The following is a 72089-nucleotide window of genomic DNA, read 5'->3' on the forward strand; positions in this document are numbered from 1 at the left end:
GATGCTGGCGAGGATGTGGAGAAAGGGGAGCCCTCCTACACTGTTGGTGGGAAGGCAAGCTGGTGCAGCCACTCTGGAAAACAGCATGGAGGTTCCTCAAAATGTTGAAAATAGAACTGCCCTATGACCCAGCAATTGCACTATTGGGTATTTACCCTAAAGATACAAATGTAGTGATCCAAAGGGGCACATGCACCCGAATGTTTATAGCAGCAATGTCTACAATAGCCAAACTATGGAAAGAACCTAGATGTCCATCCACAGATGAATGGATCAAGAAGATGTGGTATATATACACAATGGAATACTATGCAGCCATCAAAAGAAATGAAATCTTGCCATTTGCGACAACATGGATGGAACTAGAGCGTATCATGCTTAGCGAAATAAGTCAAGCAGAGAAAGACAACTATCATATGATCTCCCTGATATGAGGAAGTGGTGATACAACATGGAGGCTTAAGTGGGTAGGAGAAGAATAAATGAAACAAGATGGGATTGGGAGGGAGACAAACCATAAGTGACTCTTAATCTCACAAAACAAACTGAGGGTTGCTGGGGGGAGGGGGTTTGGGAGAAGGGGGTGGGATTATGGACATTGGGGAGGGTGTGTGCTTTGGTGAGTGCTGTGAAGTGTGTAAACCTGGTGATTCACAGACCTGTACCCCTGGGGATAAAAATATATGTTTATAAAAAATAAAAAGTTAAAAAAAATATATAAACTATTGTATGTATATATGATGAGTATGGAGATTTGGAATAAATATGTAAAATATGGAGAAAATATTTATAATTTTTAAAAGATCTTTAAAGCTTGAATATTCAACATAGTCCTTAACAAATATTTCTAAATTTTTAATTAACATATAATTTATTATTTGTTTCAGGGGTACAGGTCTGTGAATCATCAGTCTGCTAACATCATGCCCACCCCTCCCCACCATACAGTGAATGCCATTTGTTTCCAGCTACACAGAGCAGGAACCAAGCAGAGCAAGAGAAGTATTGTGTAGCCAGGCCTGAATGCATCTCCTCTCAATTCTGCCTGTTTTCCATCAAATAAGACCCAGCTGAGAAGCAAGTTTACCCATGTGACTGGTACGGATATGAAAGGTGTGTTTCAAATGGTCATGATACACTTCTAAAGTGTCTAAGATTAAATGTTGGCCAATTCTGTTTCCAGAAGGAAATTTAATGAGCTTCTAAAAAACAAACATGCCATAGAACATATATTCTAACACAAAAGGAATAGTAAATTTAAAAAAATATATTTTATTGAAAAACTGTGAAACTTCGACCAGAATGGGGGGGGGGGCGCACCACTGAGTAAGGCTATAGAGATGGCACCAGACATAAAATGAATCTATTGCATAATTCATAGGCAAAGTATTTCAGTCAGGATGTCAAATTCAAAGTGAACAAAATCAGCAACATATTCAAGTTTATTTAAAAAAAAATAAAAGAGCTTTAAAATATTATGAAATGTTGACAATAATTCACAAGGAGAGAGGTAGTGGTTACAAACTCTTTTGTGCCACACTGATATTTACTGACCAGATTATGAAAGTGTATACAAAAACTGTCAAATTTCAGAATGATTTGTGAATCATTCATTTTACTAAAAGACAAGCATTCCAGATTCATTGTTTTCTGTGAAACATAGCACTCATGTAATAGACACACACATTACTTTCAGCAATGGTGGATGAGCAAAAAATCTCAACAACCCACTAATGATAAAAATTCTCAAGAAATTTGGAATAGAAGACAACTTCCTAAACTGATATAGGGCATCTATGATAAATCTACAATGAACATCACATTTAATGGTGAAATATTGACCATATCCCCCCAACACAAGGAACAGTGCAAGGATTTCTACTTCTACCACTTCAACACTACCATAAAAGTAGAAATTCTTGCTTTGTTTGTTGTGTTGGAGGGAATGTCCGTAATATTTCATCTTAAAAAATGAAGATGAAGAAGAAAAAGTCTTAAAGATTGGAAAGAAAGTAGTACAACTGCCTTTATTGGTAAGCAACATGACCATCTATGTAGAAAATCATACAATCTACAAAAAAACTCATAGAAGTAATATGTAACTTTAGCATTATAAACATATTAAACATCACATTTATATTAACATCAAAAATACTTAAAAATACATGTAACAAAAATGCTCAGATTTGAACACTTAAACCCCCAAAATAATCCTGAGAGAAATTAATGAAGACCTAAATAAATGGAGAAGTATACCATGTTCATGGATCAGAAAAATCAATATTGTTAAGATGTCAATTTTACCCAAATTTCTATAGATATGATACCAATAAAATCAATACCAATCAAATCTCAGCGGTATTGTTTGTTTTTTTCCAGAAATTGACAAGCTAATTCTAAAATTAATATGAAATAAAATTTCATCAAAATCAAATTAATTTTGAAATTAATCAAAACAATTTTGAAAAGGAACAAAGTTAAAAAACTTGCACTACCTGACTTCAAGACTCACTATAAAACTATAGAAATCAACACAGTATGATATTGGCAGAAGGATAGACATAGTGATCAATGGAATAGAATAGACAGTTCAAAATTGAGCCCACACTAACCATTTGAAAGAAAATGCCAAGGTAATTCAATAGAAAATGTATTTTATATAAATTGGATAGTGACATGAAAAATAATAAACATTAACCCATAGCTCATGCATATGCAAAAATTAACTGAAATGACCAGAGATCTAAGTGTAAGATACAAACCATAAACCAATGTAAAAAATATAAGAAAAAAATATTTGTGGCTTTATAGTAGGCAAAAACTTTTTAGCTAGGACACAAAAAGCATAAATGATAAAATTAAAATTTGATGAATTGGATTTCATCAAAATTTTAAATTTTGCCTCTCAAAAGCCACCAGTAAAAGAATAAAAGGAAACTAATGGACTGGTATCTGATAAATGTATTCCAGCTGTAATGTATGAAGAACACTCAACTACACTCAAATTAAAAAAAATAAAAACAACAACCCAGTATTTAAAAGAAAACATACAATGCACTAGTTAATAGGGAAATGCAAATTAAAACCACAATGAGGTAATACCATACACCCACTAGAAAGACTAAAATTAAGAAGACTGGCAATATTAAATGTTGGTGAGGATTGGGAGCAAATGGGACTCTTATACAATGCTGGTTTGAATGCAAAATGGTATGGTATACCATGGAATGCAAAATGGTTTGGTATACCATGGAAAACAGTTTAATAGCTCCTTATATAGGTAAACCTATATTTATCATATGACCCAGCAGCAATCCCTTTCCCAGGCATTTACCCAAGAGAAGTAAGTACATATGAACTCACAGAACTTGTGCTTGAATGTACATGGTAGCTTTATTAATAATAGCCAAAAAGTAGGTGTATATGTCCACCAACTGGTGAAGGGATATGGTACATCTACATAATGAAACAATACTCAGCAGTAAAATAAACAACTGATATATGAAACAGCATGAATGAATCTCAAAAGCATTTACGACAAGTGAAAGAAGCCAGATAAAAAAACCATATGATGCCATTCATATGACACTCTGGGGAAAACAAAGGGACAATACACAGATCAGTGTTTACCAGGGTGGTAGGGAAGTAGTTCGCTGCCAACGGGCAGACAGGACCCTACAGGGTGACAGAATAGCATTGTTATTGTAGATGGTCATATGAATATATCCATTTCAAACTTCATCAAATTATGTACTAAAAATTGGTGATCTTTATTTTGTGTAAATTATATCTCCATAAAGCTTTTTATTATTATTATTATTATTTTATTTGACAGAGAGAGATCACAAGTAGGCAGAGAGGCAGGCAGAGAGAGAGAGGAGGAAGCAGGCTCCCCGGTGAGCAGAGAGCCCAATGCGAGACTTGATCCCAGGACCCTGAGATCATGACCTGAGCCGAAGGCAGCTGCTTAACCCACTGAGCCACCCAGGCACCCCTCTCCATAAAGCTTTTTAATAGTTCTTTGGGATTTGAATGTTTATTATTATTACAATGCCTTCTGAATTTTTTAAAAATACTTGAAAATGATGGTGTATTTATGTTCTATTGCTGTGTTATAAATCACCATAAACTTAGTAGCTTAAAACAAAAACACAAAGTTCTGGCAGGCTCAACTGAGCTCTTAGTTCCGGGTGTCACAGGTCAGAATGAAAGTAGTCAGCCATCTGGAGGGTCTGAGCGAGGAATCTACTTCCAGCCTCATTCAGGGTTTTGGAGCATTAATTTCTTTGTGGTGTAGGACTTGGGTTCTCATTTCCCTGACACGTAGACCCCCACATCTCGAAGCCAACTGTGGTGCGTGCAGTCCTTCCTGTGCTTTGAACCCCTCTGCCTTCTTCAATTTCCTCTCCTGCTTTTAAGGGCTCATGTGATTATATTGGACCGACCCAGTAATCCAAGATAAATCCCTACTTTAAGGTCAGCAGATTAGTAACCTTAATGACATCTCCAAAATCTCCTTTGCCACGTAAGGTAATGTATTCTCAGTCCTGGGATTGAGATGCCAATCTTGGGGACCATACTGCCCCCACAGACTACCACTGATAATGATTGCAGCTAACTAAGGAGCACTGAGGGCAGTCTACTATGTGCCAGACAGCAGGCTAATTTCTTCAAAGCCAACACTGCAGTTTATCTTCCCAACTGCCTTACAAAGTGGGCACTATTGCTTTGGTCATTGTCCAGTGTGGCAAATGGGCATGAAAAGGTTTGAAAACTGTCAGGTTCACTCACTAGTTAATGACAGGGCAGACTTTAGGTTCAGATCTGAGTTCCAAAGCACTAGACTGATGGCATTTATATTTTGGTCACTGTTATTATTATCAGCTGATTTTATTTTAATACAAAGTACCTATGGCCTCTCACTAGCCCCTCCTTGGATTGTTTGCATATTCACTTGACAGTATGTTGCTCAGCTTGTAGTTATCTATCTTTTCAAGTATTTGAACCAGCAGCTGCCTTTTCATTAAGTGGACAGTGTCCTCATGCTGTATCTCCACATCCCAGTTGATGCTTGGTTCATGATAAGGGCTCAATATATGGTTGCTGACCAACTGAACAAGTGAATAGCATGTAAGTACACACCTGCCTCCTGCCATCTTCTCCAAATGCTGACCATTACTCTCTGCCTTTAAGACAATGAAAGAGAAGAATGAGAGTATGTGCAATCTAAAGGCATGCACTTGCAGCCCAGGCCTGTTCCCTGACAGATGAATCATGACATCCCACCAGTGCATCTCTGGAAAGGATTGGAAGGATCTGCTATCTTTTTGTATTACTCACTTTCTTTACTTTGTTTTATTTTATTTTTTTAGAAAAAGAGAGAGAGAGAGAAATAATCTTACATAAGTTCCATAGCTATGACACAGCCTTATACAAGACTCCATCTCCTGAATCATGACCTGAAATGAAATCAAGAGTGAGGCTTAACCAACTGAGCCACCCAGACAAACCCCTTCTCTCTCTCTCCCTCTCTCTCTCTTTTTTATTTTATTTTATTTTTATTTATTTTTTTTTTTTTTACTTTTTTGTCTGTGCTACTCACTTCTGAAAACAGCCCATGCTTTCATAATAATACAGGTCATATCTCAACATCATATTTGAATGAGTGAACAAATTGAGCCTTCCCCAACTCTAGATTTTAGGAAACACTGCCTGGACTAGCATGTCCCAGAGAATTAATTTCTTTATGGAACAAAATGGCTCAAGAGTACAGTCTGCCCAGACTAGCACATATCCCACTTTACCAAGTGGCTTTACATGAGGGATTGTCAGAACACAGCAGTAGGAAGTGGGCATAATTCAAGAGCACCTAATGTGATGCACTTGACACATAGCAGGCACCCAAAATAGTGATTAAATGAATGAATAAATGCAACAAGTGTGCCACATGGAAACGGATCTCAAGGACTTCCCTAGAGTTTGTATCTAAAAAAGAAAATTCCTCCTCCCTGAAACAGAAAAGAAATATCCACAAATATAAGGATAATAATGTTGACCAAATCCTTTCTACAATTTTGAGTGTGAAATTGCCTTTCTTGATTTGCTTGTGTTTCTAGTACTACAAAGACCATAATGCCCTTTTGATGTTTCCAAATGTAACCCCATATTAAAGATTAGATCAGAGTAGGAAAGGTTTTCTTTAAGTAGAGTTGCAATGCTCAAGTGTTAAACAATGTGTGTCATGAGTGGCTTAATTGCCCATTAACTTATGAATTTTAATGAAAAAGCAGAAAATAAATGACCATGGTTTTCTCTGTCATCCCAAGCAGTGAGAACATAGCAGTGCCTGCTTGAGGAACAACCTGTTCTAGGTCAGCCATTTGGTATGTTCCCCACCAATATGGGAGACAAGTTAAAAGAAAAATATTCCAAATTCCTTCCAATATCAAACCACAAATCTAGAATGGGAATCACAGGGAATCTGAATGACTAAAGCATAATGTAGCCACTTTGAATTTGCAGATGAAATCTTGTCTCTGCATAGCTAATTTGAAATATTGAGCAAACATAAAAAGACATCATGATACATTAGATTGATATGGGATCACAGATTTTGTAGGTCAAAAAGGGTCAATTGTTGAAAGTGTCATAAGGTTCAGCCTAATGAAGAGGCTAGAGAATAGATGGAAATCAAATTTAACCTTTGTTTTTAAGAATCACAAAACCAGAAGGATCCTTAGAGAAAATGAAATCTAACTTTCTTATTTTAGAACTTATGTTTATAGGATTAGGTATGACTGAAATTAATTACACAATTTTTTAAAGATTTTATTTATTTGACAGAGAGAGAGATCACAAGTAGGCAGAGAGGCAGGCGGGGGGCCGGGGGAAGCAGGATCCCTGTTGAGCAGAGAGGCGGATGTGGGGCTCAATTCCAGGACCCTGAGATCATGACCTGAGCCGAAGGCAAAGGCTTAACCCACTGAGCTACCCAGGCACCCCGACTGAAAGTAATTAAAACAACCAAATATCAGTAGGATAAATAAGATAGAAGTTTATTTTGTTTTGTTTTGTTTTATCTTATATTGTGATTTTTATTTATTTATTTTGAGAGAGAGAAAAAAAAGAGAACAAGCAGGGGGAGTGGCAGTGAGAGAGGGAGAAGCAGACTCCTTGTTGAGCAGGGAGTCCAACATGAACCTCAATTCCAGGATCCCAAGATCATGACCTGAGTCCAAGGCAGATGCTTAACCATCCGAGTCATCCAGGTGCCCCCAAAGAGGCTTATTTTACATCCCTGTCTAAGAGTCCCTACAATAACAAAAACACAGACCCTCCACTATGAGTGGTCCCAAATTCCCAGTGAACCTCATGGCCTAAGAAGGCTGCTGAAACGCCAGATATCAAATACACAGGGGCTGCTTGAAGAAGAGGCTGACATAGCAGGCAGAGGCCAGACCTTGAACTGTGGAAACTATGCTATATGAGCATGGACATTGTCTTACAGGCAGTGAGAAAGCATTTCAATATTGAGCAGAAGGCAGACATGGTTGGATCTGTATAAATCCTTTTGGCAGCCTTGTGGATGGCTTAGAGAAGTTCAGGATGGAAGACAGTGGGCTAATGCAGGATCTGGGTGAGAGAAAAGCAGATGGATGAGACAGGAGGTGGGTAGTGAGGCAGAGAACACAACCTGCACTTTCTGAGATGGCCAATAAAAAAGAAAGGAAGAAAGAGATGATATAGGTCAACAGGATTGACTTCCTTCCAGCTCAAACAAATGGGTATGAGAACATGAGCGGCCTGTTCTGTGGGTTGTCTATGGAAGAAGCAGGTTTCAGAGAAGAAAGGAGGAAGAAGGTTCTGTGCACAGATGATGGATTGTGTAAGGTAAATGTTCACAATCAAATAAAATTGCTAAGCATGATTCAAAAGAATCAGAGAGATCTAGGCTAAGAAAGGGAGTCTGATGGGGATAAAATTATTTGGAAATGGGCAATTCTGGGAACTTCCTTTTCTCTGAATGATCAAGAACAATGGTGGAGAATGTGGAGGTGGAGAATTGGTTCCAGGGCCTGGTCTCAAATATCTGTACTGATCCAGATCATTTTCTGGTCAGCATCAGCTCAGGGGGCCAGGCATTACCAGACCTGGTCTGAGAGGATAAGCTTCCCATGAGCTAAAGAGGGCCATGATTTGTTCCAGAATTCTACCTGGCACTCTAGGCTCCCTTGGCGCTACCTGGCCCTTTGGTGGTTATGCAAATAATACCACTGCCATTACCAAGCTCTGGGTACCCCATGACCCAGAAGTCACTAAGGAGGAGCATGGTGGGTCCCATGGGATTTCTTGATTGGCTCTACAAGGCCTAGAAAACCAGCTTCCTTATTCAACCTGCTTATATTATAGCTGTTGCAATGGTTACCTGTCATGTACTACATATTAATTTACAACTTCACAAGTTACATGTAAGATGTAAGAATCCTGAGATGCCTGGATAGCTCAGTGGGTTAAGTTTCTACCTCCAGCTTGGGTCATGATCCCAGGACCCTGGGATCAAGTCCCACCTCAGATCCTTGCAGCAAGCCTGCTTCTCCCTCTGCCTGCTGAAACCCTGATTATGTGCTCTCTCTCCATGACAAATAAATAAATAAAATCTTAAAAAAAAAAAAAGATATAAGAATCCTATCCTTAGCTAACCTTAGGCATTTGCATTACTCACCAGTCACTTGTTTATGTTTTTTTTTTTAATGTTATCTAAAAATGTGTTATCACCAGTGAGTACCAGTATATTTTGGGAAAAGCTTTTCTTTGTTATGTCTTCACAGAGGGTCTCCATGATGGGGTGTTGCAGGGGAACTCAGAGCCCATCCCTACTCAAGCAAATTCTCACACTCCCCCCCCTTACTACAGACAACAGAATATGGACCATGTTGCCAAACTTCAGAGATACAGAAAGACAGATAATAGATACAGAGATCCAGAGACAAAAATAGTCATGAATATAGGGAGAGAGAGAGAGAGAGAGAGAGATTATGTAATTTACAGTCTACTGGGGAGGAGAGATCAAAGAGAGCAATCACCCATTGTAGCAAGAACTAGAAGGAAATAGTTCTGAGGCCAAGAATGAGCACAGAATAGAGAGGGATTCACTTTACACAGAGAAGTCAAAAACTCTCCAAGAGCTGCCTCTGGCGATAGGTGAGGAATGTATAGGAGTCCTAGGGCAGATAGGTGAACTACTGGAGATGCCAAAGGCGACAAGGAACACAAGGTAGCAGCAAAGACAAGTGACAAGAGAGAGAACTGGAGAGTCAACCACCCAGTTGGCTAAGATCACCTCTGAATTTCTCAACATTTTCTCTACATACTAAAATTGGTAACATTGAATTTAAATTATGTAAATAATTAAACTTTATATTTTCCTTGTATTAAAATAATTTCATAATAGATTTGTAATTTACTTGAAAATCAATTCTATGATGTCATTTCCTAAACAGCTTTCAAATGCCTTCATCATAAAAGGTCCACATGAAGTAAAAGACTTTCATCAACTCAAGGTTCAAGCAATTTATCACAGCAAAACTCCAGTTAATTGTGAATCAAAGGGAATACTGTTTTGCACACAAAATTAAAGAAAACATTTATAGCACTGATAGTCACTTTAATGTACTTTTTTATTTACAAAAGCCTCCATTGCAAAGTTGAATTTTGGAAAGTTTGATGATCATGTCATGCACAGTAAAATTTGTGTACAGTAGAGATTAAATGCAGGTTTTTTTATTATTCTGTTATTGATTGACTAGATATGAAGTAACTTTTCAGGTTCAGTTGTCTTACTTTGAAAACGCCCATGAGGGATTAAGTGATCCTGTGTCTACTCAACACAAGCAACTAAAAACTGCAAATTGCTTTGAAATGTGATTAACTGACCTTATCATGCCTACAGCTTATTTCTGAAGTCTAAAAATATTAAGTTTAAAAAACTTCACAAGAATTTAATGAATGCACTGAAGTTTTCCAATATGTTGACAAAATACTCCCCTAACAAATATCTTGTCCGCTGTCTTAGAGGACTAATTTCTTCTTCTTTGGAATGCCCTTGGAAATTTTTCACTAAAACAGCATGGAAGAAAGAACATGGGGAAGGGGAGAAATGGAAGAAGAGAATTTTACAAAGTATTCTTAGCAGGTTAAAGAATTTTTGCCTGGTAGAACAGATTTGACAATTTTAATATCAACCTTCTGTGTTACTGTCCTTACATCATTTTTTTTCTACTTTAAGGGAAGATGGCGGATGGGTCCTAAGCCTAAACTTGTGAAGTAAGAACTGATTAGCTCACCAACAAGCTCCTAGTGTATGATGACTGTAAAAACGCCTGGATCAGTGTGCTCCCCTCTAGTGGAGACCTGCCCTCTAAGACGTGCCAGCAGGACATCTGACCAGGACACTTAATACATGGTTTATAACAGACCAACCAGCACAAGACAGGTGGGGCCAGTGGCTTCTCTTACTACTGACAGCCACTCTTCTGGCTCCTTGTTTTTTTAAATGAGTCCTACAACAATCTCTATAAATGAAATATTTGCTACAATACTGTCATCGAACAAAAGTCATGACGGTTTTACAGGTGAGTACAATTAGAATATGTCTAGTCCTTCCCATTCGTTCTCTGCAATCTAATTAGAAGTGTCACAGCTGCTAGACAACAGGATATATAGGAATGCCATGTAACCAGAGAACTGTTGCAAACTCATAATCACTATCATTTCACATTGTTTTACCGTTCTTAGAGAATTTGCTTTAGGATAACACACTCCATGCCTTCACCAGGCATCCTTGACTCTGGTTTCAAACAGCTTCCCAAACCTTTATCTGACAAACAAATAAAACAAGGAGAGAAAATCAGAGACCTCAACACTGGAACTAATTCATTTTGGATTGTTACTCATGACTGGCAGAATTTTTCTGCTTTCAGTCTAACAATGACAGTATGTATACTATGAAATAATTTGTTTTCTTATTTATTTATTTAAGAGAGAGCACATGTGGGGGCACAGGCAGAGGGAGAAGGACAAGCAGACTCCCCACTGAGCCAGAAGTGGATGCAGGCCTGAATCTCAAGACCCTGAGATCATCACGACCTGAAATCCCCAACTGACTGAGCCACCCCGGCACCCCTGAAATAATTTGTTTTCAAAGACATTTTCCCCACTGATGTAAAACAAGTTTTGTGCTTCTGGCTGAGCTAACACGTTTTATTGCTATCTTAATTCAAAGAGGGTGTCCCATCTGTGGTTAAGAAGACCAGAAACTCCTCCTACATTAAAAAATACAGAGCCTTCCTTTCAAATAAGTTAAAGACCAATTTTACTGGGATATTTTTCAGAAAAGCAAGATTGGATTGTACCCCACAGACAAGTGGCAGTTGTCAATCAGTCTCTTTGGGAGGCTGCCTTTTAAACTAGCTTAACATTACTGATGGCTTTTCCTGGATTCTACCCACAACTTCTACTTCCACCTCCAAAAATGAAGGAAAGGGAGGAGAAGGACTATTCCAAGTTACCTTTGCTCCCAGTAACATCACTCAAATCTTGAGGGTTATCTTGTTCCAGGCTACCTCCAGGCATCATAGCAAAAACATAACCAAAAACGTAGCTCAGCGTTAAAAGCAAGCTCCTCACCCTCCTACACCCTGCAAAACAATGTCGGGTTAACACACCTGCTAATTCTTGAAGCTCCTCCAAGTTTCCCCAGATCTACCTGAAGATCTGAAGCCTCTCTTGGTGCGACGCTCACCATCCAAAATACCCCTCACGCAGCGTGCACAACATATTTTCAGACGACCTTGATTCACAGTGCAGTCCATCGAAGGGGCTGCGAAGCCCAAAGACAGCAACAAAATCAAAATTCCGATTCATCAATTAGAGCAGAATCCGCAAGTATCCCTGACAGGGACTCTCCAAGTGGGACAGTGCGCCCAGACCCAGGAGCCAATAGGTGGCTGGCCCAGGCGTTGCCATGGCCACGTTGTGTGTTAGGGCCGCGCACGCACCCCGCGTGCGCGCCCAGAAGCCAATCGGCAGCCGGCCTAGGCGTTGCCATGGCCACTCTGTGAGTTTAGGGCCCCGCGCGCGCGTGCGCGGAGTGGGGGAGAGTCCGCCCAGCTGCCCCAGACCCAGGGCAAGAAAGGGTCGCGTTAGCCGCGCGACCCTAGACACCCGCCGCTGCCCAATTCCCTACCGCCGGCATGAACCGCAAGAAGCTGCAGAAGTTGACGGACACCTTAATTAAAAATTGCAAGCACTGTAAGTAATAATCAAGTGCTGGATGAGAAGTTTCTGGAAGGGCTTGTGTTCTACCTGGTAAAAGTGTCCGCTGCTCAGCCTGCTTCCCACCTCCAGTTTAAGTGCTCCTGGAGCCCTCTTAATGTCCGCTAAAGAGAAGTCTGGAAGGGAATCTCTGGATGGTTGGCCAGGTACCCATGCTTGCCCATGATCTTAAGGACCCGTATATAGGTATCCAGGCATCTAGTACTACACTCCCACGCATGCACTGACTTGCTTCTCAAACCCTCTTCTTAACTTACCTTTCCATTATAGAAACATTATTTTTATACTGACACAACATGTGTGGTTTTAGCCTCAGACATAGGTATCAAATATGTATGAAACCCACTGGACTCAAGAAAACTAGCACAACAGGGGTACCTGGGTGGCTCAGTGGTTTAAAGCCTCTGCCTTCGGCTCAGTTCATGATCCCAGGGTCTTGGGATCGAGTCCCGCATCGGGCTCTTTGCTCTGCGGAGAGCCTGCTTCCTCCTCTCTCTGCCTGCTTGTGATTTCTCTCTCTGTCAAATAAATAAAATCTTAAAAAAAAAAAAAAAAGAAGAGAAGAGAAAACTAGCACAACAAACATACGCCTGCTTTCTAGCCCTTTTTAGTGCAAATACACTGGCAGTGTCCAAGTTCTGAAAATTTACCAAGAGATCCATAAGGGAAAAATGGTTCTCAATAGCTGAAAAGAGTTGAAATGCAAAAAACCCTGTACCTCAGAAAAAGGAAATGTTTCTGGAGACCAAAGAGTTCCACAAAGCTAAACACACAGTAAAGAATTTACTCCCAACTCCAGACTTGGGCTTTGCTATTGCCGGTGGGCTTTCAAGGTAAAGGAGACCTTGCAGGTGACAAAATGAGCACTTATTAAAGATACCTGCTCCAATCACACATTGTAAAACATAGTCTTCGAATTTCTAAGAAGTTTCAGATGTTTATACCCACCGTAACTTTTATAGACAGTGCCACTTCACTAAAGGAGAACATCTCACCACTTATTACATTAGATACTAAATACAACTAGAAGGCACTAGATCCTATAAGCTCTAGAATGATGATAAACCCATTCTTCCTTTGCACAATGGAGTCGATATTGGGATTGCGGATTCTCCTATTTTCTCAAGTGGTCATTAGTTTTGCAATCAGCAGAAAAATTTACAAGTTTGCTCATTAGACAGTATCTTTCTCATTAAACATATCTTGGGTTCCTTGACCAAGTACAATTCTGTGTTTCTGTCTAAATACAATTCTAAAGTTACCTATGAAATTCGAAGAGCACGTTTTAGAATGTTCAGGCATCCCTCCTGCCAGGTTTTCATTTACCTTTTAATACACTGACCTTTTGACTATTCACAAAATGACTGTGTTTTTCTCAAAATAATTCCATTTCAAGGAAAAGACCAGATCTTCTTAAAACATCTAGTGAACATTTTACAAAAGCAATGCAATATCTGATATACACAATGCTGAATTTGTTTTAGTCTCTGTTCAGTAAGTATGCAATGTGCTGCAGTCATTCTCTAAGCCTGGGTGGCTCAGTAGGTTAAGTGTCTGCCTTTGGCTCAGAGTCCTGCATTGGGCTCCTTGCTCAGCAGGGAGCCTGCTTCTCCCTCTCCCTGCTGCTCCCCCTGTTTGGTGTGCTTACTCATTCTCTCCCTTTCTCTGACAAATAAATAAAAATTGAAAAAAAGAAAACCTGGCAGGAAAATAGTCAACTTTTGATTTTTGTCCTTACGTCAAATTTTTAAAGTGGGCCTTAAAAACCTTGATAATTACTAGTTAAATTCTATAGAAATTGTTATAAATAACAGGCATTATCATTAACAACTTGTTTAAACAGAGAAACTTTCCAATACTATGTTGAACAAGAGCGGTGAGACTGGGCAACCTTGTCGTGTTCCTGATCTCAAAGGAAAAGCTGTCAGCTTTTTCCCATTGAGGATGATATTTGCTGTGGATTTTTCATAGATAGATTTTATGAAGTTGAGGAATGTTCCCTCTATCCCTATACTTTGAAGCGTTTTAATCAGGAACAGATGATGGATTTTGTCAAATGTTTTTTCTGCATCAATTGAGAGGACCATGTGGTTCTTCTATTTTCTCTTATTGATTTGTTCTATCACATTAATTGATTTGAGAATGTTGAACCACCCTTGCAACCCAGTGACAAATCCCACCTGGTCATTGTGTATAACCATTTTAATGTACTGTTGGATCCTATTAGCTAGGATCTTGTTGAGAATCTTAGCATCCATATTCATCAGGGATATTGGTCTGAAATTCTCCTTTTTGGTAGGGTCTTTGCCTGGTTTGGGGATCAGGGTAATGTTGGCTTCATAAAAAGAGTCTGGAAGTTTTCCTTCTGCTTCAATTTTTTGAAACAGCTTCAGGAGAATAGTATTATTTCTTCTTTGAAAGTTTTGTAGAATTTCCCAAGGAATCTGTCAGGTCCTGGGCTCTTGTTTTTTGGGAGGTTTTTGATCACTGCTCCAATCTTGTTACTAGATATTAGTCTATTCTATTCAGGTTGTCAGTTTCTTCCTGATTTAGTTTTGGAAGTTTATAGTTTTCCAGGAATGCATCCATTTCATCTAGGTATCTTAACTTATTGGCATATAACTGTTGATAATAATTTCTGATGATTGTTTCTATTTCCTTGGTGTTAGCTGTGATCTCTCCCCTTTCGTTCATAATTTTATTAATTTGGGCCTTCTCTCTTTTCTTTTGGCTTAGTTTGGCCAATGGTTTATAGATCCTATTGATTCTTTCAAAATACCAGCTTCTAGTTTCATTGATGCATTCTACTGTATCTCTAGTTTCTATCTCATTGATCTCTACTCTAATCTTGATTATTTACCTTCTTGTGTGTGGGTTTGGCTTAATTTGTTGTTGATTCTCCAATTCTTTAAGGTTTAAAGACAGCTGGTGTATTCTGGATTTTGCAATTTTTTGAGGGAGGCTTGGATGGCTGTGTATTTCCCCCATAGGACTGCCTTTGCTGTATCCCATAGGATTTGGACTAAAGTATCTTCATTCTCATTGGTTTCCATGAATTGTTTAAGTACTTCTTTGATTTCGTGGTTGATCCAAGCATTCTTAAGCAAGGTGGTCTTTAGCTTCCAGGTGTTTGAATTCCTTCCAAAGTTTTTCTTGTGGTTGAGCTCCAGTTTCAAAGCATTGTGATCTGAGAATATGCAGGGAATAATCTCATTTTTTTGGTACTGGTTGAGCCCTGATTTGTGGCCCAGTATGTGGTCTATTCTGGAGAAGGTTCCGTGTGCACTCCAGAAGAATGAGTATTCTGTTGTTTTAGGGTGGAATCTTCTGTATATATCTATGAAGTCCATCCAGTCCAATGTGTCATTCAATTCTCTTGTTTGTTTATTGATTTTCTGCTTGGATGATCTGTCTATTACTGAGAGTGGCATGTTAAGATCTCCTACTATTTATGTATGCATATCAATATGACTCTTTATCTTGATTAACAGTTTTCTTGTGTAATTGGGTGCTCCCATATTGAGGACATAAATATTTACAATTGTTAGATCTTCTTGGTTGATAGACCCTTTAAGAATTATGTAGTGTCCTTCTGTATCTCTGACTACAGTCTGTAGCTTAAAATCTAACTTATCTGATATGAGAATCACTACCCCAGCCTTCATAGTATTAGAAGTCCTAGCAACAATCAGACAACAAATCAGACAAAAAACAATCAGGCAACAAAGAGAAGTAAAAGGTATTCAAATTGGCAATAAAGAAATCAAACTCTCTCTTCACAGATGACATGATACTTTATATGGAAAACCCCAAAAGACTTCACTCCCAAACTAATAGAACTCATTCAGCAATTCAGTAATGTGGCAGGATACAAAATCAATGTACAGAAATTAGTTCCTTACTTATACACTAACAATGAAAATACAGAAAGGGAAATTTAAAAATTCCATTTAGTAAATTACATTTACTATAGCATCAAGAACCATAAGATACCTGGGAATAAACCTAACCAAGAGGTAAAGGATCTGCATTTGAGGAACTACAGAACACTCATGAAAGAAATTGAAGAAGACACAAAAAGATGGAAGACCATTCCAGGGTCATGGATCAGAAGAATAAACATTGTTAAAATGTCTATACTACCTAGAGCAATCTATACTTTTAAAGCCATTCTGATCAAAATTCCACCGGTATTCTTCAAAGAGCTGGAACAAACAATCCTAAAATTTGTATGAAACCAGAAGAGAACCCGAATTGCTAAGGAAGTGTTGAAAAAGAAAAATAAAACTGGGGGCATCATGTTGCCTGATTTCAAGCTTTACTACAAAGCTGTGACCACCAAGACAGCATGATACTGGCGTAAAAACAGACACATAGACCAGTGGAACAGAGTAGAGAGCCCAGATATTGGCCCCTCAACAATATGGTCAGATAATCTTCGACAAAACAGTAAAAAATATACATTGGAAAAAAGCCAGTCTCTTCAATAAATGGTACTGGGAAAATTGGACAGCTATGTGTAGAAGAATGAAACTCGACCATTCTCTTACACCATACACAAGGATAAACTCAAAATGGATAAAAGACCTCAATGTGAGGCAGGAATCCATCAGAATCTTAGAGGAGAACATAGGCAGTAACCTCTTTGACATTGGCCACAGCAACTTCTTTCAAGACATGTCTCCAAAGGCAAAGGAAGCAAAAGTTAAAATGAATTTTGGGGACTTCATAAAGATCAAAGCTGCACAGCAAAGGAAACAGGCAACAAAACAGAGAGGCAACCCATGGAATGGGAGAAGATATTCACAAATGACATTACAGACAAAGGGCTGATATCCAAGACCTATAAAGAACTCCTCAAACTCAACACACACAAAACAGATAATCATGTCAAAAAATGACAGAAGACATGAACAGATACTTCTCCAATGAAGACATACGAATGGCTAATAGACACATGAAAAAAAGTTCATCATCACTAGCCATCAAGGAGATTCGAATCAAAATCACATTGAGATACCAGATACAAACTTACACCAGTTAGAATGGCCAAAATTAACAAGACAGTAAACAAGAAGTGTTGGAGAGGATGTGGAGAAAGGGGAACCCTCTTACACTGTTGGTGGGAATGCAAGTTGGTGCAGCCACTTTGGAAAACAGTGTGGAGATTCCTTAAAAAATTTAAAATAGTACTACACTATGACCCTGCAGTTGCACTACTGAGTATTTACCCCAAAGATACAGACTGTAGTGAAAAGAAGGGCCATCTGTACCCCAATGTTCATAACAACAATGGCCAGAGTTGCCAAACTGTGGAACAGAACCAAGATGCCCTTCAGCAGACGAATGGTTAAGGAATATGTGGTCCATATATACAATGGAGTATTGTGCCTCCATCAGAAAGGATGAATACCCAACTTTTGTATCAACATGGACAGGACTGGAAGATATTATGCTGAGTGAAATAAGTCAAGCAGAGAGATTCAATTATCATATGGTTTCGTTTATTTGTGGAGCATAAGAAATAACATGGAGGGGGCACCCGGGTGACTCAGTGGGTTAAAGCCTCTGCCTTCAGCTCGAGTCATGATCCTAGGATCCTGGGATCAAGCCCTGCATTGGGCTCTCTGCTCAGCAGGGAGCCATTGCCCCTCCTCTCTCTCTGCCCACCTTTCTGCCTACTTGTCATCTCTGTCTGCCAAATAAATAAAGAAAATCTCTAAAAGAAAAAAAAAAAGAAATAACACTGAGGACATGGGGAGATGGGAAGGAGAAGAGAGTTGGGGGAAACTGAAGGGGGAGACAAACCATGAGAGACTATGGACTCTGAAAAACAATCTGAGGGTTTTGGAGGTGTCGGGGGTTGGAGGTTGGGTGAGACTGGTGGTGGGCATTATAGAGGGCACATATTGCATGAAACATGGGGTGTGGTGCATAAACAATGAATTCTGAAACACTGAAAAGAAATTTTAAAAATAAATAAAAATTAAAAAATGAAACAAAACAAAGAAACCGAGAAACTTTCCCCTAAAGTCAAATTTCCTTTTAGTTGCCAGATGATAATCCCACCAGGATGAAATGGCTAATTTCTGTAGAATCAGAGAAAAAAAAAATCTTAATTGATTGCTCAGCTAATCTACCATTTTACAGATATGGTCTGTAGAAAATCCATTCTTGAATTTCCCTTAATTTCATTTAGTATTTTATTCTGGAAATTAAGAAACATTTCAACAACAACAACAACAACAATAACAAAACTTTCTTATGGCTAACCTTGGATCCTTTGGGTAATAAATTAAGGTAATATTCTTTAATTTTTATTTTAGCCAAGATGGAAAAATGGCTAATAAACATCCCCACTGCTAACATTTTATATGAATGAACATCATTCTTCATGCAGGCTTTTCTTTAACTAGTAGTAGCTCTCTTATTTTTGGATATTAGTGTGTTTGGTTAAATATATATAGCATAAAATTTACCATTTTAAGTGTACAACTCTATGGCATTACATACATTCACATTGTTGTGGAGCCATTACCACCGTCCATCTTTTCATTTTTCCCAACTGAAACTGTACCCATTAAACTATAACTTCCCATTTTCCCCTTCCCCAGACCATGGCAACCACCATTCTACTATCTGTATCTATAGATCACACCACTCTAAGTACATGATATAAGTGAAATCATACAATATCTGTCCTTTTATATCTAACTTTTTTCATTCAGGAAAATGTCTGCAAGCTTCATTCATCTTGCTGAAGGAGTCAAAATTTCTTTCCTTTTCAAGGCTGAAACATACTCCATTGTATGTATACACTACGTGTTACTTATCTATTCATTCACTGGTGGACACCTAGCTTGATTTCACTTTTAAGGCTTATTGTGAATAACGTTGCTATAAATATTGATATGAAAGTATCAGAGCTCTTGCTTTCAATTCTTTTAAGTATATACGCAGAAGTAGAATCACTGAGTTACATATATTTCTATGTTTAATTTTATTTTTGAAGAACTGACAAGCCATTTTCTACAGACACTTTTTATTTTTCGGTGTTCCAAGATTCATTGTTTACACACCACACCCAGTGCTCCATGCAATACATGTCCTCCTTAATACCCACCACCAGGCTTACCTAACCCCCCACTAACAGCTTTTTAAAAAACTGTAACCCTTATATTCTTTTCCAGTATTAACCTAGATTTTTACTAAATCACTTATTTCCCCAAATTTTCAATGTCCCTCCTAAAATGTGATACCCCAAACCAGAAATCATACTTGAACCTGTCTTGACTTGTAGATGAGGCATGATTTCTCTATTCCTATCTGCTGTTTTCCTTTATTTTATTTTTTTCTGCAATATAGTCATTTTTTTTCAATTTTTAAAATTTAGTTTATTTAAACCAAAAACAAAACAATTCACCTTTTAAACACACACAGGTTTCATCCTTGTTTTTAGAAGTACTGGACTGTAATTTGTTGTGTTTTGAAATAAAACCTTTCTCATCCTCCACCTATACTTCATATTCAAACTCACATTTATGCCAGGCAATAGTGCTTCCACCTACGTACCTCAAATGAAAATTGGAGCACAAATAATTATAAACACCCTTCATACATTTATGTGTATGGACCAGTAGTCACATCTGTGTGTCTATTTTAAATAAAAATTCCTTTTTTCCAAAATATTACTGAGTACTTGCATGTTAATTTTCACATCATGTATAATAAGAACTATAATTGGTGCTGTAATATGGTTAAATGCTTCTTTACTGGGAAAAAAAAAATGATTCTGATATCCAAAATCCAGCTTATTCATTTGACTAAGGCTGATGATGTGAAATGAAAATTGTTGCCTAGTGTTCAGGAGTCTGATATCTATTTCCAGGCAGAAGTTAAGCTCTAAATCTCATAAATGCCTATAATCAAAATGCTGGGGAAAAGTTACCATTCTTAAGCATTACCTTGCTTGCTTTGAATTGCACCTTTACTGTCTTTAAAGTTTAGCATCTGGCCCCACAATCATTATTCAGGAAAATTGGCTAATATTGTGACTAAATAATAATGTGACTAAATTTAATATTCAACCCCTGTGTGGAGGTAAGGTTGTTTCTCTTATTTTAGTGGAGAATCCTTTGTAGTGGTCATCCTCTCTTAAGGGTCATGAATCTTAAAACAGGATAGTCTTCTCTTAAAAACTAAATATTTGGTGGCCTTCATGTTATCTATAAACTCATTAATGCAAAATTTAAATAAACTAAAGATTAAAATGTATTTTGTTATATCTTAATTTTATCTTTTCACAGTTAATAAATTTGAAGTAAACTGTCTTATAAATCTTTTTTATAATTTGGTGGGAGAAGTAACAGAGCGGCAAGGTACCACCATTGGGCTAGATCGTAATGCATTTCGAAACATCCTACACGTGACATTTGGAATGACAGATGACATGATTATGGACAGAGGTAAGAAGACATGCAATATTCAAATGTGTCAGATCCACCATAACTGGGAAAAAAATTGGGAGTTTGGACAGTCTTGGTAGGAAGCTTAATGTTCTGAATTCCTAATTTCACTTGAATATAAAAAAATTAATTTGTGTATTCAGAGGGAAGGGTCACAGGGAAGTGATTCTATGTACTCTATTTTGTGTATTTAAGAAAACAACAAAGCTCAGCTTGAATAATTAGCTTTTCCTTACTTTATATCCATAAACCTAAAATATTTCTATTTATACTTAGTAAATATAATAATGAAAAGAACAATTTTAAAAGAACATAAATTTTCTTATATCATCAAAACTATTTCAATAAAAATTAAGTTATAACTTTATCAATTGTATAGTAGCATTTCTTTTCTTGAGTAAGAAAAATATAAAATCACATATTTTATGTTAACATATCAACACATTTTGTATATCAATATATTAATATATTAATAATTATTGATTAATGTATTTAGATACTCAGAATTTACTGTTTCCATAAAATATGAAAGGAATATGTGAAAGTTTAAATAAAAGAGTTTTTCCAATGTTATATCTTAGTTTCCTTCTTTGTCAAATGAGCATGTCAGACCATCTGATCCTGAAGTTTTATCCACGTTTTAAAAGTGGGTAGCACCAGTGTAAATATATTACTGAGAACAAAAGTGCTGCACAAGTATTATGTTGTACTTCTCTCTTAGTATTCCGAGGTTTTGATAAGGACAACGATGGCTGTGTAAACGTATCAGAGTGGATTTATGGATTATCAGTATTTCTTCGAGGAACTTTGGAAGAAAAAATGAAATGTAAGATTTCAGGTTACCCTATTGCTTTGTACATTAGGATTAACATATCTAAAGAATGTACATCCATGTACATTCCTAGCCAGCCAGTAAACAGTAAACAGTAAATAGTCAGCCAGTAAAACAGGTTTGTCTTTCAGTTGGTTGGTTCGAATCTCCATTAGCCTCTTTTATGGAGCAAATTCAAGTCAATGATAAAGATTGAAAAAAATTAATACCAAGGAAAACCAAAAGATTCTGAGGAGTAATCCATGCCAAGCAAGACTGCATAAGCATATACTATACATACTAACTATGTACATATGGATTTATGTATTAATGTGCATATGGTAAATATTGTTACCTGAATTATTAACCATGGAAGTAGAGAACATTGATTAGAGTGTTCTGATTCTTATTTAATTGTTAATTCACTCTGATGAACTCTGTTTAAGGATCATATTTCAGTCAGTTTTCCAAGAATTTCAAGATGAAATGGTCAAATCATTGTTCCTTAGCATGGTTACTCTTAGCTGAGTGAGTGTAAGGAGCCATTTTCTAAGGGTTGTTGACCCTATTCAGCTAGTGTACATTAAGCATTTCCTATGGAAATCAGATTGCACTCAGTCCTGCAATGTTGTCATGAATATTCCCAATACAGACCTCGGCCTTGAACATTTTGTCAGAGCAAATATTCCCTTAGTCATAGTATCAAATACATAATTGGTTGTTTTTTTAAAAGATTGCTTTGAGGTGTTTGATTTGAATGGTGATGGATTCATTTCAAAGGAGGAAATGTTCCATATGTTGAAGAACAGCCTACTCAAACAGCCATCTGAAGAAGACCCTGATGAAGGAATTAAAGATTTGGTTGAAATAACACTTAAAAAAATGGTAAATATGGGAAACTTATGGTTTTATATTAAAACTTACAGGCCAGAATGGGACACTTGATAAATAATAAAACACTTATCTTGTGCTTTTTAATTGTAATGATAAAAGCTCTTTTCAATTTCAATATTTAGTCTCTCATTTTTCCAACACCTTTCTTCCATCAATACTTGACCATGAAAAGACAGTTTGTGTTTGCAATAAGTATTATACATGTTGACTGATACATGGCCGGTCATCCCCTAGGATCATGACCATGATGGGAAGCTGTCTTTCACAGACTATGAACAGGCTGTAAGAGAAGAGACCCTTCTACTAGAAGCTTTTGGACCATGTCTTCCTGATCCAAAGGTAATGATATTACTTTCATCAAACAGTGACCAATATATAATGTAGGATCAATAACCCAGAACTTCTTGGTTTGGTGAGTAAAGGATCAGATGAATTACATTCACCCACAGAGAATAGTTTCTAAGTAGAGAAAGCCAACTGAAGAAGAACATGCTGGTTCATTTCATAATACTGCTGTAGCCTAATGGTATGTTCCCCCCATTCATTAACTCATTCATTCATGTAAGAACCAATTATTAAAGCATAATGTGTTTCAGAAACACAGATGAAAGGCTTCATGTCTGCATTCAAGCACTAATATTTTCTTAGGAAAAAACAGTGTGAAAATAATTACACAACAGTGTGATAAGTATTACTATAATAACAATGACTTGTTCAGTGCTTCATCTATGTCAGGCAATGTCTTAAGCGCTGCCCCATATTACTTCCTTAAATCCCCCTAACAATCCTATGAAGGATGTAGTATTATTAATCTTCATTTTATAGATGAGAAAACTGAGGCTCAGAGAGTTTAGGCAAGTCGTCCAAGTTCAGTCACCAATCATGGAGTATCCTGCATGCCCTGGTGCTCAAGTCCATAAAGATATGTATAGTAGAGGGTTGCAGTAGTCGAGGGCATCTAATCCAGCTGTATGGAATCACTGGTGAATGGGTGATGAGACAAGGAAAGCTTACCTGGGTTGTTAGGCCAGAATAGTTAGCCAGGTCAAAATAGAGAAGAGCAACCTAAGCAAAGTAATAGCATATGCATGAGGATGGGGAAGAAAAAGAGAAACAAATACTATATTAGAAGAGCACTCAGTGTGGTATGAGATTGATTTTGAGGCTGGATGTGCATAGAAGAGCCAAGGCCAGTGGAGCTTGGAGCCTGGATTTTGTCTTGAAACTCATGAGGATTAATTAGAAGATTTTAGGTTGGTGGAGTGATGTGATAGATATTACCATTATCTACCTTCCCAATCTCCAGCTGCCTACTCAACATGCCAGTAGATAATCTCAGTAAACTCTTGGTTTTCCCCTAAAAATAATTCCCCACCATCTTCCCTGCCTCAATAAATGACACTCCTGTATGCTCAGTTTTAGTCAGAAACCTGTTACCCTTAATTTCCCTCTTAGAGCACTACTACTTCAGCTACTACTTCAAAATATATCCCTGAATATAACCTCTTTTCCACACGTCTGTGATTGCCAACCTAAATCAAGCTGCTACCCAGTCACCCAGCCTAGATCATTAGCTTTGTTGCTTCTACTATTGACCCTACTGACTAATCTCCACAACATCCAGTATATTTGGAAACACAGAAGCTGCCATGCCCCTCCCTTGCCTAAAACCCCCAGTGTGTCTGAAGTCTATTCAGTGGGCCTCCTTTTCTCTCTCCAACCATGGTCTCCTGCTACCTTCCCAATGGCGGGGTCGTGCCCCAGAACCATTCCAGCCACTTTGCTGTTCTCCCTAGGTGCCTTTGCAATTAAAGTAGCCTCTGTCTAAGTATCCTGTCCCCAGACCTTCACATCCCTCAGACCCTCACTCCATTCAGTCTCCACACAGATGCCATCCACTGTCTTTTTTTTTTTTTGTGCCATCCACTGTCTTAACGACTCCTCTCCCTCCACTCCTCACCACTGCCTGCCTCTTCTTCATAGTTCTTATCATTATATAGAATATATTTACTCATTTACTTATTGTCTGTCTTAACACATGGATGGGAAAGAATGAAAAGGAAAAGGAAAGAAAAGAAGAAAAATTACCTTAATCCCTCACCTACTTCTATTTCCTCCCCAATGGCTTTCTTTTTCACTGTCAAATGTCATGGGATAATTGTCTATATTTATGACCTATACTACCATGGCTTCTTTAGCATACTCCTGAAACAGCTCTTGCTGAGGTCACCACACCCTCCTTGTTAATAAATCCCAAGTGAAGTCGTCTTGTCTTTGCTATATTACATCCTTTCCCCACCCCAGCTCTCAGTGCAGCTTCTTGACTCCAGGAAGCACCTCCACTCCAGCAGTAGCCTGGCTGTGACATCACGTGGCCTCCTGGACTCCAGAGCCCTGGTGTGCTTACCCTGTTACACCCTTCCTTCAGTGAATTAAACTCAATTTCTGGCCATCCAGCCACTAGGCTGGAATCTCCTAGAGAGCTGTGTCATGTGCCTTACTCATCTTTGTGGCCCCAGACCAAGTGTCATGTTGGAACAGCACTGTACCTGTGAGTGTACAATGTATGAGTGTCACAGGTTCTTGGTCCCCACTCTTCTTCAGTTAACTTGTGGCTCTTCAAACATAAAGGAAACATACAGAACATTTTGTTTTTCTTACCTTTTTTGGAAGTCTTTACTAATTTGAGCACATTTTTTACAGAGTCATATGGAATTTGAAGCTCAAGTATTCAAAGATCCGAGTGAATTCAATGATATATGAATACCTAAATGTGTTGTCTCAAGTGAGTAAAAAAAGAGGTGCATTCATGTTGTTTATTTTTTCCACTTAGCTCAGAAAGATGGTGTCGAATTTTGTGCTTGCAGTGGGGAATGGGACTCACCAACATGTACCATTTAACTATGGTGCAAGATGCAAGTGAAATAAATGGAAGACAGGAAGTCCTTTATTAAGTATTGGGTTTGGCAAGACAAGTTCACATTGCCACATATTTTATCACATAGACTATTTGTTGAAGCTTATAACCACCATAAAACACTTGTATTAATGAAATGAGTACAGATTACATAATCACGAACTATTGAGGCAAATATTCTTGATGTCAGAAAAATGCTGGCTATACATTTAAAAGTCAGTGAAACTATTTTTTTTTTTTAAAGATTTTATTTATTTACTTGAGAGAGAGACAGTGAGAGAGAGCATGAGCGAGGAGAAGGTCAGAGAGCGAAGCAGACTTCCCATGAGCTGGGAGCCCGATGTGGGACTCGATCCCGGGACTCCGAGATCATGACCTGAGCCGAAGGCAGTCGTCCAACCAACTGAGCCACCCAGGCCTCCCAGTCAGTGAAACTATTGAATTTCCTTTGGAACAGTAAATAATGAAGACAGCATTTAAAAAATAATAACAGTGGAGAACCTGGGTGGCTCAGTAGGTTAAAGCCTCTGCCTTCAGCTTGGGTCATGATCCCAGGGTCCTGGGATCGAGCCCCACATCGGGCTCTCTGCTAGGCGGGGAGCCTGCTTCCCTTCCTCTCTCTGCCTCTCTCTGCCTACTTGTGATCTCTCTCTCTGTCAAATAAATAAAATCTTAAAAAAAAAGTAAAAAATAATAACAGTGACATTTAGCACATAAATACCTGTCTGCTAGGCATTGAGGGACATTCAGAGAGCTGAAAGCAATATATACCTACCTCAATATAATGCATACTATTGTTTAGGATTTTGCCCGAATAATATGCATAGACAGTAAGCATCTGAGGGCAGAGATCCCTACACACATCATTATGTCTGTCACAGCAGTTAGCAGAGTCCTCTGCACAGAATGGGTCCCCAGTAAACATTATGGATAGAAAAGGACAAAATGTTACCAGATAAATCCAAATTCTTGCTGATCAGAGGTGAAAGAAAGTGCTGTTTTTGTAAATAATGGATTATGTGGCCACAGTTTTCAGTCTATCTCTGGAGTCACTCCAATGCTCGCCACCCCATTGCAGTTGCCTTCACAACCCCCTGTCTTCCCCAGCTTCCTGTCTCTCTCCACCTCAGCCCCACCCTTTGTCCCCATCGCCCTGGCTGGGTGCACCTCTGTGTCACCCCCAATCTCTTGGAATCCCCTCAGGTACCCCTTAAAAGGAAACACATCACATCACGTCCCATCAGCAATGAAGTCCTGAAGACAGAACTGCTTCCTCCATCCAGCAGTGCCTGTAGGCATTTGATGCAACATGAGAAAGATGGGAGCTACTTGTTTCCTATAGCTACTGTTTACCTCTTTCTTAAATGCATGCAGGCAGCCGAGAGAAGTATTATGCACATAGTCCTCTGTCCATATATAAACATTCAGAGACTATTTGGGACATTAAATCCCTTTTGTTACTATATATGTGTCAAGTTTAAGCAAAAGTACACCTTGTATTTAAAAAAATGGATTGTTACAAATAAATCTAATAAATGATTCCATGAAATAAAAAGTGTTTTACTATTTTCTTAAAATTTTAGAGTCTTATGTAGATATGTAGATGGGGTTTGACACAATTTTTCTACCTTGAGTAAGTATAAATAGTGAAACACAATGCTTTTAATTTTTAAAATTTATATTTTTCTCATTACAAAGTAACAGAAGTTCACTGAAGACTCAAAAGTTTAGGAAATTAAAAACTAAAATGTAAATATCCATCAATATTCCGGTGTAGATCCTTTCAGGCTTTCTTAAAGCATTTGTAAGTATAGCTGTATTTTCGCACAGAGTATACTTAAGCTGCTTTTTTTATGGACCACTATCTCATGGCACTTTCTCAGATTAATTAATATCTGTCTGCAGCCTGACTTATAATGGCTACCTGGCCTTCCATCACAACAGACCTTATTAAAGCACTTCCCTGTCATTGAAATTTCAGTTGTTCCACATTTTTTTTACAAATAATTCCCAAGTGAACTGTCCTTGTAGATAAATCTTCTCATGTTCATTATTGCTTGCTTAATGAGGACGAGTTTTTAATAGTGAAAGTTGGGTTAGAGGTCTAGCTTTGAGGTTTCTAGCACATGTTGCCAGATTACCCTCCAGGAAGGTGTGATGTGCCTGGTGCATGAGGTGCTGATTCCCCCTTCCCTGTGGTGCACATTCTTTTCACCTCTTTGCTGATGTTGTGGACCATAATTGACCATGGTTTTAATTTATCATTTAAAAAACTAATCTTATACATCTGTCCCTAAACTTTTTATTGTAGATTGTGTAAAAATTGACTTACATGTGAATAACCCTATTTTATTACTTGATATTATTTAAAACTAAAAAGTCTTTTTAGAAAAATCTAAATAATTTTAGTGAAACTTAAGACGGTGTTGGTACAGACTCATTAGCTCTGTTTGAGAACTTCCCCATACATTCCAGAACACACCCCCTCTGCTGTTTCTCATTGTATCTGCCCAAATCATTTCCTTCTGTGACTATATCTGGATTTCCGGATTCTCTTAATTTTACTACTGTAGCAACTCATAAATGATTTTAACACTGAAAATTCTTTCAGCTTAATAGTAGGGTCATCCAAGTACACAGAGAACCTTTGAGGAAAAACCCCCTTTCCTCTCATTCTGAGCTCCATGGCCTGCTTTGGGCCTTGCCTGCCTGCTGCTAGCCTGTCCTGACTCCAGCCCTCAGGTACAGCCAGCTTTGCTCAGCCCCATCTTTGCCTATCTCTGGGTGGCTGGGTTAGGACTATGATAAGCAGTTATAATTCGGAAGGGTGACTATAGCCTTCCTATCAACTGGGTCCTCAAAGCATTGGCTTCCCCTTGGGAGGACCAGCAGAAAGCCAACCAGGACCCTCTGAGAGATGTACACATTGCTTTGCCCACAGCATGGAGGGTGTCTATCTGGGAAACAGTACATTTTTAAAACAAAAGGATTTAAAAACTACCACTGAAAACTGGTAGTCCTACATTCTTAACCTGCAAATATCTTTGTGTACAAGATTGCACTTGTTAAGAAGCCAAGCCTGCAATTGCTTGCATCATAAAGTCATCCAAAACATTCACCAAGTTCCCACTTTGTGCTAAGCCAGGGGGGAGAATATAGTCTAAGTCAGTTGCCCTGCTCTCACCTCACTTGTTGTAAAATGAGGACTCTATGCCATGTGATGGTAGTGTCATCACCTTTACTATTTGGATGCAATTGCAATCCATCTCCTGCCCTTCTCAACCCTCCCCCAAAAAAGTTATATCATTTTTAATTAAAAGAGATTGTTAAAGGTAATTAAAATCAAATATACTTTGAAACCGTGGAGACAGCCATATCTGGGAAAGGCTGCTCTGACCCACTCCTTGGATTGCGTATCCTCACTGACTACATTTTATCTGTGTTCATGTCCTCACAGAATCATCCCCAGCTCTTCTACAGTCATCTAGAGCTGATGGTAATTCTCATGTACTGTGGCCAAGAAAGGGTGGCAATTGCATTTGACAAGGAAAGATTATTATAAACGACCTATAATAAAACAGAAGCTTAAACTATGCATATATTAATTACGATTTGGCAAATCTTGAGGACTATGTAAATCTGGTAATATTTCAAAAAGAGTGAGAAGTGATGTATTTATCTTTTCTGATTCGGTGACTATGTTCTCTGTTAGAATGAAGCAGATGATCTTCTCAAATGTTTTCCAGTCTCAGTTACCATTGAAGGAGGAGCCAACCTAAATACATACCAAGCAAATCAAAGTCCTCTTCTCATGAGGTCTCTCAAGGAAACTTTCCCAGTTTTTAAAGGGAGCAGAAAAGGAAGGAAGTCTTAACAGTGGACTATCCTGCATGAAACGAAGAATTCTTCAGCATTTGAAATGTCTTTATCAGAGTGCCATTAACCTGAGCAATGTTCACAGTTCCATCAGTTGGTAATTTGTGGCTTTCTGTGTACCTCCTGCCTCCTACCTAATCCGTCCAAGAAAATATTCCTCCCCCTAAGACACACATCCTCTTGTTTATTTTCACCTCCCTCCTGCCTGTTAAGCTCTACACTGCCCCTATTATGTGGCCCCAGCCAGACTCACAGAGATTTCCCTGGGTGAGAAGCTTGCTAACTTAAAGGCATTTGAATAAATTGGGTGAAATACAAGCTGTCCTCTACTTAACCTGAGGTGCACCTTCCTGTCTTCTGTCCCCGTCTCCAAAGTCAGCCCAGAGCTGGGCAACAGTGATTCTGAAGATGGAGAATGGCACAGAAGGAAGCAGAGGAATTTAAAAGTTCTCCTGCAAGAGACATTTAGAGCTTGTGTCACTACCTCCTGGTAGGAGTGATTAACTCCAAAGCCCAGGGAAGTCCAAGAGAGTAATTAAAACCATTTGGCCAAGTCCTCCTTAATGACTCCTTCAGAAATACAAGAGAGTCAGAAAGTGGAATAAAATGACTGCTACAATCTCAATAATACATTATACAACAATCCGGAGAGCACTTTTGTTCCAGGTATTATGCTAAGTACTTTATATTCATTATCTTACTCATTTCTCACAAATACCCTAAGAGGTAGACATTATTTACCGTCTTTATCCTACATATTGAGACAATTGGAGTTTAAGAAAATCAAGAAACTCCTTCAACATCTTAACCTGGTCAAGAACAAAGCCAAGATTCAGACCTCAACTAGTTCTAACATTGAAGATGTTTCTCTAAAGCAATATGTATTCTTCTTGCCATACATACTCTTGATGTTTGAAATTACTGAGCACCCCTACTTCCTGAATAATCTTCAAATTGCCCCTTCAAGTCACCCTAGAGGTGCTAGGTACCTGGCATTCTAGTGAACGAGACTGTTGACAACTCTCTTCAAGGGCACTGTTCTCATCTTTCCTTCTTTAGCTGATGTTTACAATTTGGATGTAAACCTGCCTACATTTGGAACCAATAAAAATCTAAACATTGTATTGGAAGTGTGTCTTGTCAGGAGTCCACATGTGGTAAATGTGATTCATGAATGGTGGCCAAGCTGTTATACTCTGTGGCTCCACGGTCAGCACAGGGTTAGAAGTAAGATGAGTGTCACCCAACCAAACGTTTTCTCCAATGGAAGGAGAAAACAGAGGCTGAAACCATGGCTGGTTTGTGAGGAGGACGGAAGTCCTTAAGAAAGGAGAGGAAATGGCTGAACTCCTCAAATGGAGAATGTTTCTTGGGCCATCTTGGGTCGTACCAAAGAAAGATGTCTATCTGAAGAAGATGCCAATGATGAGAGGACATAATTTAGTGGCAAATATTAGCAATGATGATATGGCCTTTCCTGGGTGCCAGTAACTGGTCCAAGGATGCTAATCGAGGTGGAAATGAATTTGTAGCCCAGCCAAGACCCTGTTCTAGCTCCAATGCCCTCTCATTGTCACAAGGTATCGCATGGCCTTGCATGGGTCACTTAAAACTTAAAAAGTCTGATAGAAGTGAAAAATGGTGGATATTTTGGTGTGGACATTGCATTTGTCATCCAAACTGAAGATACTGAGAGAGAAAGGGAAATGCTAATAATTATACTGGGACAATGTAATCCCAAGTAAATTGGGATATACAGCCACTCATGGTAAGCTATATACTACTCAAATTTCATTTGATGTAAAATGAGAATAATACCTACTCTCTGTATCTCAAACACACAAGGTTTTTTAAGAATTGAATGTGATAATATCTATGACATCATTTTGTGACCTGTGAAGTACAATAAAAATACATATATTGATACAGGTATGTACTAGACAGTGGAATCCATGCTCTGTCTTGGAGCATGCTTGTATTCTCATATATAATGAAGCAATAAGAAGAACAACAACATAGAAATGAGATACATTTGATTAAATGTGTGACATTGCTTAAGCTACTTAGCCAGTAAAAGAAATCCAAAGGGTAGCTCTAAAAATATCTTTAGTAATCTAGTGTATTTATAGACATGAATCTCACAAAATGTGGATAAAACTTCAATATAAACAACACTAGAATTTTCATGATTGGAGTTAGTGAAATTATGTCTCCTATTAACACACATACACACATACATACACATACATCTCTGTCCTAACAAACTCACAGACATACACACAGTGGTTTATTATATTTAACAGACACATTAGAGTATCCTGAATTTCACTCTCATTCTGTCAAGATACCACTAATTCTAAAGCAATCAGTACCATGCTGTTAATGATTACAGTCCTGATTAACTACAATCAAGATGATGTGTTTGCTATGCTGGCTCTAAGGTACTAAAATATTAAAGAGAAATGAATAAGATGCATGGTTTGTATGAAAGCTTTGAAGTCAGAAATCCACTGAATAAACATGAACTTACATCCAAATTATGTGAGCCTCAACTAGCCAAGACACCTTGGTCTACTTGCTATGCTCTTAAATTGGATAGTATAAATTTGACTAAGGGCAAAACAGACTGCTGGCCTCCTTGACTTTCTAAATATTACGTGGTACTGTATTTTGATTCATGCACATGCAGCCCTAGGAATTATACTCAAATTATAACTAGGAAGTGGGTGCACTCTATTTCCAAGGACTGTGAAAATCATCATGTTTGGATTTATGTATGATGTCTGCATGGCAATATACCCAGTATCCACAGACTACATACTGGGTAACAAAAGGGAGATGGAGAAAAGAATATTGTCCCTGTCTGCAAGTAGCAAACCATCTAGGAAATCAGACTTGCTGTTGTCTTGGAAAGAGGAGGAGAAGGCTAAAAAAGGAATGAGAGAGGAGGAGGAGATAAAATAAAATGAAATAAGTAAGAGCAAAAATATTTTATGGCATGACTTTCTTTAAGGAAAACAGAGATATGAGCAGAAGAGTAAAGGAGGGTGGTGCTTGTGTCTGTTTTTTAATTTTTTATTTTTTATAAACATATATTTTTATCCCCGGGGGTACAGGTCTGTGAATCACCAGGTTTACACACTTCACAGCACTCACCATAGCACATACCCTCCCCAATGTCCATAATCCCACCCCCTTCTCCCAAACCCCCTCCCCCCAGCAACCCTCAGTTTGTTTTATGAGATTAAGAGTCATTTATGGTTTGTCTCCCTCCTAATCCCATCTTGTTTCATTGATTCTTCTTCTACCCACTTAAGCCCCCATGTTGCATCACTTTTTAATAGCCATGTTATTAACAGAAAATCCACAGTCAGAGAGAAGAGGGACAGCCTCCCTTGCAGAGTGTGTTGAGAAGCCAGTGGAGTGGAGGAGCTATCATCAGGGCAGAGCAGGATGTGGAGCAGGCCAGGGCCTGCACGCCCAGCAAGAGGTATGTGACTGAAAGGCAGGGAGCTGGCCCGCGGCAGGTGCAGCGCAGCCAGTGCCCGTCGGCCCCAGGAAAGGAAAACCTGCAGGTGCAGTTGGGACATGTCCTGAGCCTCCAAAGCCACGCGTTTTTCTGAATAGCTGTCCTATCTTCATTGTCTGCCTGCAAGATTATGGTTTGCAGTGGGAGGGGACGGGAGGAGGGAGTGGTTTGGTGGAGTCTCTAGCTCTGGCGGCTTTGATGACACACACAGGCTGCTCCAGAAGTGAGGTACAACTGGAAGAGGCTGAGACCATGCAAGGGAAGTGTTGGTGGTGGACACTTGTCCCATGCAGCCCTGCATCCCCCTGGGAGGGCTCTCCTTTCTCCAGAGGCTGTGATGGACACAGACTTTGCTGGCCGCCACTCAGAACTATCCTCCTGTCCTCCACACACAGCATCTTTTTCCTTCCTCCTTCAGTCATCTTTGGGCTGAGTGACTACCTTAGCAGTCCAGAACTCAGTGCTCGAAAGCCCCAGAACTTCCAAATGCCACACAGGTTCTCTCTACACACCCCAGGAACCCACACAGTGTCATACCTACTGTTGGGACTTGCTGTCCCTTGATCAAGGACCTCTCAGCCCTCTGATGACCTATAATCAGAAGCAGTTTTGCAAATAAGCAACTGTCATGAATAATTGGAAACAGGAGAAAGAAATGGAGCCATGGCCCTTTTGCAAATTCCCTATACTTGGTCAAGGTGAAACTTCCACCTGGGTCAAAAAGGTCTATTAGAGATGGGGGGGTAGAAGAAATGTATTAAATATGAGGGTATTTAATATTTTTAAATATTTAACTTGAGTGTATAGTAATTGCTCTAGCAATGCCTGCGACCAAAGGAATGAGGAGGAAAGGGTGTCAGGGTGAAGAAATGTTCTATGACTGGATGTGCAACCAGGGAAAAAATGTAGTGATCCAGAAAAAGCAGTGCTGGGATATGAAGAAGCCTCCAGAACAAAAATTAGAGAAAACAGTAAGGAACAATCTGGTCCCTTCAAAATAGTACCCCAAAGAACCATGCGAGCCATGGCACAGCCCAGCACACTGGATCTGGAGAGAGGCCAGAGGGAAGAGAGGGTGAGGAATGTGGAGAGACTGCTAGAGGGGTACAGAGGAGGCCACCAGGACAAGGAGACGCTGGCAGGTGTCCTGAGAAGCCACGTGCTCCCACATCCTGTCCTGTAGAGCTCTGGGAGGGGAGACGGCATCTGGGTGGGTGGGGAGAAGTGCACCCATGGAAGAGGGTGAGGGATTACTCTGGGTTGAATTCCTCCTTTCTCAGGTGACTGCATTCTGGCCGCCCCACACCTCCCCCTTTCATTCTTGGCCTGCCTCAGTCCACCTGGGGCATGCAGGCGGCTGTTCCAACCGCATGCCCTGTCAGGACCTGTTGCTTCCAGGGGAAGAATGCAAGAATATCAAATCCTTTCAAATGCTGAAAGGGGAGAGCCCTGCTTTGGGGAGTGTGGGGTATGCATAGTTAAAGTATAAAATCAGAACATAGAACAATTTAAGACTTGACCCCAGGATGCAGGGGGCAGGGGCCAGGGGGAGTTGAATTGAGTCTCTTTGGTCCTTGAACTCAAAGAATCAGAGACGATGAAACTCTTGTTTTCTTCCAACCCCAGGGGAATAGGTGCAGCACAGTACCCATTTTCAACAAGGCCTCCACTCCCATCTGAGCTGGAGACTTGCGCTTTGTACATCCCCAACGCTCAGAGCAACAACCCCAGGACTGAGCAAACATACTTTCTGTTATAGTTACTGAGCATCATGACAGAAAATGGGGGTACCCTCCTTCAGAGCCCATACACACACAGCTCCACTACCCGCCACATGACCATCTCCACCCCCACCCCAAGCAGTCTTTGTGTATACCTGGAGAGGTCACACAGCCAGGGTTAGGAGTGGGTTCTAGAGCCATTCAGGACTGAACACTGCTCTCACCATTTGCTTATATGACCCAGGAGAGATGCCTTGACCACTCTGTGCCTTACTTTACACAACTGCATTTGGGGGTCAACAGAACATCTGCCACATAGCGTAGTGAAGGTTTAAGTCATGAATAGATTAAGAGCTCTTAGAATCTTAATAGATGTGAGGTTAGATAGATAGATAGATAGATAGATAATTATTAACTATAGATAACTTATAATGTAAAGATTGTGTGCTTTGGCTGCATTTCAGGAATCTGGGAACTGTCTTATTATTCAGTGTCATGTTTTCAAGAATAGCTATAATATTGGTTGCTCCTTTGGCTACCCCTTATAGCATTCAGACAGCACTCAGTAAGTACACAGGCTGTCAGCCTGCTACAATTCCTGAGCTGGACTGGAATTCCTCCAAGGGTCTGCATCCTAAGCGGGCATGCTTGGAAGAAGCAAAGGCAAGCACGGTTAAGCAGTCATGAAGAGGTGATTAAGAGTCACCCTAATGCTCATAGCAGCAATTTCCACAAGAGCTAAATTGTGGAAAGAGCCTAGATGCTCTTCAAAAGACAAATGGATTAAAAAAAAAAAAAAAAAGCTATGGTTCATATATATAATGGAATATTACTCAGCCATCAGAAAGGAGAATACCTACCATTTGCATTGACATGTATAGAGTTGGAGGGGATTATGCTAAGTGAAATAAGTCAAGCAGAGAATATGCTTTCATTCATGTGGAACATAAGGAATAGCATGGAGGACCACAGGTGAAGGAAAGGAAAACTAAAGGGAAGGAAATCAGAGGGGGAGATGAACCATGAGAAACTATGGACTCCAGGAAACAGTCTGAGGGTTTCAGAGGGAAGGCGGGTAGGCGAACTGGTAGCTCAATGATGGGTATTAAGGAGGGCACGTGTTGCAATGAACACTGGATGTTATACACAAATAATGAATCATGGAACACTACATCAAAAACTAATGATGTACTGTATGGTGACTAACATTTAAAAAAAAAAAAAAAAAAAGAGTCCTCAGTCTATGTGGCAAATACCTTCCCTGCAAAAATTCTTGACTAAGAATGGAATGGTTCATTTTCATAGGATGCTAACCCTTGGCCATAAGAATTTCTTTTCATTTAACATCCAGGAGATTTCTCCTTACAAAAAATAGCCTTCTAGAAGACAGGCTACTTCTAAGGACTCCTTCCTCCTATCTATTATTAACCACCAAATCACAACCCACTACTATGGGAGTTTCAGTTTGCTTTGTCATCTAGCCTTAATTTAAGCTACGGTTGTGTGTGATGTGTATGCATGCCCACACATGTGTTCATGTACACATAACTAAACTCACCTATCCATGCAGTGAGACTTTCTCCTTTCCAAATCTTTTGGGTCTTCACTACCAAACTCCACTTGTTTTTGCACTGACTTGTGTGTCTTCCTATGAAACCTCTAGATCATCATTTTTTTTTCCTTTCTGAAGTAGATGATCTCTCCTGTGTTGATCATTTCTAGTTACTTCATAAAAGATAATAGGAAAATGGGCCCCATGTGGGGCTCAGAAAATAAAGGTGAGCTGGACACAGTCTTGGGATCACAGGCAACAGATATGTCATCTCCAGGACTTTGACAAAAACCTTCAGACAAAAGGCTGGTTCTGGACATTGGCTCTTTAAGGCCCATCTGCAAAAATCCTCCTGTTTACTCCAGCAGTGGGATCAGAAGTGAGCTGGCTGGTTAGTGCCCAGTACTCAGAGGATGGGGAAGGAAAGCCTGAATTAGCCAGGCCACACAAACTCTACATGATTATGCAAGTGGGTTCCTTAAATCCTTCTGCTTAGAATAAGCCCATAACCTCAAAAAATAGAAGCAGTTAAAAAAAGAGTGCCACTACAACAGGCATCACTATAGGAGTCCACGTAGAAGCATAGACATCTGCCCTTCCATGTGGAATGCCAAGTTAGACACACACAAGGAGAAGAGGGACAAAGACAGGCAAAGTGAAGATAAGAAAGGGGGAGGCAAGAGGGAAAAAAGTAAAGTAGAGAAAAGAAAGGGAAAGAAAAAGAACAGCATGAACCCTACCCTTATCTAGGTTTTGCCAGGTGTGTGGTATAGGAAAACAGAGATGTGTTTTACCTTCTCTAGGAAAAACGCTTCTGATGGACATGAGGAGGAAATGGCTAAGCACAGGCTCCAGGAATAATAAACAAACCAGACCTCAGGCTCTGTGGGGAGCAGGAAGGGGCTTCCTTGCTCACAGTGGTGTCCCCATGCATCCCATGCTCATGGCACATGGGCCAGCTTGATAAATAGGGGGTGAGTTGGATGACAAAGAGCTCCTAGGAATGGGCCACCTATTTTAGGGTCACCCTTTCCCTGGTCATAGCAGGAATGACACAACATGGTAGAGGTGAGCAGAGGGATGGGAGGGCACAGAGAGCACCTTGACCTCGGGATGGAGCACCGCTGCACTGGACCCATGCTTCAGCACAGGTGCAAGCATGTGCTCATCTCAGGGAGCTCCCTTCTCCTTGGAAGGTAAATCTGGACATACTGACTGTCCATTTGGTTACAGAGTATCTGCAGTCCACTGCCTGTAGAGGCAACAACTCATGGGAATTTGGCTAGAATATAAAGTCTTGGGCCCCACCAGCCCTGCTGAGTAGGAACCCTCCTTTCCTTAGATTCCATGGTGATGCATAGGCATGTGTGAGAAGCCTGGCTCTTGATGGCCTGGAGATCAACCAAGCATGATTCTCAGTACTAGCAAAGACTTGACAAACTCATCACATATTGCTAAAGAAATGACTTATCTGACCTATAGAAATGAAAACTAAGGTTTAATTGCATTGAGTCCTAAAAGGACAACAAAATGGGGAGTTTATTTAATCCAAATACCAATCTGATTTTACTCATCCCCAAAGAATTATGTAGGAAGGGGGGAAGGGAGGGAGAGAGGAAGGAAGGAAGAAAACAAGTGTCTTTCTTTTGAAGCCAGAAATAATTTGGTAAGACATGAGGAAGAATGCCTTGGTAGATCATCAGTTCAACAATAGCATACATGTTTTCCCTCATTGGAATGTTTGTAGCCAGCCTAAGGACAGCAGTCTAGAGAGTTGAAAAGATCATTGGCTTATAAACAAGGAAGGAATGGAGCTGCTATGATTTTGAAGGTCCAGCAATCAATCTGGTATTTAAAAGAAATTTTACCTCAATGTATACATCAAGTGAACATGGTGTCCCTACTTGCCTTTCATCTGCCATACATGGACACTCACACAAGTCAGGAACAACGTGGGGAGGGGGGTTACTGAAGACCTGCCAGAAATCCTCTTGGTATGTCATATCTTCATGCAATTGCCAGCATCCTTTGGTGTGTTGAACAGCATGGCCCTCATCCTCAGTAATTTGTGGCTTGCTGTATACTCACGCCATGATTTAATCCCTCAAAAAAATATTCCTCCTCCTAAGACACACATCTTCTTGTTTATTTTCACCTCCTCCTGCCTCTTCAGCCTACACTGCCCCTATTATGTGGCCCAGCCCCACACAGAGTTCCCAGAATGAGGGGTTGTCAGGCAAAAGGACATTTGAACGAATGAGTAAAACCTGGGCTCCTCCTCCTCTTTCGCCTGAAACTCACTTCATGATCCACCACTCTGGGCCACCAGCATCCAGGGAGTGTCCCCACCTGCCAGTCACACATGCACAGAGTGCTTTCCCAGCCCTACACAAAATGGAGTTTGAAGGAAATACAAGTGTCTAAGTGGAAAATGAAATAAGACTTTAAATTCCTGTCATTGGAGAATGTTTTGAATACTTTAATAACTGTTTTTGCCAGAAAAGTTATGGCATGTGCTTTATCATTAATAACAAAATCTTTGCATTTTTCTGGTACTGACTAACAAATCACAGAAGCAATATTATTAAAAACCATCTAGTCAGATCCTTGCTAATGAGTCAGACGTGTAGTTAATAGGGCTCAGAGTGGTGCCATTCTGTGAGTTAGCAAAGAAATTCAGTGTCTTTCCCTCATGTAGGCACAGTACTTGTGAGTCTTACACTGCTGTTTTCTTTCTGGTGTCTCCCTCCTTGTCTTTCTGTACAATCTCCTTTCTGCAGGTATATCTTACAGCTCAAAATAATTTATTGAAATTTGCAAAGAAGGTAGAGTAGCAAACAGCATTTGCTCTTACAAAGAGTTGATATGTGAGTTCTGATAGAAAATCCCTCCTCAAAAAAGCCTTCTAATCCTACCAAATTCGGTTTTCCTGATTGGTTTTATTTCTTTCCCAACTTCACCTACACAGCTTAAACCCACATATGTCATGTTGGTTTGCTTCTTAGAAAACCACAATAAGGATAGAGACTAATGAACAACAGATTGTGTGAAGGCAAGTGAGGGCCCACCATGAACTATGGAAGGGAGAGGGACCAAGAGGGTGGTGCTTGTGTCTGTTTTTAATAGCCATGTTATTACAGAAAATCCACAGTCAGAGAGAAGAGGGACAGCCTCCCTTGCAGAGTGTGTTGAGAAGCCAGTGGAGTGGAGGAGCTATCATCAGGGCAGAGCAGGATGTGGAGCAGGCCAGGGCCTGCACGCCCAGCAAGAGGTATGTGACTGAAAGGCAGGGAGCTGGCCCGCGGCAGGTGCAGCGCAGCCAGTGCCCGTCGGCCCCAGAAAAGGAAAACCTGCAGGTGCAGTTGGGACATGTCCTGAGCCTCCAAAGCCACGCGTTTTTCTGAATAGCTGTCCTATCTTCATTGTCTGCCTGCAAGATTATGGTTTGCAGTGGGAGGGGACGGGAGGAGGGAGTGGTTTGGTGGAGTCTCTAGCTCTGGCGGCTTTGATGACACACACAGGCTGCTCCAGAAGTGAGGTACAACTGGAAGAGGCTGAGACCATGCAAGGGGAGTGTTGGTGGTAGACACTTGTCCCATGCAGCCCTGCATCCCCCTGGGAGGGCTCTCCTTTCTCCAGAGGCTGTGATGGACACAGACTTTGCTGGCCGCCACTCAGAACTATCCTCCTGTCCTCCACACACAGCATCTTTTTCCTTCCTCCTTCAGTCATCTTTGGGCTGAGTGACTACCTTAGCAGTCCAGAACTCAGTGCTCGCAAGCCCCAGAACTTCCAAATGCCACACAGGTTCTCTCTACACACCCCAGGAACCCACACAGTGTCATACCTACTGTTGGGACTCGCTGTCCCTTGATCAAGGACCTCAGTTTCTGGGAGGGCTCTCTTCTATCTTAATGTCTACATGACACTGCAAACTTAGACTGGGACCTCTGGTCCTAACACGCAGTTTCATTCTCCAAAAGGCTTTGATCACCAGACAGAGACCGTTTTTAATATTTCTATCAGTATTTTTTTGAGTAAGTGGATGCTGAATGAGCTACCTAAACCTTAGAAGGTAAATGTAAAGTTCAATAGCACCATCACCCCATTTAAACTCTTAAACCACCTCAGTAACATGAAAGGGAAGATCAGGCTCATGACTTCAGCCCAGCATGGCTCCCACTTGGTACGGTTGCCAGTGCCCATTTGGCACATCACTCTGCTCTCACTCTTTCCTTTTTTTTTTTTTTCTATTTACTTGTTTCATTGTGTTTTTCCTTCTACCAGAATGTAAATCCATGGAACCTGTCAGTCTTAGAGTTCTTCCTTGACCCCACACATAGATAGTAGGCACTCAATAAATATTTGCTGAATGACTAAATCCCAAAACAAATGCTATTGGAAACCTTTTTTTTTTTTTTTTTTTTTTTTGTATTGGATCTCAACAGAGTTTGTGAGCTCATGGTAGCATTATCTTTTGAGGAAATTGATATGACTCTATAATGTGCTCCACAATACAAAGTGAAGCGCTGAACTGGCATTTCTTGGTCCAAAGCCGCCCTGAGGCCTAAGATTTATTGCATGAAATCATGAATAGGAGTCAGTATTTGCTTGCTGCCCACCCTTGCATGGGCTTCAGTAGCATCTTATTCATTTGGTCAGCAAATAGAATTGAAAATGGCTTCTTACAGAAAAAAAAAAAAATGAATTAACCAGAGACACTCACATAACTGGGAAAGTCTTTCTTTGCCTGGAGAAGAGTAAGAGCTGAGTTGAAGCCTTTACTGGAACTTTACCTATGGAAGTTTATTAAATGGAACATACCTTTCAAATAGTGGAGTGAAAATAAAGAGACTCCAACTGATGTATATAGTAAATTTGGTTTGACATAAATAAATGTTATTCAATTGACATGGCTATAACAAATTGTGACAATCTGCTAAGGGACAAATATCACTGTGAAACTTAAAAGTTGGATTGTCAGATATTATATGATTGACAAACCCCTGCAGGGAGCTAACTGATTTCTCCCTGAGGATGATGACTCTACTGATGTTCCAAGCCCTGGGTAAAGTTATAATGTCAAGGGTTTCAAATCTTACCGTTTTTAGTGCATGGCTAGCCACTAAACCTTAAATTTTAGAAGAAGGGAATGTGTAAATCAACAGGATTGGTGATTTTATGATCAAGATTTCACTGAGTGAGAAAAATCTTTCTATCTTAGCAGGTATCTACTGCATTTCAGAAGTGGATGATATCTGAGCCTGCCTGGAGAAGATGTGAGGGAAGCTTAGTGCTTCTGAGTGGTTGCCTGATTCTCTGTGTGTCCTGGAGTGCTTTAGTAAGACAGCAGAATTTGGATGTTCCTTCAGGCTACACGTGCCATGATGCTGACCCAGCAGTCTTGTCACCTCCACCCCTTCTTCAGAAATTGCCTTCGTTCCACCTCCCCTGCCTGACAAACTCCATTCCCCCTTCAAGTCAAATTTCTTCTCTACTATGAACCGCCCTGGTCTTTGCCAAGAGGTCTGCACACCCCCGAACCATCACCACCACAGAGCCTGTGGTACAGACCTCTCTTACAGCATCATATAGCATTGCACTCATTTTTCAACTTTGATTTCACACAAGCCAGGGGCCATAATTCATTTCAGTGCCTTCGTGTGACATATGATAATTCTCCATTAAAGTGACAGATATGTGAAGAATGTTCTTCACCAAATTCATCAGCTCTAGAGAGCTCTGAAATTTCCCCAAACATACTTAAGGTCTTCTACCCTCATGAATGACAAAGGTCTGTGTGACTATCCATCCTATATAGCCTCAGCGTGCATGACCCTCTCAGCAAGCAAGCCACACCACAGACCTGCTATCACTGGACTACATTCTCCTCTAAAATCTCCATCTCAATTATTCTGAACTTTGAACATGATCTGCTAAATTCCAGCCTCTCAAACTCTAAGATCATTTCGCTTTAACACCCATATCATAGATACCTCCATCATTTCATCCCAATGCCTTCTCCCAAATTACCAACTTGCACTGATCTTTCTTTATTTCCTCTTCCTGACATTCTTTGTCCTTTTTCTCCATCAGGAGATGGAGACATGCATCAGACTTTTCTGACCTTTTCACATGCACCAGACTTGCTTCTGACCTTGTCTCTGTCGAGAAACTATCCCTGGTAGCCCCTGTTGAGATTTTACCATACCCTGCTGTAGTCAGCCACTTATCATACAACTTCCGGCTAGTGTACTTTCATATTCTACAAAAGATACACTCCTCAAGGATAACATGTGCCTCATCTATCTGCAATTCCATGTCAGCTAATGACTCATTAATATCTCATCTGTGTGAGGACTCTATACAAAGTCTGGGTAGCATCCATAAAGCTGTAGGATTTGCAGAGATAGAAAAGTGTCTGGATCCTTTTAGAGCACTCCAGGAGTACTGCTAAGATCTAAGGAAAACAAAATCTATTCATGTCCTTCTCTATGGGCTTAAAATTCCAAATGGGAGAACAAAACACTTCTTCATTCAGGAGCTGACATGTGTAAAGGATTTTATATCCCATTTCCCCTTTCACCCACAAGGCAATGCAGCCACAAGCTCCTTGATGATTTCTCTCTGTCCCAGGTTAATCTTGGGTTTTCCTACAACTGGCAGTCATAATGAGTGTTCATCACATGTACTATGGGTATAAACTACATATGAAAGTTATAGGTGGCTGGGTATCTTGGGGCAAATTCCAAAATATGATTAAAATCAGTATATCAATGAATTGTCTTGTGACAAGCCAATTTTCCTCTGTCAACTAAGAGGCAGTTCATCCTTGATGGTGTAGGTCAAATCCTACCTCCATGGCATACCTCCAACCCTAGCTTCATCAACAAATAACAAAAATTGAAAATGAGAGGTGTGCAGAAATTCCCTTGTCCTATAGGACAGAAATTCTCTCTCCTATGAATTCTTGATACCATCTTTGTCTTAACCATCAAATGACAGAGTTTGGTAGATTTAAGGGTCTTGAGAGACATATTCCCCACTGCTTCCACACATTTTCATATTTCAGCATCAACTGGCACATTGTTTTCCCTATTATAAGTGTTGATCAGTTGATTAATGAAAAGAACACACTGATCACTGACATGGAGGGAACATCTTCCAGGAAACTGAAGATCAGAGTTTCTCATAAACAAGACTGTCATTCTTTAGAGTTTTCTTGGCCACCACAAAAACAAGACCTATTTCCCAAATGTATTTATTAAAGAGCCACATCCTGAGTCAAAAGGTTGGCAGGGCTGGTTAAATAGTACCCATGCTGTAATTCAGGTAGCTGTAGGATTTTTATTATTTGTGTGGTATTTTTATACTTTGCAAATCATTTTTATATCTATGACTACATTTGATCTTCACAGTGTCCTAGAAGTGGCTGGGGCAGATGTGATGATTAATGCATGAATAAATTGAGGCACAGAGAGGTTAGCAGACCTCAGCTCCAAAGTCTGCATAAGAGAAATAACTATGGACATGATAGCAAGGGCTAATGCAGAGAACCCCAGCAGCTTAGTAAGACAAACCAAGTCCATTTGCTAGTAGGTCCAAGAAGGAATGAATGCAAAAACAGAAGTCTGACTAAAGTGTAATGGAACACAGAGGAAGATCCAAGAACCAAACTCCCAGACATGCACTCTCTACCCTAAGAGAGGTCCTCACGGGTGGTGGTTTGCATCCATGAGACCTGAGCAAGCACTCCAGCACATAGACTTTCCCAAATCCTGCAGGTTCTGAAGGGATGAAAGGGGCTTTGAATATGTGCACCACAATAATTATGTTTGTTTTAATGAAGCAATGCATGCTTCTGTTGTGCTACGGTGCAAAGGCCTAATTATTCAAACACAGCCATTAGTTCCCACACAACAGAGATGACAGCAGATGTTATAAAGATAGCATCTCTTGGCCATTTGCCCACCAAGCCTGGCCACAAGGACACTTCAAAAGCAACTGCAGCTTCTGCCAGGAGCATCCCACCACATGTCCTAAAACATCAGAGCCCAAAGCTGACTTGAGACACCTGGAGGGAGATAGGGGTCAACATGGTAGTAACGGCCCTTCCTCCCCCAGCCCTCAGGTAGACAAGGTGGCGTCTGGGCCTGGTTAGCACAGAGCAATCTGGGACGCCTGGAGACCTCGGCCCTACCAGCTGTTTTCATGCAGGCAAGCAGCTCCTATCAAGACACAGAGCCTGTGACAGGAACTTGTTTCAAACCTACAAAGCTGAAAGGAAATCATTCATTTAACTGGAGAACAAGATGTGCCCAGAAACCCATCCAACTTCTTGCTGCCACCATCAGGAAAAATAATATATATAACTAGCTGAATTTGTGTGGTATACTATTGCTCAAACTTGAGTACTCAGAAGCAGGCACCAGCCTGCCTGCATTTTTCCTATCCCGGCCCTATGAGTAACAGTTAGGAAAACACAAAGGGCTTTAAAAAGTTCAAAGAATTAAAAAAAAAAAAAAAGTTGACTGCATCATTATCATCACCAAAGTGCTGAATATTTAAATTTCTATTTTAAAAAATGCTTTTAAATGAAGAGACCATGGGAATTTTTTTTTTTTTTTTTTTTTTTTGTCTTTGCATCAACCATAGCGAGGAGATTTCCTGGAAATGGAGTCCCTCAAGGCCTCAGTTTCTTTGTTTCCTATGCATGTGTGCATGTGCACACATGCACGCACTCAGACACACACCTGTCTCTCCAGAAAGCAACCTGCCTGGAAACACGAGACCTTGAGAGAGGAGAGAGAGGGCTCAGAGGAAATTATTCTTCTTGACAAAGATTTCTGCCACCTGTGTTTGAATCACATTTCCCTCTGGTTTCACATCTCACTTCCACCAAACCATAGAAAGGATACTGCCCATAAAAATTGCAGTACAGGGACACCTGTGTGGCTCAGTGGGTTAAAGCCTCTGCCCTCCCTCAGGTCATGATCCCAGGATCCTGGGATCGAGCCCCACATCGGGCTCTCTGCTCAGCGGGGAACCTGTTTCTTCCTCCTCCTCCTCCTCCTCCTCCTCTCTCTCTCTCTCTCTCTCTGCCTGCCTCTCTGCCTACTTGTGATCTGTCAAATAAATAAGAGTTTTTTTAAAAATTGCAGTGCAAAGGGTTCCTGATTTTAAAAAAAGAAGAAGGAGAAGAAGAGGAGGAGAATGAAAGAGAAAGAAAAAAAGTGGGGGAAAACCTTCTACCATAATAATGAGGGAAACCACACTGGTTTCCTGCTAGCAGGACAACAAAGCCAAGATCTGCCGTCACATGGATACTTCCCCCTCGGAAGTGGAAGGAGGGGGTGAAAAGGGCTAAGGTCCTACAGGATGTCCCTTCCACAGCAACATGTTGTGAAAAAATCCTACTGGGGAGGGATTTCCCAGTTTCAGTGCACTGTGGGGTTTTTTCTCTGAGGGGAAATGTAAAAGAAAATCTAGGTAGGAATGAATTCAAAGACCTTACTTCTTAATCCAGTAGGAGGAATGTGAACTTTAGAAAGACTACAAACTCAAGAGGGCTCTAGAAGTTTATCAATTTGAAAAAATAAGCACATGCGGTTAAAAAAAAATAGTAACAGTCAAATATTAACAACGTGAAGTGGCAAGGGCCTACTGGCATGGCTGGCATTGAACTTGCTGAAACAAAAGCAGTCATTGTCCTTCACAAGGACAGAAAGAATTTTACACGTCTGGAAAGGATCTTGAAATGACATTGAAATAGGTATTTTGATTGCTAGGAAGTCACAAAGTGCCATCCTGGCGGGTGGGGATATTGGAAACAGTGAAGGCCAAGTAGATTATGGGCCCATCCTGTAGTTGGGAGAGTGTGGCCCAGGTGGTTCTCAGCCTCACAGCTAGCTCATAGATGTAGGACTAAGGTTGAAATGATGGAAGGTTCTGTTATTACCCCATTTTACAGATAAGGAAACTGGGACCAAAAATTGGGTCTAAGGTAATTCAGCAAATAAACAGCACAGAAGAGCTCTGACACACAGACCTTTGAATCTTTGGACACAGTATCCTCAACTTCTACACAAAACAGCTCCATGATGTGGCCTCAGATCTGGATGCACAAATGGATGATGCTAAGAGGATGAGGTGAGTCTTAGGTCCACATTTGCAAATGCTTCCTAGCAAAGCAGCCTTCTCTCTACCTGCAGTCAAAGGTATGCCCTGAAACACAGCCAGAAGCCCAGGCGCAGGGTCATGGTGGGGTGACACCACTGTCTTCATTGGGGTTCATGCCCTATTTGAAAACAAAGCTCAAGCTCAAATCCCTAGTGCTACTCTATAATCAATCCTTGACTTCCCCAGCATGTTTCCTCTGAACAAATACTGTATCCTACATTTTGTCATTTTACTTTCCACATGAAAAACACGAAAGCAAAAACAGGGCAGTTGTATCTTCTGAAGTTACTGCTTAAGCAACAGGCAAGACTGGCAACAGACTTTAAGACCTCAATGAAGAGCCAAAAAAGATGCTGCAACACCCAACACATCACCTAGGTTCAGAGTGTGGGCCTGACAGGGCCTATACTACACTACCTACTCTTGAAGGCTAGCACGCTCTTTCTTCAAGAACCATGACCCAGGTAATCATGCAACTGCTCTTTAGGACCAAAGGCCAACCCATGCTCCCATGTGGGGCATGGATTCCTTTGACGGGGAGGATCACTTTCTATAGTCAGTCTTCATAGGAAGAGGCCAATCTTGGAGTGGTTTGAAATAGGGCAGTATGTTCCCCTTTGTGGGGCCAGGTGTCAGGTCCGAGGTTTCAGGGAAGGGGTAGATGCTGAGGGATGACAGCAAACTAAGGGATGTGGGACTTCCTGAAAATTCTGGAGTGTACCTTGGTGAGGGGGTCTTAGCCTCTGTGTGTGGACTACTTTGCCTTCTGTGAGGCCTATAAACTTTCTCCTCAATATAATAAAAGTACATAATAACATGAATACAATTAAAGGAAAGCAATTATATTGAAACAGGTTGTATCCATGTATCTTTTGGTTAAGACATCATTAGGGAGACAAAAAGTACATGTGGGGAAAAAAGGTATTATGAGATCCAATTTTATAATCTCAGACTGTCATGGGCCATTTGGCTTGCTACTTCTGATAAAGGACACCTGGTTCCTACAGGATTCAGGGGTCAGAGCATCCAATTCAAAGCTGCAAAGTCCTCTGAGTATTTGCTGTAAGCTACTTAGATTCTATATGATACAGGATGCCAAAGATTAAGCTCAAAGTTAACTTAAGGTGACTTCCAAGTATAAGGATATTTGTGTGGGGTCGTATTTCTAATAAATTATATTGAATAGGTTTGTTTTTATAGGACATTAACACATTTTTTATATTATATTTCTTTTCTTAAAGGTACTCAAATCATAAATAAACCAAGGATATTCTCTCAGGAACAGATAAAAATAGGGGATCCAGGACTCAGTTTTAATTTTATTTTATACATATTCAGAGTAAGATTCTAATGGCAAACACTTCCTATTCCTTAGAAGTTTTTCAATGGAGGCTGAAAGCAGCCATATGCATCCTGGTTCCCTGAGGTCATGAAGAAACACATTTACCAGGCCCACGCACCTGCTCGCCTGCTCCTGGGGAGCTCTGCTTCTTGAGAAGGGCATCTGCACTTTCAGAGGAACTAAGTACGCAAACGAGTCTGGGCCTGTAGCTGGTTGCTTCCCGTAATCACAGACCCAGACACATGGCTCTAGGGAGGAGCCAGAAGGCAACCGCCACCACACTTGGCCCCCACAACTACCATCAGGACCCTGGCATGCGGCAGCCCACCCCACCATACCACCAATCTTGTCCTGAGTCACAGGGACCAGCTCCAGTGCCAGCCACAAGATGCAACCTCCCCTCCCCACCCCAGCCCCGCTCATCACTCCCACACTCTGTGGACCACAGGCCCCTCTACCAGTACCACCCCCAATATAAGACAACAAGCAAGAAGAAGCAGATTCTCTGACCCAAAGTGCAAGCCCCCACCAGCTCCCAGTCCAGAGGGAAGCCAAGATCTCATACAGTGACTTATTGGCAGCAGCTCTTTCAAGGGAAAGAGCTTATGGTAGTGTTTCTTATTTTTTTATTAAGTCAGTTCTTCCTAGCTCTGACTGTCATGAAGCCTGAGGTCCAATCAGCTGTAACAGAGCAAACTCCCTTTCTAGTGAAACCTAGAGAAGACCCGCAGCCTCTCTGAGCTTCTGTTGTGGCCTGGAAGAGTACTCCACTCACTACCCTGGGCCAGGCACTGCTGGCCTGAACTCTTCTTTACAATGTCTAATTTTTGGAGCAGGCATGAGCCCAATTTTCTCCTCATGATGACTTCCCACAGATGTGGTTTCTTTCTGCTCATGGAGGATTAGGGCATGAGGATTTCTCTGCTCTTCTCCTGAGGCCTAGTGATTTCTACATCTAAGAAAACACTTTGTAAGGTCTCCCCCAGTTCTTAGTCAAAGCACAGGGAGTTTATATACTCAAAAACTTAGGAAGAAGAGCTGGAAGGAAGAAATTTCAGAAAATATCTGAACAATGTTTAGATATCAACTGTTTCACTACTTTTCTGTTGGTGCTGTTAAATGGAAGTACTATTCCATCTGACAGATCCAAAGGCAAGAGAACAAATGTCTCATATCCATGAAAATCAGCTTTCCAAGGGAAAGCAAATGAATTTTGAAGGAAAGGATTCTAAGACCAGGTAATCTCAGGGAGATATTTCGCTATAGGTACTTTATTCTGCAGAATGCAGTCACATCATCCACCTCTTCAGGGGAAGAGAGATACAAAGAATGTTGACTTTTCACTATCCTAGTCTTCAATATTACATTGCAGCCAGTCCTAACACAGAGTAGGAGTAAACACTTGCCTCTGGCTCTTGACCATATCCTGTGGGGCTCCTGGCCCCTGGTGAGGTTCATACACCTGGGGTGCCTTTGTGTACTTTAGTAAGTAATACTTGCCCAAAACCCCAGCTCTAAAACCTTGGCAAAGTCCACTTGGCTTTCAAACAGTTTTTTGTGTGTTGATGCTCTGACCTGATGCTTCAATAGGACACACACTCTAGATATTTGTGGACCAACCGTATATATATATCAACAGAGCAGTTGTGGTCTATGTGTATATTGGAATATCATTCAGCCTTTAAAAAAGCAGAAGACCCTTACATATGAAACAACATGGATGAAATTTTAGGACATTATGCCCAGTGAAGTAAGCCAGTCACAGAAGGATAAATACTGCATGAGTCCCCTTATATAAGGTGTCTAAAGTAGTCAAACTCACAGAAAGTAGAATGATGGTTGCCAGGGGTTAGGGAAGGGGCAATGGGGCATTATTGTTCAGTGGTATAAAGTTTCAGTTAGCAAAATAAATATATTCTAGAGACCTGCTGTGCCACATTGTGCTTATAGTAAACAATGCTATAATATTACAATACTGTAATGCAGTTAACAATACTGTAATACTTTACTATACTGTAAATACTTAAAAATTTGTTAAGAGGGTAGATCTCATGTTATCTGTTTCTGTCATATACATACACAAAAAACTCAAGCATAGAGAAAATAAAATTAAATTAAAAAAAAAGAAAAAGAATAGAAATAAAATACTAGTGGGGGTGGGGAACCAAAAAAAAAAAAAAAGCCTCAAGCAGATAGAGGAACAGCTCCTGGCATGCCCTCTGCAGCCTTGCAGAATTTGAAGTCTTCCCTCACACTTCTCTCCCTGTTTGGAAGACCCTTTCCTCCTGCTCTTCTTTCTACACTTGTGAGGTGCCTGGGCCCTGTCACTCTGTTATAAATAGGAGGCAAATGACACTGTCAGGTGCTATGTCTCTAAGACTCTGTCTGCCATATGGTGCTAGAGCACAGCAGACATCCCATCCCCCTGTAGTTACCTTCCTTCAGGTCTCTCTGACTTGGGGAAGATGGGATTGACAGCTGGGGGTTGGATTTAGGAGAAAATAAGTAATTTATATTAATATGGTATGTACTTAGAACAGTATCTAGCATTAGCTAATGTTTATATTGTCAATATTATTAGGAAATAATTTCTTAAAATCATTTTGAATATATAATTCAAAATTATATATCTTGGTTCCCTTAGACACTATTTCTATATGCATATGTATTTTGTTTTATTATTTTTCATAGGAAGGCTTAGTTTATTCTTTGTTTAGCCTGAGTTTAAATAATCAAACTTTCTTTGCATTAGCCCTACATAAAAACCAGTAACAATAAAATTTGTTGATATGTGGCAACTTCCCTATGAAATGGACACTGCAAGGTTGTGGCAACCTTCATGTGTTCCCAGTGCAGATATTTGTATATGCTTATTTAGTTTCTGTGGTGTGTTTTGTTTCTGACTGGTGGATTAGGGGAGTGTGTAGAGGTTAGCAATCAGGTCCATTTTCTAGGGTTGCTTGTTCTGCATTTGTACCCTTTCCTACAAAAAGTTCCGAGTTTTACCTCCTATTTCAATAACTGGAATATGTATTCTCTGTATGCAGACCAATTAAATGCAACTGCAAGATTCACTACAGTAGAGCAAATCTGGGAACCCTGCTTATAGCATGGGAACTGAGCAATCAAGCTTTTCACAGTGATTGAAGCTGCAGGTTTAACAATGCCAAGGAGGGATGGGCCTGGCCTCCCTGTGAATTCATTAATTGTGTTTATTGTACATATTGTCTACCTGTGTCTTTGAGGCATGGGATCATAAAGTATGAGTGACAACACCTCAGCTACAGAGTTGCTGTTCCTGCTCAGGTCAGGTTCAAAGGAAATTCTGTTAGCGGCCCAGCTACTAGGGTTCCAGTTCTTCCCAGCAGGGCATCCAGGCCAGAGAAAACCCAAGAAGTGCATTCCACCTGACTGGTGAAAGTTATATCCAATTTTAGAAATATAAGTAGATCACCTAGGGAAAAACATGAGTTAAGGGAGAAAATTATGTATCTTTACTAAGAGGCGTCAGGTAGACATTTAAATCTGACAGTAGAAGACATTTACACAGATGTCCAGAGGTGGCCATGACATGGAACAGTAATACCTCCTGGTCCTGACTCCAGTCACAGGCCAGAGGGCTGCTCCCCAGTGTACTGATGGCTCCATGCCCCCCTACCTGGACTGGTTCCCGCATAGTTTGTGAAGGGCCTGGCCAGGTGTGTGAGAAAGTCTCTGCCCTCCAGCAACAAACATCAGGGTTCTCCCCTTCATACACTATTTATTTATTCATTCTTTGCTTTTTTTCTTCTGCAAAGTTACACATTGTGCAAACCAGTGGTACCACACACTAGAGCTTCAATATACAAGACATACCATCATTCATAATTAAGTAAGCCTTATCAGGAACCAGAAGAAAAAGAAGTAGATATTCAAAGAAGCATTTCATATTAATTTCACTAAGATATCAGTGTTGTCATCCTATCTATATTTAATCAATAATCACTACTTGGGTCCATGTTATATTTTATATGTTAACCTCATGAATGGTTTTACCTGTATAAGTGGTTTCAATATGGATGACACATTATCATAATGATAGACTTTAATAATTAGATGCAAATTACCAAGAATAACCTGTGTTATTTTATAAGAATTTAGAGGGGTCCAGTCCCCACACCCACAGAATTTATAATCTGTGTTTTGTGAGGCTCCATATTCGTTGTCAGTATGCAATCCACCATATCTACTATTAGTAATTAGGTCAATTAATTGGCTCACTATTGCAGTATGTATACTTATTCTGATATATGTCAATAAAAGTTACTACATACATTATGAGTTTCAAAGGTAACTCTGTGAAAGAAATGCAAGGAACTGATCTTGTTAGGAACCAGTGTTAAATGTTCTGTAAATAAAGTACAACTTCTTAAAAGAGTTTTCTAAAACTATACTTGTATTTAATATTAATGATTGAGCCATTCACCAAACTCAACTGCATAATTAACAGTTTCAGTGGGATATACATTTTGCCAAAAGGAGCAATGTGGTGAAACTAGCTCATCATGGCACATGAGAAACACCTGCTAAATTTTCAGGAAGTTTTTTGGATGTTTCTAAACATTTACTGTTATTTACTATTAAATTATATAAACTTATATTTTATTATATTAAATGAAAAAGTAGTAAGAACTCAAAAATCATCCTTCCCAAACATTTTACTCCATTTTACTCTGTGTCTTGTGTTCTTTAGCGGTATTGCATCTATCACACCAGTGTGGTGGAAGCTAGTGCACACCTAGTCCTAGCTCCATATTTAGTCACATGTCATTGGTAGCATGAGCCAGGTTGTGGGCAGGTCTTTATGCCACAGAAATCAGCAAACATCCCTAATCAGGATTTGATTTATTATCTTGTCTGTCAAGGCTTCAGGAAATGGTGAAGAGAATGTTTATAATGCAGTTTAAAGCTAAAAGTGTGTTATATATATAGCTGTTACCCTATGAAGTAGCACAAGAAATTGAAAGAATGCTCCTTCAGTGTTCAACACCTACTATCCAATTTAGCAAGAAGTCACTCATGTCCTGAAGAACCCTTGAAACCCTAACATTCACCTTCATGATTTCACTTTCTCTTTCCTCACTTGCTTAACTATGAAAATATCAAACCACAGTCATGTCAGAATCACATTTGTACATCTGCTGCAATGTTAGGTTGGCTACAGACCTAAGATTTCAGCAAAAGTCAACAAAAGTATTCTTTGAGAATCAAATGGAATTTATGATAAAGAATAATGTATACAAAATAATGTATGCAAAATAATGTATGCAAAATATATTTATGTCAGGATTGTTGATAATAAAATTATGTGTGTATATATGCACACATTTTTTTTCTCTCTGGAGAGCTGGTTATTAGACATTTACCAGCGCAACATTGGCTAAGGTCTTTCTTAGTTTTTCTTGCATGTATGAAAATTCTAGCCAATTTAAAGGAGATCTACTTACCTAAATGTTCTTCCTAAGGAAACAGTAGGAATATTTAATTTTTGTAGCAAGCAAGAAAGAAATTCTGATTAAATGAATTTCTTTGGTGATAATTACCAAAAGATAATGTACCAAAATGCTAGTACTCAAAAACAGTTTAGATATCCTCATGCCAGTAACAGGTAAATTAAAGATTATTGTCCATGTTTGTACATTTAAACCATATTCTTATCCAAACATATAATAATGGTATATACGTTGTGGCTTAAATTGTTTTTTAAAGATTGTTCTCCTAAAATTTTAGTACATTAAAAGAAATTACACACACATGCACATACACATACATATACATACTTTGTTTTTACAGGCGAGACATAAGGGATTCAACACCCTTAGTATTTAGCTTCTTTCCAGAAGCCCCGGCTGGAAGGTCAGCCCAAACAAACACTAAAGGGATACAAGTTCCCATTTCTGGCTCTAGCACCAATCCCACAGGGGCTTTGCCCAAGAAAGCCCATAGCATGTTCCAAAAAATAGACAAAGCTGAAGTGAGAGCAATCATTCAGATCATGTCAAATTGAGATGAGACATCGATTATGCCAAGTAGACAGGGTACAGCTTAAGAGGCATTCAAGAACGTCCAGAAGCCAGAGGAGACAATTGAAGTGAAACAATAAGCAACATACTTTTAGGGACAAGTATCTCAGGACAGATTTTTTTTTAAATAAAGTTATATGTCTGGGATCATTCTTTTTTTTGCACCTAGAAAAATGCTTCACCAATAACATGGGTCCAATACCATGAAGCGAATGAATGAATGAATGAATGAATGATTTGTATGCTGAGCCTGCCGCCAGAATATGCATAGTTGCTTGAAGCCTTTATGTTTGGAAAACACGAGTGTGAAAATTTGCTTATGGCACTGAATTTAAAACCCAAGATCTGTGCCAACCCTTAAAGCACAAGCAGGAAATGACAGCGTCTGCAACAAATCTGGCCCAGCACCCATTTTGTAAATTAAGTTTTACTGGAACACAGCCATGCTCATGCATTTGTGTGCGTCTGCGACTGCTTTGGCATGCCAGTGGCAGAGGTGAGTAGTTGTGACAGAGACAGCATAGCCTGCAAAGCCTAAATATTTACCATGTGGTCCTTTAGAGGAAAAGTTTGCCAATCCCTGACTTAGAAGAATTAATGCAATAGGTAGCATTCTTCCAATGTTTCTTTCTTTCATATGGTTCCACAGGACAAAAGAGTGTTTACACAATAATTCATTTGTCCAACTAACATTTATCAAATGCCTACTCTGTCATTGGAAATAAGTAAGACACCTCTCCTCAGCAGCCTGGCTGTCCAGAAGTTCTAGTTGGAAAGACAGAAATATAGATGTTCAATGTCAGGTGCAGAACTTGGCCATAAACTTGAATGAGATGCTCTCCCTCAGGATATTGCAAATAAGTTCTCAGGTTTCACAAGATAGTCATATTCAGCTTCTTTTTTTGCCATTGGGGTCCTGCTGCCAGGAACAGGGGTGAGAGACTAAGGATGACCCCAATGGGCCTGTAGTGGGAAAATTTAGGGTTCCAGCTCAGACTACAGGGTGCCTTGCTTCTCATTTGACAAATGGCTCTGGTCCAGCCCAGCACCAGATGCGGGGGTGGGGGGGATGAGGGATTCCAGATGCTGAAGTGTGTACCAGGCACCTGGCTAAGCCCTTCAGGAGCACCAAGTCATGGGATCCTTGCAGCAAACCTATGCTGGTCGTGCTGATTTCTCACACTGCAGTGGGAAGACTGAGGTTCAGGGTGGGAAAGTTTCCCAGCATGCCAGTGGTAACAGGTGGTGGAGTAGGGACTGAGTCACTCTGACTTCAAAGCCAAGCTGTTAGGCATTCTGCTGGAGTCTGAAGCCTGGGGGAGGAGGGAGTTTCCAGAAGTAAGGATCAGGGAGTGGTAGATGCAGTGGAATGCAGCAGAAAAGTGAAGACAACTTCAATCCCCTCTTGATATTACACCTTTGGAATCACTAGTGAACTTAAGTGTGGGAAGAGACTCTCAACTCCTGTCTGGTATCTGTCCTCAATGCTGCCCTCAGCTAGGTGATTTTGGAGAATCCGGTATTCTGGACTCTTATCGTTGTGTCATCAGCCTTAAAGGGAAAGAGCCATAAATGAGGAGGCTGCAAAGGTGAAGTTTTACATTGAGATAATAACTGAGAAAAGATGAGTTACTCAGAGACACCATAAAATGTATTTGCAGAGCAGAACTATGCATCTATATGGAATTCTCATTCCCTAATTAGGGAATCAGGTAAACCTGGGTGGAGACTCAACTACATCAATTAGTAATTGCTCAATCTTGAGCAAGTGTCGTGTCCTCTTAGAACCTCTGTTTCCTAATCTACACACCAGGGATAACGAGGTCTAATTCCCAGGGTGGTTGTGACAATAAAATGAGGTCATCCTTGTAAAACAACTTAGTATGGCTCTTGGCACATAAAAGACTATCAATAATGCTGCTGTTCCTGCACTAAAGTTATTAAGATGGATAATATTATTGGTATCACAGCAGGTCAAGTTCTATGCTAAGAAATCAAGATATAAAGGTGAGTATGGTGCAGCCTCTGACCTCAGGAAGCTCGTGGAGGTTGGCAGAGTAACAGGTAGCAGGAGAGATAAAGGCTGTAGAAACTCTCCTTCAGTTTAGTTGCCTATAGTGTTAAATATTAAAGAATTCAACACACTTTGCTGCTTCAGCTTGATTATTATTCATAAAAAGGAAAAGCTATTAGTGCTTAACACAATTCTTTCCTAATCTTCATCTCTTAGCCCCTTTTGTTTCTGGTGCTACAGACTGTGCCCAATGGGCTGCCCCCCATCCTTCACCAAATTTACCTCCCTCACTGACGTTCTAATGCATGGTACTGGATGGGCAGGTTGCTGACTCCAAAGCACATGTTTAACAGACTGTTGATGACATAATACATAACTGAGATATGCTTGCATTTCCAGTAAGGCTGGTGGGGGTACTGAAGGCAGGTTCAGTGGTCATCTACTTTGTATTAGCCATCCCAAATATTCAGAGGAAGCCTCCACTTTGATGAAGAGACTCAGGTTGTAAATCCAGAGGGCTTCCAGTCATTCCAATCAAACTAGCTTCTTGCTGCATGTGGACCATCAGATCACTTTTTCCTTTTGTTCACACTGGTCTGTAAAATAGTAATTATTAAAGAACTCAATACATTGTGTAGCTTCAGTATATTTTTTATAAGGAGAGGAGAGTAATACTTATCACAAGAGTAAATTCCAAAGATTGTTCAAAGCTTCTCAGAAGAAACATGCTTTTAAATAAAACATATGATTATACTACCTACAGATGAAGATGAATGTTTTTTGCACATCTTAAGTGTCCATTTGTGGCTATTGCAAACACAGTTTCCAAAAAAGGTAAATAGTATTGGGAATTTATTTTCTATACATATATGAAGCCCACCCAGCAAAACAATATGCATTAGTAAAGAGGAAATGGATTACTTATATCCAACTACCTGCACAGCAAATACATATAGACATAGTTTTGACCAGTGGTGTGCTGGCAAATTTTAACAATACAGTTTTGAGGGCCAAATGAGAGATGAATCCCACTGGTCTGGCACATTTGCCCATGTTACTTCTACCATGGCTGAAGTCCCTCATTGAGGAGGGGAGAGCTCAGCCCACTAGGTCCAGCAGCGTGGCAGAGAAGAAAAGCTCTGGGTGAGGTTCTGGAAGACGTAGCTCAGGTCTCAGTTCCAGAGGACTCCTTGTAAGTTACTCATCTTTGGGACCAGAGTTTTTCTTCTGCAAAAAGGATAGTAATAGCTGTGCTAGAAGCTGCATGAGATTGTCATGAGGACATAAGTTTATAGAGGTACTTGAAACCCCATGCCATTATAATTTTTTGCTATTATTACCGTGGCATTCAGCACATAGCATGGCAACTATACACCCCAATCTACTACTCCACATATCTTAACCAGAGTGCTAGAAATCTCTGAATCCCATTGACTACTCAGAGGTGTTCACTGAGTGTGCAGAGCAGTGAACTAGCCTAGTTTGTTGTAGTATTTTTTCACTAGTAAAGTTGAAAATCACTCATTAATCTAATTATTATAGACATTTTGGATTTTTATTGAGTTATTGTAAGAGTTTCCTTTCCATGAGGAGAAGAAATCTTAATGCCAAACTATGTGGAAGATCCTAAGACAAAAGTCACTGGTCCACCATAAGAAGAAGGAGCTAAAGCTCCCTCCACACTTAACTGACTGAGAAAGCAAATTATTATAACCTTTCTCCTGGAATTCATTTGAGAACAGCACATTATACGAAAAACTTTAAACCCAGATTCCATTAACACATTTCAGTTAAGGCCTTCAACATATCTGGAAACTGAATCTGGATTCCTACTGGTCATGTGATCTTAAGACTTTATCTTCTCTAAACTGAGAAGGATGAGAAATAAACCTGGTTGTTAAGGCACTCCTGAGCTGTTGAATCAATCAACCTGAAACCTGTCATATTTCTGGACTTCTTTTTTGTGAGATCATAAATGTCTTTGTTGTTAGAAGTTTTCTCCTATTTGCAACTCACTGGATCTTTACTAATTCCCATATTAATGTCAAAGATCTTAGAGATATTAAAAGAGTGGTCCAGGGGTGCCTGGGTGGCTCAGTCGTTTAAATGTTCAACACTTGGTTTTGGCTCACGTCATGATCTCAGGGTCCTGAGATTGAGCCCCACATCAGGCTTCCTGCTCAACAGGGAGTCTGCTTCTCTTCTCTCTCTCTCCCTCTGCCCCTCCCCTTCTAAAATAAACAAATAAATATTTAAAAAGTAAAAAAAAATTTAAAAAAAGGAGTTGTCTAAACTCATCTAGGAACCTATGTTACACCTGAACAGTTTATTGTGAGAAAAAGTGCTATCATCATATGCAGCACAAAAGTTAAGTAGAGGGGCACCTAGGTGGCTCAGTGAGTTAAAGCCTCTGCCTTCAGCTCAGGTCATGATCCCAGGATTGAGCCCCACATCGGGCTCTCTGCTCAGCAGGGAGACTGCTTCCCCCTCTCTCCATCTCTGCCTGACTCTTTGCCCACTTGTTATCTCTCTCTGTCAAATAAATAAATAAAATCTTAAACAAAAAATGTTAAATATAATCTCTTACACACTAGAAATGATGTCACCAATAACTCTAGGGGTAATATAGCTGGTAACTGGAGTGCCTATAGACATTTGAACAAGATGAAATGCTGTTTAATCTCTCCTCTATAATTACTTGAGAAAAATCCTGAACAGAATGTGTTTCTATCTCCTTGCTTTATCTTTAACTCCATCTGAGTGTATTTTTCTAAATTTATAAAACTCTCTATAAGGAAAGAGAAAATGAGGTCAAGAAAATGATATAACTTGCAATATTTTCCTGGTACAGATGTGGACCAACCCACCAGGATGAACTCCACAAAAAAGAATCCACCAATAAAATGGCATTGAGGGTGCTCCATTATGTTTAATAATGATATTTGATAAGTATGATTTCATGTGTCTCATAAATTCAATCAAATATGTCATTCTACTTCTAAAATTTAGTGGGGCTGGGGAATGTGTCAGGAAAGCATCAGTATCATATCAGAGGCCAGAGTTTTAAAAAGTCAGGCAAAACAAAAAATGTATTTTTCTTTAATAACGAAATATATAATCTCAAGATGAATTCAAATAAGCACAACAAGAAACATCTATTAATATAATACAACTTTGAGGAATAAAAAGAATGTAGTGGTAAAGCATTGAAGGAAAACATTCACATGTTCCAGAGACGCAGGAGAAATTGAAGACAGTTCATCTATATAAAATATGACCCTTTGAGTATTGCCAAGGTCAATGAGACCCAGAACAATCAGCTTGGTTTAAAACTGAGTTTGTTCGTTTTCTTATTTATGCTAGTTCCTCCCTTTCTTGTATATCTGCCACTTTCTTTTACTTCCCTACCATCTCTCCAGCTTTACCTCCCCTGGCGTGTATTTTGTAATTGTCCCACTACCCCAGCGTGTATTTTATAATTGTCCCAGGAGAAATACATCACATGTGTTGAAAAACAGAAGGAAGATAGCAAGATCAACCCCAGTTTTTAGGGGCTGATTCTTCTTCTGAATGCCTGTTTCTTAATTAGATCACACTGCCTTTGTTTCTTTGTGTCCTCTCAGTGACACTGGGCAAGACAGATGTACACTCTCAAATCATCTGAACCAGTTTCTTACAAATTAGCCGAGTGTTCTCTCACTACAACTTGTCTTTCCATATTCCTATTTCCCTTGGAAATTTTTACAAGCTATCATTCTTCATTCTTCCACAGGTAAGATGCTCACATAGAAGAAAGTTCCTTGGCAGGCTATAGAATATATGGTTTTGACTAAAGTTGAAAACTGAATTTTCAGGATTGAGGAAATAAAATCTGTCTTTTAGTGGCTAGATCTTAATTTTAATTAAAATAGAATTTAATTTGGGGCTTCCGGGTGGCTCAGTGGGTTAAAGCCTTGGCCTTCGACTCGGTCTTCCTGGGATCAAGCCCCACATTGGGCTCTTTGCTCAGCGGGGAGCTTGCTTCCTTCCCCTTCTCTCTCTGCCTGCCTCTCTACCACTTGTGACTTCTGTCTGTCAAATAAATAAATAAAACCTTTGAAAAAATAGAATTTAATTTAATGGATTTTTAAAACCTACTAGCAGGAGGAGTCAAGATGGCGGAGAAGTAGCAGGCTGAGACTACTTCAGCTAGCAGGAGATCAGCTAGATAGCTTATCTAAAAATAGCAAACACCTGCAAATCCATCAGCAGATTGAAGAGAAGAAAAACAGCAATTCTAGAAACAGAAAAACAACCATTTTCTGAAAGGTAGGACTGGCGGAGAAGTGAATCCAAAGCGACGGGAAGATAGACCCCGGGGGGAGGGGCCAGCTCCCGGCAAGCGGCGGAGCAACGGAGCACAAAATCAGGACTTTTAAAAGTCTGTTACGACGAGGGACATCACTCCAGAGGCTAAACCGGGGTGAAGCCCACACGGGGTCAGCGTGGCCTCAGGTCCTGCAGGGTCACAGAAGGATCGGGGGTGTCTGAGTGTTGCAGAGCTTGCAGGTATTAGAACAGGGAAGCTGGCTACAGAGACAGAGCCGAGGAGTGAGCTCTCAGCTGGGGGTTACCTTGAACCGGTACAAGGCTCAATGAGCTTGGAACGTGGCCAGAGGCCAGGGAACGGGAGTAATTGGGCACTGTTCTCTGAGGGCACACTGAGGAGTGGGGCCCCAGACTCTCGGCTCCTCTGGGCCAGAGACCAGGAAGCCTCCATTTTCATTCCTGTCCTCTGGAACTCTATGGAAAGTGCTCAGGAAACAAAAGTTCCAGAAAGCAAACCCGAGCAGATACTCAGCCTGGCCCCTGTAAGGGCGGTTCAATTATGCCTGGGGCAGAGACACTTGAGAATCACTACAATAGGCCCCTCCCCGAGAAGATCAACAAGAAATCCAGCCAGGACCAAGTTCACCAACCAAAGAGTGCAGGTTCTCTCAAGGAGAGCAGCGGAATTCCAGAGGAGGAGAAAGCAAAGCATGGAACACATGGCTTTCTCAACATGATTCTCTATTCTTGCAGTTAATTTAATTTTTTTTTCATTTTTTTCCTTTTCTCCTGCTATTTTTCTTTAACTTTAACCCTTTTCTTTCTAACGTTTTTTAACTAGTTTATCTAATATATATTTTTTTCTTTTTTATATTTTTTTCATTATTTGTTTTCTTTTTTTGTTTCATTTTTTTTTTTTTCAGAACCTCTCTTTATCCACTTTCCCCGGCCCCAACACACACACACAATTTGGGATTTCTTCTGATTTAGTTAAAGTGTATTTTCCTGGGGTCTTGCCACCCTTTAGTATTTTACTTGCTCCTTCATATTCTCTTATCTGGACAAAATGACAAGGCGGAAAAATTCACCACAAAAAAAGAACAAGAGGCAGTACCAAAGGTTAGGGACCTAACCAATAAAGACATTGGTAATATGTCAGATCTAGAGTTCAGAATGACGATTCTCAAGGTTCTAGCTGGCCTCAAAAAGGCATGGAAGATATTAGAGAAACCCTCTCGGGAGATATAAAAGCCCTTTCTGGAGCAATAAAATTACTAAAATCTAACCAAGTTGAAATCAAAAAAGCTATTAATGAGGTGCAATAAAAAATGGAGGCTCTCACTGGTAGGATAAATGAGGCAGAAGAAAGAATTAGCAATATAGAAGACCAAATGACAGAGAATAAAGAAGCTGAGCAAAAGGGGGACAAACAGCTACTGGACCATGAGGGTAGAATTCAAGAGATAAGTGACACCATAAGAAGAAACAACAATAGGTAATTGGGATTCCAGAAGAAGAAGAAAGAGAGAGGGGAGCAGAAGTTGTATTGGAGAGAATTATTGGAGAGAATCTCCCCAATATGGCAAAGGGAACAAGCATCAAAATCAAGGAGGTGCAGAGAACCCACCTCAAAATTAATAAGAATAGGTCTACACCCCATCACGTAATAGTAAAATTTACAAGTCTTAGTGACAAAGAGAAAATCCTGAAAGCAGCCCGGGAAAAGAAGTCTGTAACATACAATGGTAAAATATTAGATTGGCAGCAGACCTATTCACAGAGACCTGCAGAGACCTGGCAGGCCAGAAAGAGCTGGCATGATATTTTCAGAGCACTAAGCGAGAAAAACATGCAGCCAAGAAAACTATATCCAGCTAGGCTATCATTGAAAATAGAAGGAGAGATTAAAAGCTTCCAGCACAAAAAAAAAAAAAAAAAAAAAAAAAAAAAAAAAAAAAAAAAAAAACCTGAAAGAATTTACAAACACCAAATCAGCTCTATGGGAAATATTGAAAGGGGTCTGCTAAGCAGAGAGAGCCAAAAAGTAGTAGATCAGAAAGGAACAGAGACAATATACTATAACAGTCACCTTACAGGCAATACAATGGCACTAAATTCATATCTCTCAATAATTACCCTGAGTGTCAATGAGCTAAATGCCCGAATCAAAAGACACAGGGTATCAGAATGGATAAAAAAACAAAACCCATCTATATGTTGCCTACAAAAAACTCATTTTAAACCCAAAAAACCTCCAGATTTAAAGTGAGAGGGTGGAAAACAATTTACCGTGCTAATGGACTTCAGAAGAAAGCAGGAGTGGCAATCCTTATATCAGATCAAATAGATTTTAAGCCCAAGACTATAAGAGATGAGGAAGGACACTATATCATACTCAAAGGGTCTGTCCAACAACAAGATCTAACAATTTTAAATATCTATGCCCCTAACGTGGGAGCAGCCAACTATATAAACCACTTAATAACAAAATCAAAGAAACACATCAATATAATACAATAATAGTAGGGGACTTTAACACACCCCTCACTGAAATGGATAGATCAGCCAAGCAAAAGATCAACAAGGTAATAAAAGCCTTAAATGACACACTGGACCAGATGGACATCACAGATATATTCAGAACATTTCATCCCAAAGCAACAGAATACACATTCTTCTCTAGTGCACATGGAACATTCTCCAGAACAGATCACATCCTGGGTCATAAATTGGGTCTCAACCAGTATCAAAAGATTGGGATCATTCCCTGCATATTTTCAGACCACAATGCTCTGAAGCTAGAACTCAATCACAAGAGGAAATTTGGAAAGAACCCAAATACCTGGAGACTAGACAGCATCCTTCTAAAGAATGAATGGGTCAACCAGGAAATTAAAGAAGAATTGAAAAAATTCATGGAAACAAATGATAATGAAAACACAATGGTTCAAATTCTGTGGGACACAACAAAGGCAGTACCGAGAGGAAAATATATAGTGGTACAAGCCTTTTAAGAAAAAGAAAGGTCTCAGGTACACAACCTAACCCTACACCTAAAGGAGCTGGAGAAAGAACAAGAAAGAAACCCTAAGCCCAGCAGGAAAAGAGAAATCATAAAGATCAGAGCAGAAATCAATGAAATAGAAACCAAAAAAACAATAGAACAAATCAACGAAACTAGGAGCTGATTCTTTGAAAGAATTAATAAGATTGATAAACGCCTGACCAGACTTATCAAAAAGAAAAGAGAAAGGAACCAAATAAATAAAATCACAAATGAAAGAGGAGAGATCACAACTAACACCAAAGAAATACAAACTATTATAAGAACATACTATGAGCAACTCTATGACAACAAATTTGACAATCTGGAAGAAATGGATGCATTCCTAGAAACATATAAACTACCACAACTGAACCAGGAAGAAATAGAAAGCCTGAACAGACCCATAACCAGTAAGGAGATTGAGACAGTCATTAAAAATCCCCAAACAAACAAAAGCCCAGGGCCAGATGGCTTCCCGGGGGAATTCTACCAAACATTTAAAGAAGAACTAATTCCTATTCTCCTGAAACTGTTCCAAAAAATAGAAATGGAAGGAAAACTTCCAAACTCATTTGATGAGGCCAGCATCACCTTGATCCCAAAACCAGAGAAGGATCCCATCAAAAAAGAGGGCTATAGACCAATACCCTTGATGAACGCAGATGCGAAAATTCTCACCAAAATACTAGCCAATAGGATCCAACAGTACATTAAAAGGATTATGCACCACGACCAAGTGGGAATTATTCCAGGGCTGCAAGGTTGGTTCAACATCCACAAATCAGTCAATGTGATACAACACATCAATAAAGAAAGAACAAGAACCATATGATACTCTCAATAGATGCTGAAAAAGCATTTGACAAAGTACAGCATCTCTTCCTGACCAAAACTCTTCAAAGTGTAGGTATAGAAGGCACATACCTCAATATCATCAAAGCCATCTATGAAAAACCCACCACAAATAACATTCTCAATAGAGAAAAACTGGAAGCTTTTCCACTAAGGTCAGGAACATGGCAGGAATATCCATTATCACCACTGCTATTCAACATAGTATTAGAAGTCCTAGCATCAGCAAACAGACAACAAAAGGAAATTAAAGGCATCCAAATCAGCAAAGAAGTCGTCAAACTATCACTCTTTGCAGATGATATGATACTATATGTGGAAAACCCAAAAGACTCCACTCCAAAACTGCTAGAACTTGTACAGGAATTCAGTAAAGTGTCAGGATATAAAACCAATGCACAGAAATCAGTTGCATTTCTCTACAGCAACAACAAGACAGAAGAAGGAGAAATTAAGGAGTCTATTCCATTTACAATTGCACCCAAAACTATCAGATACCTAGGAATAAACCTAAGCAAAGAGGCACAGAATCTATACTCAGAAAACTATAAAGTGCTCATGAAAAAAATTGAGGAAGATACAAAGAAATGGAAGATGTTCCATGCTCCTGGATTGGAAGAACAAATATTGTGAAAATGTCTATGCTCCCTAAAGTAATTTACACATTTAATGAAATTCCTATCAGAATCTCATCCATTTTTTTTCAAAGAAATGGAACAAATAATCCTAAAATTAATATGGAACTAGAAAAGACCTCGAATAGCCAAAGGAATATTGAAAAAGAAAGCCAAAGTTGGTGGCATTACGATTCTGGACTTCAAGCTCCTCTACAAAGCTGTCATCATCAAGACAGCATGGTACTGGCACAAAAACAGACACATAGATCAATGGAACAGAATAGAGAGCCCAGAAATAGACCCTCAACTCTATGGTCAACTAATCTTCCACAAAGCAGGAAAGAATGTCCAATGGAAAAAAGACAGCCTCTTCAATAAGTGGTGTTGGGAAAATTGGACAGCCACATGCAGAAAAATGAAATTGGACAATTTCCTTACACCACACACAAAAACAGACTCAAAATGGATAAAGGACCTCAACGTGAGAAAGGAATCCATCAAAATCCTTGAAGAGAACACAGGCAGCAACCTCTTCGACCTCAGCCACAGCAACATCTTCCCAGGAACATCACCAAAGGCAAGGGAAACAAGGGCAAAAATGAACTATTTGGATTTTATCAAGATCAAAAGCTTTTGCACATTAAAGGAAACAGTTAACAAAATCAAAAGACAACTGACAGAATGGGAGAAGATATTTGCAAACAACATATCAGATAAAGGGCTAGTATCCAAAATCTATAAAGAACTTAGCAAACTCAACACCCAAAGAACAAATAATCCAATCAAGAAATGGGCAGAAGACATGAACAGACATTACTACAAAGAAGACATCCAGATGGCCAACGGACACATGAAAAAGTGCTCCACATCACTCAGCATCAGGGAAATACAAATCAAAACCACAATGAGATATCACCTCACACCAGTCAGAATGGCTAAAATTAACAAGTCAGGAAATGACAGATGCTGGCGAGGATAAGGAGAAAGGGGAACCCTCCTACACTGTTGGTGGGAATGCAATCTGGTGCAAAAACTCTGGAAAACAGCATGGAGGTTCCTCAAAATGTTGAACTGGGTATTTACCCTAAAGATACAAACATAGTGATCCGAAAGGGCATGTGCACCCAAATGTTTATAGCAGCAATGTCTACAATAGCCAAGCTATGGAAAGAACCTAGATGTCCATCAACAGATGAATGTATAAAGAAGATGTGGTATATATATACACAATGGAATACTATGCAGCCATCAAAAGAAATGAAATCCTGCCATTTGCGATGACCCGGATGGAACTAGAGTGTATCATGCTTAGCAAATTAAGTCAATCAGAGAAAGACAACTATCATATGATCTCCCTGATATGAGGAAGTGGAGATCCTACATGGGGGGTTAAGGGGGTAGGAGAAGAATAAATGAAACAAGATGGAATTGGGAGGGAGGAAAACCATAAGTGACTCTTAATCTCACAGAACAAACTGAGGGTTGCTGGGGGGAGGTGTTTTGGAGAAGGGGAGTGGGGGTAGGACACTGGGGAGGGTATGTGCTATGGTGAGTGCTGTGAAGTATGTAAACCTGGCGATTCACAGACCTGTACCTCTCAGGATAAAAATATATTATATGTTTATAAAAAATAAAAAATAAATTTAAAAAAAGCATAAAAAATAAAAAACAAAACTACTGGCAAATATTAATGTAGTTTAAGCTTGAAATAACCTCTTGAAATAATAATCATAATTGCCCCCCAGATGTAAACTTGACAACACATACTGACTTTCAGAAACACCGATACTTTTTATTTCTTTTTTAAGTTTTTACTTACATTTCTGTTAGTTAACATGCAGTGTAATACTAGTTTCAGTTATACAATATAGTGATTCCCCCAACACCTACTGCTAATCACAAGTATAATCCTTAAGTCCCAACACCTATTTCACCCATCCTTCCACCTACCTCCTTCTGGTACCCAATAGTTCATTCTCTATAGTTGTCTGTTTCTCAGTTTGCTTCTCTCTCTCCTTTTCTTCCCTTTGCTCATTGTTTTGTTTCTTACATTCCACAGATGAGTGAAATCATATGGTATTTGTCTTTCTCTGACTGACTTATATCGCTTAGCGGTATATTCTCTACCTCCATCCACGTCATTGCAAATGGCAAGATTTCATTCTTTTTAATGTCTGAGTAACATTCCAGTATATAGATGTATCAGTCAGTGGACATGCACTATTTCCATAGTTTGGCTATTGTAGATAATGTTGCTATAATAATCAGGGTGCATGTATCCCTTTGAATCAGTATTTTTTTGGGGGGGAGGGTAAATACCTAGTAGTCCAATGACTGGATCATAGAGTAGTTCTATTTATAGCTTTTTGAGGAACTCCCATATTATTTTCCAGAGTGCACCAGTTTGCATTCATACCAACAGGACAAGAGGCTTCACCTTTCTTCCCCCAACTCCTCTCTCCCCTTCACCAAAATCTGTTGTTTTTTTCTGTTGTTGATTTTAACCATTCTGATAGATGTGAGATGACATCTCATTGTACTTCGGTATGAATTTCCCAGATGATCAGTGATGCTGATGCATCTTTTCCTGTGTCTGTTGGCTTCATGTATGCCTTCTTTGGAAAAATGTTTATTCGTGTCTTCTGCCCACTTTTAATTGGGTTATTTTGGGGGGGTATTGTGTTTTATAAGTTCTTTATATAGCTTGGGTATTAATCTTTTAAAAGATATATTATTTGCACATATCTTCTTCTACATAGGTTGCCTTTCAGTGTTGTTGTTTCCTTCACTATGCAGAAGCTTTATATATTAATTTATATTCATATATATTTTGATGAACTCCCGAAGTTTTTTTATTTTTGTTTTTTGTTTTCTTTTTTGATTTTGCTTTCCTCGCCTCACGAGACATATCTAGAAAGAAGTTGCTATAGCCCATGTCAAAGAACACAGATAATGTTTATAGCAGCAATGGCCATGGTCGCCAAACTGTGGAAAGAACCAAGATGCCCTTCAATGGACGAGTGGATAAGGAAGATGTGGTCCATATACACTATGGAGTATTATGCCTCCATCAGAAAGGATGAATACCCAAGTTTTGCATCAACATGGACGGGACTGGAAGAGATTATGCTGAGTGAAATAAGTCAAGCAGAGAGAGTCAATTATCATATGGTTTCACTTATTTGTGGAGCATAACAAATAACATGGAGGACATGGGGAGATGGAGAGGAGAAGGGAAGTGAGGGAAATTGGAAGGAGAGATGAACCATGAGAGACTATGGACCCTGAAAAACAATCTGAGGGTTTTGAAGGGGCAGGGGGTGGGAGGTTGGGGGAGCCTGGTGGTGGGTATTGCAGAGGGCACATATTACATGGAGCACTGGGTATGATGCATAAACAAAGAATTCTGTTACACTGAAAAGAAATAAATAAAATAAATAAATAATAAAAAATTAATAAAAAAGAACACAGATAATTTTTTAAAAACATCTTATGTAGTCTTGGAATGGGAATAGGGTGATAAAGAGATTTTTAAAAATCTTTTAATACAAAGTAAAGCAGAATTTCAAGTCAGAAACAATGAGCACACACTGTATTTTCTGATGACAAAAAATTACAAAAGCAAAATCTGCAAAAAGACAAAGCAACATTATTACAGTCATACTAGGAAGAGAATGTTATAGTTGAAATTGCATAAATATTTTCATCAGAACTCCCACTTATATCTTATTTTCCTTCATGTATGATTTTCTGAAAAACAAAGTACTTTTTTCCTGAAAACTTTCCATGCTATGATTCTCTCTTTCTCCAGGGGTCACTTATTTACATTTTGGAAAAATCTGAAGAACATCTGCTCAAGAATTTTGCTTTTAGGGAAGAATGAAGTGGAAAAAGCACAAAATAATATATGTGTTCCTAAAAACTATCCATTTTAACTTTGGATCATTAATTAATAAAGAAAATTATAGTTAATAAAACCAGCTAGACTTATTTACAGACCTCAATAAGAAAAGTAATTATGTAAAATAACTGAGCCTCAATTTAAAAAAATTGTATTAGACAGTGAATTTTTCTCCAAATATACTGTATTCTTTATAAATCACCCCCAACCCAGAAACATGTGCTCGGTGCTCTATCTTTCCCCCACTTATTTAGTTTGAGAGAGTGCATTGATTCCCTGAGAATAAATATTGGGAGCTGTATAGTCTCAATTCAACATTAGGCCATGGAATTATAGCAGTACTTGAATTTGTATGGCTTTTTGCCCTCTGAGGACTGAGTCCATTCATATTATACTACCACACAGACTCTTAAGTAATGACCACGAAGTGTGCACCATAGTCAAAGTGGCTGTGCCACCAGCTCAGGTAGCCTGGTAAACAGCAAGAAGGTAAAACAGCTCAGGTAGCCTCAGAATGGAGCCCTGAGCCTCTTGCTAGTTCCCTGATCCTGTACTAACTAGGTTCCACCTGGCTCACTTTTCCTTCTAGGACCAGAAGACCCAAGGGAGGCAGTAGATAATAACTTGTGGGTTTTACATAAGGGCTACCTACATTTTTAAAGTCTTAGAATTGGAGAATGACTGCCTACTGGCTTGATCCTCAAGGTCACTTCCAGGCCTATTAAGAGTCCAATTCTATTCCTTCCTTGCAGTATCCACCTCCTTGAGAACAATGCACTTTTTCCCCCTCCACAATTTACAACAAATTTAAATATTAATTCTAAGTTCTAAACTATTTATACACTTGTGATTGTAATCTACCATATGCTCCTGTATAAACTGTCAAGCCATTGCCATCGAATGGTTTGTATTTAGATGGCAGAAAAGCATTCTTATGAGTGCTGGTGTGTGGAGTGTATGTAAGAATGGCTCTCAGGCATAACACAGTGGAATAACTAATCCAGGCTGGAAAGCAAGAGCTGTCACAGTCATAGTGGGGCACTTTGTAGATGGTCTATGTCCTTGTAGCTGCCATTCATTTTAGGGGTTAACACAAGGTGTCATGAGAGCTTATGAAAGAGGAAACTGACCTAGGACTTAGGAGTCGGGAAAAATAAGCGACATCTCTGGAATGTCCCTGATGTGTGATTCTTAGCAAACACCTAAAAATCTCTTCACATAGTAACAGAAAATGCCTTACTAGATCAGTCATCTATTCTTAATTTAATAGACAAAAATGTATTACTCACAGGTCCCTTACTCTTCTGTAAGAAGCCTCACTTCCCTTCTTTAATGGGACAGATTTTCCCTTTGCACCAAACCTCATCTCCTCCTTGCCCAAGGGTCAGTGTTTACACAACCAGTATAATTTCTTTTCTTCAGTGATTTTTGGCCCTGGGGTTATATTTCTTACATTCACAATGTTTTGAATGTGACATTTAAACCTAACTTAGCCCTTTTCTTCCAAAGCTACATTAATATAGCAGAAGGCTTAACAGACAATCCAGGCAGAAATGCCTGCAAAAGTTCACGGCAAGTGCCACAAAACGTAAATTGTTTTCCTCTGCATGTGGGGATTTAGAGTTATTGCAAAGTTTCAGGTTTTTATGAGCACTTAAAATTTTGGATCTGATTGGGATCTGAGCTCACATTAACTCATTTCAAATTATTGAAATATCCATCTTCTAGCTAAAATAAAGAGGTTACCAGATCAGAGCTATTAAGAACACGCACATAGAAGAAGAGTAAGTCTTCAGATACCTTATAAAACAGTCATGAAGTTGCCGTGGAAAGCTAAATAAATATACACATGTAAGTGGGTCCAAAATAACCTGATTGTATCAAATAATACTAATGAGGTTGCATGATTCAATTGAGGGAAGGGCATCACTTCTCCAACAAATTTACTCTATTACCTAAAGAATGAGAGGATTTAGAATCCATGAAGCCCATTCCAGGTGTCTCAGCACTAGATATTTTATATTGATCAAGATAGTAATAATAACTCTCTGATCCTATGCTATGTGAAGGCACATGCATGTTGAAGCTTTTCAAGGGGCCTATATTCATTTTTCTCAGCGGTGGAGCTACACATAAGAGTGGTTATAAATGGACCTCTCCAGCTGTCCTGGTGCATGGTCTCCACAGACACCCAGGTCCCACATTAATTAGACCTTGCCTTATACTTTCAGACATTTTTTAAATTATTTCTACATGTTTAAAAAAAAAGTTAGTTAACACTCTATTCAAATTCTCTTTAGCATAGAAAATTCATATTAAGGCATCAGAAAATCAGTTTAAAAAAACAGAATATTCAACTTTCTTGGCACAAAGAATATCTGTGTTCCATTGACTAATATATTTGACAGTATAAAATTTCATACAAATCAAATGTAATTTTTAATCCACTACCTTGTTTAAATTCTGGGATGTAAAGAATTTTTTTTTTTCCTTTCTCTCTCCTACTTCTTCCCATTCTATTCAATTTTTAAGCCACTACCTTGTTTAAATTCTGGGATGTAAAGAATTTTTTTTTCTTTCTCTTCCCTACCTCTTCCCATTCTATTCAATTCATTCTATTCCCTTTTAACCCACTCACTAATTCTCACATCAAAGACTTCTCATTCCTCCAAAGGAATAACCAGCACCAACCTCACACTCCCCAATCCTAAATCTGTTTCCATATTCAAATCCTCTGCCTAATCTAGAGTAACATTTGAGAGCTAAATCAAGTCTAACTTGACCATACTTTCTAAATGTTCTAGAAGAAAAGCAAGTACTCTTCCTAAAACTGGGAAGAGTGTGTCTTCTTCAGTCATAACCATGAAGGAGCAGAGATACAAGGACTCTGTAGGGTAGGAAATGGGAAAAACCTCATGACAGGTCCAGATGCAGAAGCTCCAACTCCTTCCAGCCTGAGGGTAGAATCTGAAGAGGTAAAGTGGCTTGGTGGTTTATTCTTCCATGTGGGAGTTTAAGAACTTGAAAGATTTTCTAAAAACTTTAAAGGGTAAAGGACATCTGACTCTAGCTCCTCTGCCACTTTTAACAAATTTGATAAATAATTGTCACAGATTTTATACTAGCTTTCAGTTATGCAGATTAAGTCACAGGATTCTTTCCATCAGAATTTCAGAAAAGCAACGAAGAGCACAGGCAATCAGCCAGCAAAAATGAAAGCTAATTAACTTGTTTTCATTTCTTCACTTTTACTATTCACAGATCTATAAAATGTGAAGGTAGGAGGCTGAGAGTCAGAAAATGTACTTTGTTGCTCTGACAAAGTTCAAGAAGCGCTTGCTTCACACAGTATATTAATAGCCAAGATATTAATTATTTTCCCATTATATATTTGATGGTAGTTAATATTTAGTACTGTGTGAATTTTTAAAATATTAAGTAGATTTCAACATCTATAAGTAAGAACATAGTATCTGTGTACCCACTTTAAGAAGTTATAACATATATATTAGATATATTTATATTTTTTTTTGTTTTTTTTTTTTGTTTGTTTGTTTTTAATTTTTTATTTTTTATAAACATATATTTTTATCCCCAGGGGTACAGGTCTGTGAATCACCAGGTTTACACACTTCACAGCACTCACCAAAGCATATACCCTCCCCAATGT

At 39.5% G+C, this 72089-nt stretch overlaps 1 protein-coding gene across 5 annotated transcripts; it reads left to right on the top strand.

The window, feature by feature from the left end:
* Nucleotides 1-12067: 12067 nt before the first annotated feature.
* On the top strand, nt 12068-30426 carry CLXN (calaxin). Of its 5 annotated transcripts, none has more exons than XR_014309185.1 (8): nt 12107-12309; nt 20640-20798; nt 21520-21624; nt 22343-22494; nt 22738-22842; nt 25207-25288; nt 28878-28916; nt 29133-30426. XR_014309185.1 is itself a non-coding variant. In XM_082721693.1 (7 exons), exons 1-6 carry the CDS (start codon nt 12252-12254, stop codon nt 25264-25266), a joined length of 639 nt encoding a protein of 212 aa, XP_082577819.1. In that variant the 5' UTR covers nt 12068-12251; the 3' UTR covers nt 25267-25288; nt 26624-26975. The 5 variants fall into 5 exon arrangements, 3 of the variants coding, with proteins under 3 accessions (XP_082577819.1, XP_082577820.1, XP_082577821.1); XR_014309186.1 differs by having other exon boundaries at nt 29167-30426; XM_082721693.1 differs by lacking the exons at nt 28878-28916; nt 29133-30426 and adding an exon at nt 26624-26975 and having other exon boundaries at nt 12068-12309.
* Nucleotides 30427-72089: the final 41663 nt, after the last annotated feature.

The sequence above is a fragment of the Mustela nivalis genome (assembly GCF_964662115.1).
Source record: "Mustela nivalis genome assembly, chromosome: 2".
Lineage (NCBI taxonomy): Eukaryota > Metazoa > Chordata > Mammalia > Carnivora > Mustelidae > Mustela > Mustela nivalis.

Excerpts from the sequence above, each read along its gene's own strand:
- CLXN (XM_082721693.1), top strand. The coding sequence starts at position 12,252 with ATGAACCGCAAGAAGCTGCAGAAGTTGACGGACACCTTAATTAAAAAT. Across the intron at positions 20,799-21,519 it reads TGACATGATTATGGACAGAG|TATTCCGAGGTTTTGATAAG; the intron begins GTAAGAAGACAT and ends CTTCTCTCTTAG. Across the intron at positions 22,843-25,206 it reads CATGTCTTCCTGATCCAAAG|AGTCATATGGAATTTGAAGC; the intron begins GTAATGATATTA and ends CATTTTTTACAG.